We start from the raw sequence: 72,089 nt of genomic DNA on the forward strand, positions 1-72,089 counted from the left end.
TGGAGCCCTGGAAGGCGACCGACTGGTATCAGTCAGGCGTGGATCTGGGAGTGGTCTCGAAATTGAAAGTAATCTCGACAGATGCCTCCAATTCAGGTTGGGGCACCCTCTACGAGGGCAGGCCAACTTACTTACACATAAACTGTCTGGAGATGAAAGCGGTCGAGAACGCTTTGGGGTATTTTCTTCCCCTCTTAAGGGGCCACCACGTCTTAGTCCGCATGGACAACATGTTGGTGGTGTCTTACATAAACCGCCAGGACGGTCTCAGATCACGGAACCTTCACACACTGGCAGAACGCCTCCTCGTGTGGTCTCAGCACAACCTGCGCTCGCTGAGAGCTGCGCATGTGCCAGGCTGTCTGAACGTGGGTCCAGACATGCTGTCCAGGGACAATGTTCCCCTAGGGGAATGGTCCCTTCACCCTCAGGTAGTCCAGTTACTATGGGACACCTTCGGCAGGGCGGAAATCGACCTCCTCGCGTCGTCAGACAACGTGCATTGCCCAATATTTTTCACAAAGGACAGGGACGCGCTGGCCCACTACTGGCCCAGCCACCCGCTCTATGCGTTTCCCCCGATTGCGTTGTTACCACAGGTAATCAAACGAATCAGGGAGAACAAATGCTCTGTGCTCCTCGTAGCGCCGCTTTGGAGGAACCAGGTTTGGTTCCCGGAGCTGATGCAGTTAATGAGCATGGCCCCATGGCCGATTCCGGTGAGGAAGGATCTCCTCTCTCAGGCCAGGGGCGCGATTTGGCATCCACGCCCTGAGCTTTGGGCCCTGCACGTATGGGCTATCAACGGGTACCCGCTGGCCTCCCAGTAGCAGTGCTAAACATGATTACGCAGGCTAGAGAGCCCTCTACTAGATGGCTCTATGCTTCCAAGTGGTCAGTCTTTTCCGGCTGGTGCTCGGCTCGAAACCTAGATCCACGACGTTGCGGCGTCACGGAGATTCTCTCCTTCCTACAAGAGCTTTTGGATGAGGGCAGGTCCCCCTCCATGCTCAAAGTGTACGTTTCAGCCATAGCTGCGTTTATTAAACCAATACATGGCCAGTCACTGGGAAGGAACGACCTTATCATCCGCTTCCTTAGAGGGGCAAGGAGGTTAAAACCTCCTCGACCCCCTTTGGTTCTTGTATGGGACCTTTCCACGGTCCTGCAGGCCATGAAAGGTAACCCCTTTGAACCACTACAGTCTGTGGATCTGCGGAATCTCTTGCTTAAAACCATTTTCCTGGTGGCTCTCGCCTCGGTCAAGCGGGTGGGTGACCTGCACGTGCTCTCTGTGAGCGCCGCATGCATTGAGTTTGGGCCGAACGACTCCAAAGTCATTCTCAAACCAAGACACGGCTATGTCCCCAAAGTGCTCTCCACCCCGTTCAGAGCACAAGTTATTTCCCTGTCAGCTCTCCCTGGATCTGATAGTGAGAATGACGTGAATCTTCTTTGCCCAGTCAGGGCGCTAAGAATTTACGTTGAACGATCTGCTGCCTTCAGGCAGTCAGAACAGATCTTTGTTTCTTTCGGTGACCGCGCTCGGTTGTCGAATGCGCATGCGTTGCGTCCGAACGCGTTGTTGTCTTTGGAGCTCCATCGATTTGATTTATAATTCTTGATTTTACTCTTTAAACTTACTTACAACAAACATTTTCTACTTTTCCTCACTGAGAAGCACTACTGCTCAAACCTCATAGTTACAACGCGGACTGTTGAGCAGACGAGTCTCAAGCCTATTAGTGATCCAACGCTGGATACTCCTATAGGTTACGTCCGTGGATCACGGCTGAACGCGTCTTCTCAACACTCACTTACAAACATTTTTCGCCTATCGTGCATCTACTCTACACCCGTACCACTAAAAAGACGGATTATATCTAAGACTTCAGTCATAAATTAGTATTAATATTGATAGCATCACTGGTAGCGTCGTTGCTAACTTACTGTCCATCTGTTAAAATGGCGAATATATCAGATGTAAGTAGTCTACCTTTTGGTGCAGGTGAGGACACATTTGAGCTGCACGCGGTGCAGTCTGAGCTGGAAGCTGTTGAGAAACAGATCCACGACCTTTTAGTGAGACAAGCCGAACTGATAGACCGGTGGTTAGCTCTTGAAACATCACGCGCCGATGCACACAAATCAGAGATTAACGTTACTAACCCGCTGATTCCGACCTCGTCTACTCCGTGCGTTACTCAGCATCGGTCCCGAGCGCAGAGGTCGCGATCAGCCATGGTCTCGTTCATTCCGGCTCCAACACGCCACCACGAAGCCTGGATATTTCCGCAGCGGAAGACGCGAGTCAGGTCTAGACCAAGACCCTCTCCGACCCTCCCGGTTTTCGAGTTATCCACACAAAACCGCTTCTCCCCTCTTCGCGAAACAGAACGCGATGCTATGATCATCGGCGATTCCATCGTTCAGCACGTCCACGCTACATTAGGTAAAAGTAAGGTGCACAGTCACTGCTTTCCTGGTGCTCGTGTTTCTGAAATCGCTGCTCACGTACCCGAAATTCTGAACGGTGACGTGCGCGTCGGAACTGTGGTCTTGCACGCGGGAGTGAACGACATCAGGCTGCGCCAGACGGAAGTTCTGAAGAAAGACTTCAGGAATCTGATCGATACGGTACGCAGCACATCGCCTGATATAACGATCATTGTGTCAGGACCGCTTCCCATGTACCGTCTAGGACATGACAAGTTTAGTAGATTATTCGCGCTAAATGAATGGTTAACGTCATGGTGCAATGAGCAGAAACTGCTCTTTGTAAATAATTGGAATCTGTTTTGGGAGCGTCCTAGGCTTTTCCGTGCTGATGGCTTACACCCAAGCAGATTCGGAGCGGATCTTCTGTCGGATAACATCTCCAAAATGTTAAATACCTTTTGACTAGTAACCAAAAGTCCAAATCATAGTCTCTGCTGCACCAAATTAACTGATATAAATACTAGTGTAGAACATTGCATAGAAATTGTGTCTATTCCTCGTTTAGTGCGATCAAATAATAAATCTACTGCAGGATCTAGGAAAAATCTAATTGTTATTAAAACAGAAAATGTTGCTATTAGTAAACAAAAAATTTTTTTAAAGCTTGGTCTTTTAAACATTAGATCACTCACACCTAAGGCAGTTATTGTAAATGAAATAGTCACAGATAATAGCATCGATGTACTTTGCCTTACTGAAACCTGGCTTAAACCAAATGATTATTTCGGTCTAAATGAGTCTACTCCATCTGGATACTCCTATAAGCATGAGCCCCGTCTGATTGGTCGTGGCGGCGGTATTGCAACAATCTATAGAGATTTTCTTAGTGTTACTCAGAAAACGGGTTATAAGTTTATTTCATTTGAAGTACTTGTACTAAATGTTACGCTCTTAGATGCTAGAAAAACATCCCTATTATCTTTAGCCTTAGCTACCGTATATAGACCGCCAGGGCCTTACGCGGATTTCCTAAAAGAATTTGCAGATTTTCTCTCAGACCTATTGGTCAATGTCGATAAAGCATTAATTGTTGGAGATTTTAACATACACGTAGATAATCAAAATGATAATCAAAATCATACACTTGATTTAATTATATCACATGGAACCGATCCAACCGATATAGATATCATTCCACAAAGTGATGATGTAACTGACCATTACATGGTAACTTGCATATTACGTACCCCTGTAATATGTCATGCTGCGCCGCGTTATCGATTAGGCAGAACAATCCTTCCATCCACCATAGATAATTTTTCAAATTGCTTATCGGATCTGTCTCAGCTGCTCAGTAAACCCAAACAAACAGATGAACTAGAGGAATTAACTAGCACTATGAGCACCATTCTCTCTGGAAAATTGGATATTGTTGCACCTATTAGACTAAAAAAGGTCAGAGAGAAAATTAAAGCACCATGGTACAACAATACTACGTGTGTTCTAAAGAGAAAAACCCGTAATTTAGAGCGTAAATGGAAACAAACTAATTTAGAGGTTTTTAGAATCGCTTGGAAAGACAGTACGTCACGTTATAAAAAGGCCCTAAAAGTAGCCAGGGCTGAGCACCTCCGCAAACTAATAGAAAATAACCAAAACAATCCTAGGTTTTTATTTAACACCGTGGCTAGACTAACAAATAAACAAGCGTCACCTGAACAAAATATTCTGTTACAGTTTAGTAGTAATGATTTCATGAATTTTTTCACTGAGAAAATAGAAAACATCAGAACCACAATTGTAAACGTTCAATCCTCAATCGCGCCTTATAACTCAGCCTCGATTATCACCCCGCAAGAACAATTACAGTGCTTTACAACTATAGAACAAAAAGAGTTAAATAAACTTATCACTTCCTCTAAAACAACAACATGTTTATTAGATCCCATACCAACTAAACTACTGAAATAAGTGTTACCTATAGTGGAAGAGCCTCTCCTCAATATTATTAAGAGCACATTTATATATAGATAACCAAATCAAAAATTATTTTCATATTAAATGACCGTTACAGTAGGCTACTTGTGTTTAGTCATAAAGTAGTCTAATAAATACAATGTTTTGATTTTAATTTATTAGATAGGCTACGTGTTTCGTATGTATAGGCCTATTATATGATTTTAAATTTGAAAGTAAAGTAAATTAGAATATTTATTTAAGTTATATCATAATCTGCGCGACCCCGTTGTTGCCTTTCTTTGATGACGTTGCAGGGCATTCCAAATGAGAGATTATTGTCAGCGAAGTCCACTTCAACTGATGTACCGTGTTCAGGGAGTAGCAGTGAACACTGCGTAGGGACCCTGTCGAATGGAACTCACCTTAGTTTTTGCCAGTACATCCCAAACAAACTTTATAGTTTAACGTAACTCTTAAAGGGGCAGTACATATCAAATGAACACACAGTCACTGTTATGATACTATCTGAATCATAAAACCTTACAGATACATATTTAATCAGTAAATAGCTGTTAAAGGCAGGGTCGGCAGTTTTTTTCTATTTTTTTTTTTTTTTTTCAAATTTGTTTAAACTTTCTTTATATACCAATACATAATTAAAATGTAAGTACTCTGAAAAAGAGAGTATAAAAATCGAGTGTCTGTAGACTGTAGTCCTCTCAGGGCGCAATAAACGCAGCTACTTATTTCCATTCGGAACGAATGAAATGATTGGCTGGGCGACTGTCACTCTCCTTCGCTACCATGGCTACCACCCCTGCTGCTACAGGAGCTGACTACATGTGCGCGCACCTGTTTGACTGGAGGACAGGAAGAGGCACGGAGAGAGGCATGGAAGCTAGGAAGAATCACAATTATGGCAGAGAAAGAGCAGTCAAAATTCCCAGTACCTGCATATACAGTCAGCGAAGGCAAACAAGGCAAAAAAAGGAACTAGTAAGGTAGAAAGGTGGGCTACTTGTCTCCGGAGTGTAATGTTAGTCCTCATCAGAGCCAACAGTCCTTTCATCGTGGAAGCTCTTACATGCAAAACACTGTATATGTTATGAATCTTACACGAAATTCACCTTCAGCACAGTGTAATGATGGTAATGGGAAAACGTGTAGGCCTATAATGCAACCTGTTTGTAGCTTTGCTTTATGTTACTAGCTCGTTACCGAATCAAACTCAAATATATTTAAAAACTTTACCAGTATTGATATGCTAGCTTGATAGTGAGTACTAACAGCCATGTTAGTTGTTTATATTCATAATGATAAAGTTAGGTATTTTATTACATGTGATTCTGACATGATGTCACTACATGCACTGCGCTCCTCTCCGCTTGGTGCTGGTAAAAGGCGTCCTCCAGCTGAAGCTAGCAGTAGCACCTCAATGCAGTACACAAGATCCGAGGGGAGGAGTCGGATCTTATATAAGGGGTGGAGATTGGTAGGTTTAGGGGTGGGTTTAGGGATCAGGGGGTGGAGATTGGTAGGTTTAGGTAGTGAACCTACTGCAGTGAGGACCATCTCGAAGCTAGGCTGAGCGGTCGGCATCGCGCGTTCATGCGTTTTAGGGGCGTGGCTTTGGAAGGAGCCCAGAAGGGAGGGGGTGGGAGTGAATGGAATAAGTAGCTGTGTTTATTGCAGTCCTGCGAGGACTACAGACACTCGATTTTTATACTCTCTTTTTCAGAGTACTTACATTTTAATTATGTATTTGTATATAAATAAAGTTTTAAAAAAAATTGAAATGTTTTTTTTTTTAGAAAAAAAAAACTGCCGACCCTGCCTTTAATGTGCTTACTAATAACCCTCACTGGGTTATACTTATCTTCGTCTTCGCATTCTGCGAATTCGCATTCTGTTCTATGATTTATTAATATTATTAGTTATGTGTGAGATATTGCAAGCATGTACTATTACATGGTTTTGTTGGATGATAAACTAAAATGTACACTATACACTGATTAAGAGAAGGAACATTAGACATTTTGAAAAATTTTGACTTTCTGCAATATTTCAGCAACCAAGAAAATGCAGTTTTATGATTTGTGACTTTGCTAATATAGTAAATGTATTATCTCATTATTCATAATAGGTAGAACTTTTTAAATATAATGCTGGAAAATAAAAGCATAACATACAAATGTTTTATTAAACTATTTAATTTTTGATTGCATGAAAAAAAATAAAATGTGGCATTTTTCTAGCCTACCTAGCCTACTATAGGCTACCTTTTGATATAGGCCTACACATGAACAAAATCTGATATTTATTATGCAATTATGGTGCAATTACAAAAAATAGCCAACCTAGTTCTTCTGGATATTTAGGATTGAAGGGAATCACCTCCCCTTTAGTATTAAATAGTGATTATATGATTTAGTATTCCGAGGAGTAACATATGAGTAAGGACAGAGCAGATTCTTTCACTTGATAAGGGATTTAAACCTCATTAAAAATGCATCACATACTTTTTCAGGTGACTCAGAGAAGCATCTGATCAGAATAGACTCCCACCGCTGTGGATTTAACGCATGCGCATTGCGTCACTGAGTCGTCGGCTGTGAAGAGTGAAGAGCAGCGATCGCGCTCCAGCCCGGTAATGACAGGTATATTTACTTTTATATTTTATGCGGAAAACACTGATCTATCAAAGCCTCTCGAGGTCACTTATACAGCTCTTATAGCAGATATCATCGTTGTTATGTCTGTCACGAAGGACACATTTGATGGGTAAGACTGTGACTGCTGGATGAATCTACTAATATAGTGATCATCAAATGTGTAAAATGCTGTTTTGTGCTGTATTGTTGGATAAGAACGACACGTTTTTAAAAACATTTGTTGGTGCATCGGACATGCCAGCAGCTATTCATATATTTTCAGATTTCTAATGAGGGGATTGTCGCCTGTCGGGTACAGAGTGTCTCAGTTGTTCAGGAACATCAGATGACATGAAGAGCTTGGGATGACGTCGTCTTTGACGTTTTACTGCTCTTTCATCACAGGAAAACCTACAGCTTGCTTGACACAGATGCTCTCAAACCAAATTCAAAGACATTGACAAATTAGGGTCAATTAATATTTGTTACTGATAATAATATAATTTATAATGAATCAGATGTATGATATTTAGAAATAATCCAGAATGTTTGCATATTCATTTGGCTATCATCCAGAGACGGTGGTTACAGTTGTTGTATCAAGAAGACTTTATCATGACATTTATGGAGCCCAAATAGATAGCAAATGTCTGTTTCTTGAAAAACATATACCATTTATTTTCTTCATAGGGGAATAGATTTTTTAAAAACAATATTATAATCTGTCAAAGGCAGAACTACTGTGAGCTACGAGGTTGTTCAGTGGTATTTGCTTTTGTTGAAGGCATCCGCCCACATTATTTCCTTTTTGTTATATATATATATATATATATATATATATATATATATATTTCTGCTCAACAGCAGAATTCCTTGTTAGAAACTACATTACTCATGATTCTGCAAATAAATCTCCACCAATCAGATAATCAGGACAAGGAAATCAAAATAACACTTCACTTCCCTGACTTCAATTGAAGCCCTGCGAATGACGTAATTGAGTTGGTCTCCCTACGCTCTCAAAGTTCTTAAATATTTGTATGAATTTTTACAGTAAATGTCAAATATATTGTTTCTATATACATAATCAACATCTTTAAATCAATAGTTCTATATTTCTTCATCGTTTTAACCTCAATTGTCGTTCACAATGCTTCATGGGATTGTAGGTCTTTCTTGTATTTGTCTTTTTGTCTGATTTTCAAATGTTTTTGTCTTTGCTACAAGTCAAAGTTTGTAATGTTGTGATTTATCTCGTAGCTAGTTGGTTTGGTTCATGGATTATAATGTTTAAACCAATATCTCTTTTTTTTTTCTTTTTTTTTTATCCCTTTGGAACAAAAATTTATATAAAAAAAAATCAGAACCAACACCACTGAAAAAAGTGGACAGGCACTGATGCCCTCTATAACCAAACGTTTTAGCTTATGTTGTTATAAAGTAATGGTATTGAAATTTTACTGACAATGGGTAAATTTGGCTTCATTTTCTGTATCTTTGCATGACATGACTTTAATTACAAAATGGGCTTAAATATTCAAATGAAACAACTGATATTGTCAAAAAAGAGCTATGCTGAAGGGCAGCTGAGTCATTTCCTCATGGGTTTCAGCAGGTACACACTGAGTCGTGATTTAATTACAGCGCTCTCCTGGAAGCTAACAGCCTTATTTACCCTTGTGCTCCCATCACGCAAACCATCCTTTAAAAATGCTAATATCTGAACCTCAACAGAAATAACTCACACTGAAAACCATATGGTGTTTGTTTGAACACATCTAGCATATGACAGAAGATCAGAACTGTTTTTCTGCACACCACCAGTGTGACTGTCGGCATGAAACAGAAGTTGTGATAGTCTTTTCTTCCCTACTGTAACATATATCCAAGTGAAACAGCTACTGGAACAACAACAACAACAACAAAAAGTAGGACAGGGCTTGATTTTGTCCATGAGGAACTGATTGGATGTTTGTGGTTTGCTATTGGTCGATCTCATGTGAGTGACAGGTTGCCCCGCCCCTTATTTGTCAGTTATTTGTGTATTCATTAATTTACTTAAACTACATGGTCTTGTAATTAGAGATGGACCAATCTACTGGACAGGGTCCGGAATTGGACGATTTTCCGCATGATCGGCCCGGACCGGTAACTGGCCAGTCAGTCTCACATCTTTCTGATTCCGAGCTGGTCCGTTTTGTTGCCAGCGGCACAGGCAATAACGCCAGCTGCGCGTTCTTTATGGATAGAAAAATATCCATATTTAAATCTTTATAAACTAAAACAAAATGACTAGTCTCCGGCAGACGGCCTACGCAAATCCACTCATGGCAAAAGAGGAACTTCTGAACATGAAGTGTAGTGTTGAGGAATGTAGAGGAAGTGTAGAGAAAAGAGCAAAACAAACCCCGGTCACGAATTCGAAGTCTAAAACAAGAATTTTTTAAAGAAAATTATTGGAGGATTTCGTTATAAGAGAAGAGGAGCTTGAGTTTGTTGCCCAGCCCTATTTGTTTGACCCACTAGATGCATCTAAGATGTTCTTGTAGGCTTACGCTACTACATCCTACGTCATACATCGCGTCAGGGGTTACTCTTTTGGGTCAGGTCGACTTGCGTCTACCGGAAGCTAGTTATTTAGTTTTTAAAGTTTTAAATACTGAATTTTTTTATTACAAAAACCCATCGCTGCGCTTCAGAAGGCCAGCCAATGGATATATTTTATGATGGATGGATGCACGGCACGTTTTTGGACTTCAAAAGCAGGAGCGCCATTCACTACCATTATAAAGCTTGGAAGAGCTAATAATATATATTATTTAATATTTTTATATAATATTTTTAATATAACTCCGATTGTGTGTCTGAAAGAAGAAAGTCATATACACCTAGGATGGCTTTAGGGGGAATAAATCATAAAATTATTTTTGGGTGAACTATCCCTTTAAAGTGACAGCAGTCTAATATCCCTGCTGATGTCTGTCATGTTAATAAAAGAACAAAAGAAAATTGACAAAACTGTCCAAGAAAATCACTCTCTGCTCTTGAACTTTTGTAACTAATTGTAAGCATTACTCTGTATTTAATTTTACAATGAAGACTATCCAGTATTATTTTACATTTGATTACTTTAAATTCTGTAGTATTTCTTACCTGAATGTACTGTATACCCAGCTGAAAAACTTAAAGCCGGGTTTATTTCATATCTCTTTTTTATTGCATTTATTTATGCTGTTGTTCGATTAGTTTTTTTGTTAATTAGTACTGTCTTTTTTAAATGAAAATAACATTTAGCATGAAGAAAAGTAGATGTTTGTATATGCTGTCAATTATAGTTCTTTGAAAGAAAATCGGAATCGGCAAAAATTGGTATTGGTACTGTAGGTCACACAAATCGGAATCGGCCAAGAAAATTGCAATCGGCGCATCTGTACTTGTAATTTGAACGCTGTTTGTTGAGATTGGTTATTTGCTGACTGTTAATTTGAGCACAAAATGCATTTTATAAATGTCCATGTTGCATAACTAAATGACTGTGTTTCGTTTGTGTGTGTGTGTGTGTGTGTGTGTGTGCAGATGTGAAGGATGACTTCTTGCTCAGAGATCTGTGGGTCGGATTACGCTGAGCAGAGCCACGGTGCACTCAGCAGCGGTCACCAGGGTTACGGGGTGCGTTCCTACTTGCACCAGTTTTACGAGGAGTGCACCGCTTCCATCTGGGAGCGCGATGAAGATTTTCAGACACAGAGATCGCCTAATCGCTGGAGCTCTGTGCTCTGGAAGGTGAGCTTTTGTGAAGGCTGGCCATGTGCTATTTCTATGCAAAAAAGTTGCAGCTGTAAGCCCATTTTTATGTTTGCAGGAATGTAGCCAGACTTCTGACTGTCAGTATAAAATATGGTTTACTTTGCAACTTATTCTGACCTGACACTTCGAGTCTATCTGACTGAAATGTAAAGCAACCAAACAGTTTGTTGCAGGAAAAAAAAAACATTCAAACATTTAGACAGAAATTTCAGTTAATGAAACACAGAAGACATTAGCAGAATGTGTTGCCAATCACAAACCTGCTTCTTCCTCCAAAGCTCTCGCTGTATCAACCCAGTCCACCCCGACAGACAGATGTCATGTGAAGACAGGCGATCAGATAAGGCTGGGTGAAATCAGTTTTAGCTTTCAACATTTATAAAAACAAGATCATTGAGATTAAACGATTATTGTGCCGCATTAAGTTTTGCAATGATGCTCTCATTTTGTGTTGTGTTCTAAATCCAGCACAGTGAGCAGTGAGCACACCCACTTCCTTTACAGCAATGCGCTTTCACCCCTTAATAAAAGCCTAAACACACTCTCTGCCAAGCTGTGGCATGTTCAGTTTAGCTCAAACCAAGATTATTTACTTTTATTTATTTTTATATTATTCAAGTTTAATGAATCCATGATGATGTTTTCAGTGTCAGTGAGTAGTTGTGTTTAATAATGGCGATCTCAATATTGACCAAAATAATCATGATTATCATACCTGCAAACGCGTTGCCTTTTGGCGAAATTTACCTTTCTTACATTAAAATGGGCCATTCACATGATTTGTGCAAATCTGAGCTTTTATTTGGGGGGAACATTAATGTTTATTTAGACTTTATTTAGAAATGTTAAGATGGCTTTTTCTTTTCTTCATATGATGACTAATAAAGTAGTGCTTGTAAGCACAGCACTGCTTTGTGTACTGGGGTAACCAGGGTAGCTGCTGAATTTCAGTGAATTTGCAAATCTGCTGTTTGTATTCAAACCAATTATATATAACATACTTATAACATGTTAATTTATTAGGCTAAAATGTGAGGATTATAATTTTTGTAAAGTTGTTTAAATTAATTTGAACTGTTGTTAAAACAGTCATTTTGCAGTTAAGGATGTCATGTTACCACAAACTACTGTACATTTAGTTCTATTCTAATATAAGAATTTCCAGAAACAATTTCAACTGCTGATTACTAGATTTGGTAACACTTTAATTTGATGGTCCCTTTTGAACATTCTGTTGACTATAAGTAACTTTGCAACTACATGTCTACTAACTCTCATTAGAGTATTCGTACAGTAGACTGTCTGCTTAATATCTGCTAACTCTTTATTGTGATGCTCCCCCAACAGACATTCTACAGACTAGTCTCACGATTCAATTAGATTATTACGAATATCACGTCGGCGATTCGATTTGATTCGATATCGCGATAATGTTGCATCCTCAATTTTACTGCACGTGGCTACATTTACGTCAATGAATACAAGCAGTCAGATATATGAACTCCCTTTTTATTTGATCTGCTCTAAGAAAATACACTACTTGAAAGTAGCAATCATCAAACAAAACTTAAGTCTGAACATAGCAGACAACAGGAGCATTTAGAACTAATAAACACTAGTAAATACTAAAAGCGCTTTAAACTGTCCAGTAGTGTACTTAAGTTACAGTTACGCTTATACACGCTCATGCTGTAAATGATAAAATAGTGGGTGCATTTTTTATTGCTTGCATTTGTGTTTTGCCTCCCTCTGCCATTTTACGCTAGTAGCGCAAGAAGTGCGTATGTGACGAATGACGTCAGAGAAATGTCTGTAGACTATTATCGACTATGGTCTATTACTGCATCGATGCAAAATCGTCCACGTACGCATCGCGATGCTTCGTAGAAACAATTAATTTCAACACCCCTACTACAGACAATAAGTAACTTTGAAAGTACGTCAACTTATTCTAACCCTAACCCTACCAGTCTACTAATACTCTACTAACACTCTAATGAGAGTTATTAGACATGTAGGTGCAACACTACTTATAGTCAACAGAATGTGTTAAAGGGACCTTTAAAATAAAGTGAAACCCAAGATTTTTTTTTTAGAAAACAAATCCCCTCCATCACCTTTTCAGCCGGTCCAAAGCAGCCTCATGATCAGATTAGAACTGCATTTATTGGTCACACTTTATATTAGGTGGTCTTAACTATGTACTAACATTAAATACCGACAATAATATGTATTTACTGTGAAACTACAATTACATTATTTATTGCTAATGAGTTTGAGTTATGGTTTAGTTTAGGAGTAAATGGGTTTTGGTTAGGATTAATGGGGTTAGAGTTAGGTTTTGAGGTAATGGTTGGGTCATTGTTAGGGGTAAAGTTAACAGTGTTACTACAAATGTTAATTAAATGCAATTACTTTTTACGTAAATGTTGGTGCATTGCAGTGGTGGCTGGTGAATAATTTTCTAGGTGGGGCTGTGGCATATCAAACAGTTTCAGCAAGCGTTGCAGGTTGCAGTATGATTTATTGCAAAACAGGCAAAGTTCAAGAACATCTCCTTGACCTTGACACCTGGTTATTCATAAAATCAGCTATGATGAGTTAATTTACCAGTTTCAATTACATTTTGGATACCTCTACAAGGATACAACTATGTACAAGAAAAATCAGTAACACTTTACAATGTTTCATTAGTTAACATTAGTAAACTACTTTAGTTAACATGAACTAAGAATGAACAATAGTCCTACAGCATGTATTAATGTAAGTTAATGTTAATTTCAACATTAATGCACTATGAAGTAACATGAACAAACAATGAACAACTGCATTTGTATTAACTAATAGTTCATTGTTAGTTCATGTTAGTTAATACATTATCAAATGTTAACAAATGAGGCCTTATTCTATAAAGTGTTACCAAAAAAATCAATGTGGTGAAAAAACCTGCATGTTGGTCTGGGCCCAGCTCTTTTACCTTTAGTTTTTCTGCCAAAGTTCTCTTCTCAAACGGACATTGGATTATAGATTTTACAGAGTTAGGTTTGATGACTGTGTCCGCCTTTGTCATGTAGTTAAAATTGCGCCAACAGATCAGTCCTGATTTTAGCAGTTATGGGCGATTGAATAAGTGCCCTTGTCGGATTAGATTAGAGGACGCTGATTGGCAAAATTTTATGTCATATCTTGAATACGTTTATATCTTGAATCAGCAATTGGCTAAACTTCTACAAAGTCCCACCTCCTGGGGGCTCGACCCACAGCTGCAATTGAGATGTGCAGACGGGACATATGGAGAAAGTATATATTTTGATGATTAGATGATTTTCTACCATATCACATCATATAAATATCAATTTAAATAATTTATAATAATACAAATAATTTTGCCCTATATAGGCAAGCTGCCACTGGTGCATTTGTAATTACATTTAAAGTAAATTGTATCAAATTTTAAGTGCATAGTAGTTAAAGGGATAGTTCACCCAAAAATGAAAATTAGCCCACGATTTACTCATGTTGAAACCATCTTAAGTGTATATGACATTCTTCTTTCAGACGAATTCAATCGGAGTTATATTAAAAAATGTCCTGGCTCTTCCAGGCTTTATAGTGGGAGTCAATGGGTATATTTTTTTTGGAAGTCACTTGACGATGTATGTGTAGGATGTAGGAGTAGCGTAAGCTTTGACGCCTCTCGTGGTTCAAAGAAACAGGGCTGGGCAACCGCGTTCGTCATTACGTTGTGAGTCAAGTTCAAGGGTTACTCTTTAATCGACTTGCGTACGGCCGTCTGCCGAAAGCTAGTTATTTCAGTCGATAAAGTTTTTATTATGGATATTTTTCTTACACGAACGAATCGCTTCACTTCAGAAGACCTTTATTAATCCGTCAGAGCCGTTTCAAGCACTTTTATCATGGATGGATGCGCTTTGATGGACTTCCCAAAAAATATACCCATTGACTCCCATTATAAAGCTTGGAAGAGCCAGGACATTATTTAATAAAACTCTGATTGTATTCGTCTGAAAGAAGAATGTCATATACACCTAGGATGGCTTCAGGGTGATTAAATCATGGGCTAATTTTCATTTTTTGGGTTTACTTTCCCTTTAAGGCCACCTAATATGAAGTGTGACCCCAGTTTTCTGCTAGTTCTGTGCAGTCATCAGACGGTCAGTTTGAGATTGATTCATAAATTAACTTATGCAGCAGATGCTAGTACTGTCATCCTGTTAAAGCCACTGCTGTTAAATAGAGTAATTTGGTTGTTCTTTTACACTTTGTCAGGTCTGTCTCGCGCTAGGAGCTCTGATTCTGGTAGCGGGGTTATCCGTGCTGCTGGTGGGCTACGCCACGCCACCTCGACTCGAGGCATTCGGAGAAGATGAGCTGCTCTTCGTGGACGGACGCGCCGTGCGCTTTAACCGGGCACTGGATGCCTGTAAGCTGGCCGGAGCCGTGCTGTTCTGCGTGGGTGGTAGCGGGATGGCGGTGGGGCTACTTCTGGCTGCCTGCTCTCAGGGCAGTTCGAAGGAAGAGCTCCATCTGCAGCAGCGCTTCAAAGAGCGGCTTGCCGAGATCCAGGCCTCCGTTCAGCCCGTCACCCGCGCACCCACCCCGGGGGAGGGCAAGGTGCCCGTGACGCTCTCCAAGGTTCAGAGCGTCCAACCCGGGGCAGAAACCTGACCTCAGCCCTCACCACAGTTAAACGTCAGCAAAACGAGATTACAATGGTTTCGTTCAAAACAACAGTTCCAGGAACAGTAGAGATAGATAACACTGCACTTTCTCCGGCGCAAATCATTCGTCTATATCGACCAAGAGTACAGAGAGTATTTGGTGTTTAACGTAAGCGTACCCCTGTAAATCATCATGCCACAAACGTGGTGCTCCTGAATAGACAAACAGCACAAATATACTTGCGTGCTATGCTGATAAGAACGGCTAGGAATCAGAACACCTTTAGGCAGCTGTTCCAAAGAGCAACATATTCTTCAGAGGCGTCTTAGCATGTGCATATTAATACTGAATAAGTAAGAATGGTTTCTCTATTACACTCAAATCTTGCAGTGATCCTCGCAGTTTTCGCTACTTCACAGCCTCTCGCTTTAATCACAATTTCCATTGTGATATATGAGATGGAGCTAGTCAGAGTCACTCATAAACAAGCAGAAAGAAGGCTGTGCGTGTTACTGGCTAATTTATCATCGCTGCCTTACTAACACTGTCAACGGAAACTACAATGATTTGTTATTGCTCATTCAAAAACCTTCACGTTGGTTCATTGCCAACACCTAAGGTGCAATTTTTCTCCAAATCTCTCCAAGCGAACGCTTCATGCTCTATTGCTACAGTCAATCAATAGTTAGTTGACAGAACACAATGCGTTCCAGACAGCTGAAGCCACAATTTCACATCATGCGGCAGCATCTCAATACCACGCATCCCTTCTACTCAAATACATCATTGCTTGCGATATCAAGGGGCGAAAATAGATTAACGTCAAGATACGCCTGTGGGATTATGTAATATCCTCTCATTGTGTAGCACATCATTCTTGCTTCAGCCTCTGTTTTCTCAAGAGGACATTAAGCGCCGTCTTTGTCTGTTGGTAATTACACTCATTGGAGCGGAGCCCATTAGGACTTTCCATGCGCTTCTGCTAATGTTCTGGAGAAAACGCCACTTTTTCTTTCTGTCTGTTTTTGTGTGTGTGTGTGTGTGTTTCTGTTTGGATTCTTGGTAGCGTCACTGCTGTTGCACAGTTTCATTTAATTGTTTGTGACACTCATTCCTAAAAACATGATTACTTTGTGCAGGTATTTATTTTTATTATTGTCATATTCACTTTGATTAAACATTGTAAACTACTTTCAAGAAGGTTGAGAAGAATGAAAAACAGTAGCCGCTTCTGTGAGTGTAATCTTTTATTTACTGATTATTATGAACTATCGTTGAGCATACTGCATATGCATTCAGATATTTGGAAATGACAAGGCTTGCTAATGAACACATTAATCACAGGATATTTAACAATCTAATCTCTCAGACAGGCCTAAATCAAGTTGAAATATAACATTTATAATATAAGCTGCTTCAAGAATTGATACTTCTTGTTTAAAATTACACTGTATGTGAAATTGTGACTTTGCAGAGGTGTGTAGATTACATTGCTGGTTATTATCTCAAACTATCAAAGCTTATTGTTTGGTTTGTGCCATCTTCTATTTGGAAGGAGAAGGTATTGGAGCTGTTCTTACTCTTGGAACATGTCTTTTGCAGCAAACAGAATAAAAATAACTGTTTGTTACCGTCAATGTCTGTTTTTCTTGTTTGCTCTGAATTTGCACATTGAAGAGATTTATCACAATAAATCACAGTATATAAAAAGTTCCCATTATTCATGTAATTAATTAATTAATTGCATAATACAGACTATCGCTTATTGCCATAATGGTATAAAAAGTGTGGTCATGTTAGGTAAAAGTTTCAACGTAGTTCTGCTGGCAAAAAGATCCATCAATTCCAGATTACATGTTTTCCATGTTTTAATGACTAGATTCTAACATATTTTCCTGTATGAAACAATTTAGTTTAAAATTGTGGGTTTTAAACCTCAGATACAACTTATTAAACTTGTGTGCAAGCTGGTTCACATCTATAACCTTTAAGTCTCACCTTAGAGTTCCTATCGTTCTTTATGCCAGCAATAGTTTCCATACATTTCCAAATGATATATTGCTTTCCACCAGCTCTCTCTCAATCTTCCCCTTACAATGCTTTGCTTTCATTATTTAAATTTTCCCTTCCTTTTTTTTTATTCTGTAGAAATCTGGGAGGTTACCCTCCCTGGAATGCATACCTTTTCTTTGTTAACAACACCAATATTTGGGTTAGTTCACCCAAATATTAAAATTCTGTCATCATTTACTCACCCTCGTGTCGTTTGAAACCTGTAAGACTTCCGTTCATCTTCAGAACACAAATGAGGATATTTTTAATAAAATCTGAGCCAGTTCTGTACTCTTCGCTACAACTACCAGCCTGACGCTTCAAAAAGTTCATAAAGAGATCGTAAAACTAATCAATATCAATTGAGCTTTTTAGTCCACATTTTCTGAAGAGACTCGATTGCTTTATGAACAGTTAAATTCAGTCAAATTAAATTTAGGCTTTTATCCACATATGAACATTGATCAGCGAACATAAACAGAAGCTCAACCAAACCTGCTTGACACACGAAAACAAATCTCATTGGTTATGAGAAAAACCTGTCATCATTTACTTACCCTCAAGATGTTCCAAACTGCATGAATTTCTTCTGCTGAACACAAAAGAAGATATTTTGAAGAATGTCGGTAACCAAACAGTCAATGGGGTCCATCAACTGTTTGGTTACCCATATTGTTCAAAGTATATTATTTTGTGTTCAGCAGAAGAAATCAATTCATGCATGTTTGGAACAGCTTAAGGGTGAGTAAACTATGACAGAATCTTCATTTTTGGGTGAACTATCCCTTTAATAAATGACTTTGTATGCAATTAATTTTAAAAGTATATTGTATGATGGAGAAAATGTTGTATTACTGTAACTACAAAGCTCTTTCTGGTTATGCTAGCCATTTGACAGAATAGTGTTGTCTCCACATGGTACAAAAATGTAACTCGCAGTAAATCAAGAAAACGAGAGATTCAAACAGTAAGACTAACCGTGTTGAGCTATATAATATAACAATGATTATTTTTCTGTCGATGAGGTATCCAAACAGTTGCTCACCTTTCTAATAAAACAACATATTAAAGTGTCTGTGGTGTTTTCATGGTTTCTACAAAAGTAAAACCAGAAATCGAGGGAAAGATATGGCACTGACAGGCGACGCAATGAGGAGGGACGTTATAATGGTTAAAATAGCTTATTTCCCTGGATTTAAACATTGTTAGAAACATTTGGGATAATGTAAGTACACAAGTCAACAAACTATATAACACTGGGTTTTGGATATTTTAACAAAATCTTACATAATGTGGCTTTAAACTGTGTTCTCAGCAATTTGTTTCCTGTTGTGCTTTTGATCAGTTCAGTCGAGGGAGAGCAACTGCACAATCCGACACGGCTGCTTCGCTGGCGGGAGTTATTGATATATGTCAGCATGACATAGAGCAAGTCAGAAAACTGCTGCATCCGAAAACCTAGGCAGCTGACTTGTTGCCTCGCTGCCCTGTCAGGCAATGACTTAGCAGGCAGTATTTGTGCATGAAGATACCTCACGAAACTGATTTCAGACAGACTTCTGAGGCAGTGTAACAATATGATCGATAACAAAACAGAGAGAGCTTTAGTGACAACAAATTGAATATTTAATTACTACAATTCTAACTTCTCACTAGAAATGTCATCAGAAGTGGGAAACGTTTATAAAAGTGTACATCTTACACACAAAGTGACCACAAACTTCAAATTTCAGACTCCATCTTTATTTTTTTAGCTCAACAGTCAGGGAAAGGAAAGCACAAGATTGTGGGATATCAAAGGCAGCAAAGGACTCATCTATGCTGCCTTCAAAAATCAATCAGATGAAGGTATCTCAGGGGACAGGATGTGGCATGATCATTGGATTCGGACTTGTCTTGTTACCTTCCTACCTCTGTATCCTGCCTGCGGAGGGAGCCTTTTTCAGAATGAAATGTTAGTTTCACTTCCTGTCTCCTGAAATACCTTCATCTGATCGTTTTTTTAAGGCAGCATAGATGTATCCATCGCTGCCTTTGAAATCCCACAATCCTCTGCTTACCATTCTGTGAAAGTTGAGCTAGAAAAATAAAGATGGCATCTGAAAGTTGTGGCTGGTGGTCAGTTTGTGTGTAAATGTACTTTTTTGATAAACGTTTTCCACTTATGTAATTTCTAGCGAGAAATTACTATTGTAGTCTTTTAATATTCACTAAGTTTTCACCGAAGCTTGCTCTATTTTGCTGTAGATCATTAAACCGTTACACTGCCTCAGAAGTCTGTCCGAAATCGGTTTCATGAGGTACCTTAGCGCGCAAACGCTGCCTGCAAAGTCATTGCCCCAGACAGCAACATAGTGTCGGCCTAGATCCGGCCCACATCTGGTACATGTGGATTCCACTCTGCCCAGATGTGGGCCGGATCTGGACCGACACGTTGTTGCTGTCTGGGGCCTGATAGGGCAGCGAGTCAACAAGTCAGCTGCCTAAGTTTTCGGACACAGCCATTGACTCACCCTATTCAATCAAAAATGGTGTCATTGAATAAGGAAACATCACTTTGTGCTGCTGAGAGATGCAACTTTTTTTGCTTTATTTGAAACTATTTTTGTTTGTCAGTTTAATTTCACAGCGGTGGCAAACAGTGGTGAAGTTTAGGGCAAACACGATCGTTGGCTGTTAGTGAAGGCAGTTCCGGGAGGCTTGAATGCTGCTGGCCTGCTCTTCAGAGCGCTGTGATGGCTGTGACAAGGGAAGTCAAAGAGCTGAAGGTGCTGTCTCGCAGAATTATTATGAACAAGTTGTCGGACACACGCTGAGAATTGATTGAGAAATGAGAAATTATGCCAGGGGCCAATTTTAAACAACTAAAATATTGCAAAAGGGCACTTATCAGACTCAGACGCCAAAAGGGCAGGTGCTTGAGCACCACTTTTAAACGATTTAAGTAAACAAAATATAAGCAGGTATCGTATCAATTTCAGTATCAGCAGCGAGTGATCCTCACAATATGGCGCAACTATCCCAGCAAGTGGCATGACATATCTTTACATTCTCTATTCTGAGGAACAAAGTCATGGATTGTGAGATATAAAGTCACAATTATGAGTTTATACTCTGCAATTGTGAGATAAAAAGTCACAATTATTATTAATATTTTTATTACGTGGTGGAAACAAGCTTCCATAGTATGAAATATGTTATAGTGAGTGATGTCTCGCTGTTTTCCAGTGTGTTCCAGTGTGTGAGTGAGTCAGTGGGCTAGAAATAGATGTTAATTTCAGTGAGTCATGCTAAAGATCTCCTGCTGCTGTCTCTCAGATGAAGAGATGACTCACTCACACTGTTCACCTAAGCAGCATAAATGCAGCACCATCTACAAGAATTCTTGTCAGCTGTATGTGTGTGTCTGTGGAAGGTATCGCATATGTTGAGATGATTGTTATGATTTAGCCTTGGTCAACAAACAAGTCAATATAATCCACCAAAGCAATTAGTTTAACACTGATGGAAATGTCTATTATAGGGTGACCTGTTATTCATTTTTTTTTAGACTGCAGAAACCTCTCTAATTACTCTGGTTTATATTCCCAATTAACAAGAATAATAATAATAAAAAAATTAAAAAAATACATAGCATATATAACTATTTGAATATTCATAAGGGGTCTATTTAGGTCAAATTAGAGGAAAAGTAAAAAAAAAAAAAAAGATTTTTTTTCTATTGTGAAACAAATTTTGGAGATTGTTCTTGCTGTTAGTCGATATGACTGCTGAAATCATACGAGGCTTTGTGTGAGGAACAGACTCAAATTAAAATAAATTTCAGTCAGTTCATTATAAACCATTAATTGACTTCAGTTCAGAAGACTTGGAATATGTGCAAGATGAATTAACTACTTTTATGGTACAAGACATATTCACTTTCCGTTCTTGTATGTAAAATAGCAGCCTGGATATTACCCCCAAAATAATAATAATGTGGGTTTGGAATTTTTCTCATAATTTTAAATCAAAATACTTCAAAAACTTCCCCTCCCTCTTGCAGCAACATCTCTTCTCTTCTCTGATGATGTGTTTACTGGTGTGAGGGCGTAGCAACCTGTCAATCACATGAGATCGACCAATAGCAAACCACAACCATCCAATCAATTCCCCATGGACAAAATCAACCTGTTTCAGCCATTAACCATCAGTGTATTAAACTGACCGTACACAAACACACCCACACACCAACACAGTACAAAAACTCTCTGATGACAGACAGGGTTCGTACTAGGTGCTTAAAGTGCTTGAATTAGACTTTTTGAAATTGAAGTCCTGGAAAACAGGATATTTTTGAAGAGGTACTTGAAAAGTGCTTGAATTATTAAAAATGGGGATGCACCGTTACTGAGCTCATGTACTCGTAAAAATGCTCCGATACCAACAACTGATAGGCCTTCCAGGCAGCGTGTGTATAACACATAGCTGTTGTGCGCGAGCTGATAAGAGAAAAACGCGCGGTGGATTGAGCGCGCACCGGCACAGACGCGCAAGCTGGTCGACCACATTAAACAGACATCAGTGGAAACGTTGTAGTTCAGTCGGATGTCAATGGCAAAGAAAATAAAACGAGGCATGTAGCTTATTATTAACGTTAACTGACGAGAGAGAGAGAGAGAGAGAGAGAGAGAGAGAGAGAGAGAGAGAGAGAGAGAGAGAGAGAGAGAGAGAGAGAGAGAGAGAGCACTTCTGTTGAATGCTCTTGATTGCTGATCGTTCAAAGTAATACATTAACTGTTACCTGCTTTATGTATAACAAGTGGTTCCCTACATTATTAATGGACGTTTGGTTCCAAAGCGCGCGCCCCGCAAACCAGCGCGTCTCAGCGCGCGAATTCTGAATTAAATTGTCTTTCACGTCTTGCGCTTGTACGGACGAATTCACACAAAAATATGTAAAAACGCCCGTCTTCGTGAGTATCCTAGTAAACAAAGTCGGTTAGGCCTATATCTCAAGTGAACATAGCCTTGTTCAAATGGGGTCCACGCGTTCGGTCTTAAAGTGGCAGCAGTCTAATACTCCTGCTGCTGTGTTTGAATGTTAATCAAACAAAGGACAAACAAATTACTCACTGCTCTTGACTAAATAGGCTACCCTTTTCAACTTTTCAAAAATATCCATCTATATATAATTTATACAGTAATGAATATACAATTTTTTTCACATTTGATTACTTTATTCAAATTTCTGTAGGCTACCTGTTAGATCTACCTGAAAAACTCTAAAAACACTGTTTATTTCATTTGTAGCCTTTCTTTGTTCTTTTGTATTTGTTTGTCCTATTTGTAATTCGATTACTGACTGCTTAGTTGTCTTTAATAATGTTTTAAATTTACATTAATTAGGCTGGTAGTTTTTGTAGTATCAAAATTGGAATAAAGAATTGATATTTCACTGGTATCTAAACATTTGAACCGCTGACGCAATCTTCAGCACTGAGCCCTGCTGAAGCAGCTCTAAATATGTGCTGTGCTATTAAATGAAAGATAAAATATGATAGAGCCATGGAATGAACAGTGACAGTAACATAAGCTCATGCAATGCATTTTAGCAGGCTTAATTAAGCATGAAAATAACTGAAAGAAATATATATATTTGATGAACAAATTAAGCCAACTAATATGATTTATATTCCGTTGGTTTATCTAATACATTTACAAATTACAAATGCTGTGAAAATTACAGTATCGGTATGGGCGAGTACCAAAAATGAAAGTATCGGACTCGTTCTGCAAAAAGTGGTATCGGTGCATCCCTAATTAAAAATATTTCAATTTTTTTTTTTTTGTTGAAAAAATACATGCAAAATTAACACTGCAGCCCGTCTGAGATATAGAGCTATTTCGCATGGCTATGAGCATGATATTAAGTATATGATAAGTATATAATACAACTTTCATTCTTCAGGTCAATCATATATTCATGAAAAAAAAATATCTATTTCAATATCCTTTCAATGGTTAAGGGGATTTCCCATGCCTGACAGCACTCAGAGCGCTGGTAAATGGATTGATCTCTATGAAATTAAACATCAGATCCCACCATATATATGTAATTTGAGTAAAAAAAATAAAAATACTAATAATAAAGATATTGTTTGATAAGTGCTGATTGAAGTCCTTGAAATCCCAAAAAGTAGTGCTTGAAAAGTCCTTGAAAGTCCTGGAATTTCATTTTACAGAATCTGTACGAACCCTGGACAGAAGACACACTGAGTGAATGGGATATCCAGACAGATTTGTAAAAGTAGTCAACTATTTATTTTAGTACGCATATAGCTTATTGTTCAGGACTGATGTTAATCAACTCAGTTAAACTCAGTTAGAATGATAGTAAAATAATCATAATGACGACAAATAACTTGACATCATATGTCATAAACAATGGAGGAGATGCTGAAACATGAGGCATGAAACATAAATCTATATATTTAGCTTTGTTTTACAAAACAAATATCTAAAATAAATATATTTAGCAAACATTACACCTATCTTAGCAGAAACTGTATTAGCAGAGGAATGATGTTATATGGAGAATATATATTTTTAAGTTAGCTGTTATTAAATCAGTTCACATTATTGTAATCTCAATACAATATTAATAATATAATATTAATAAATTAGTTGTAATCAAAGCATTAATCATTACACGAAAAGGAATAGTTCACAATTATCATTCTGTCATAATTTACTTATGAGCCAATTCAAACCTGTATGACTTTCTGGTTTTTTTTAGAACACAAAAATGAAGATATTTTGAAGAATGTGTTGATGTCACTTTTCCAACAATGTGAATGAGGAGATATTTAAGCAATTATTCTCTGATTATCTTCATTTTGATAATCTTACTCATTATATAATTAATTAATTTCTCTCTCTCTCTCTCTCTCTCTCTCTCTCTCTCTCTCTCTCTCTATATATATATATATATATATATATTATAAATATTATAAATATTATTATTATTATTATTATTATTATTATCTCCTTTTATATTCTGCATAAAAGTCAGGTTTGGAATGGCATGAGGGTGAGTAGATGATAACAGAATGATCATTTCTCTGTGAAATACTACTTTAAGTTTCCTCGCCCTCTCATTCAGTGTTTGCCAACCCTTCTTCACTGGGATCTGGATTCTCTTCTGTCTTTTCTTCTGGATCTCCTTCATTCTCTATTTTCTCCTGGTTTTCCTCTTCTGCTCCTTCCACTTGTTTCTCTTCTTCATCCTCTCTATCAGCCTCTCCGTCCTTCTCTTCACTGGTTTCATTTGCCTCTGGTTCTGATGTCAGTCCCTTATCCTTTATCTCTCCATCCTCTTCTTCATCTTCATCCTCTTCATTTTCTTTTTTTTCATCCTCTTCTTCCTCTTCCTTTTCTTTTTTTTCATCCTCTTCTTTCTCTTCTTCCTCTTCCTCTTTCTTTTCTTTTTTTTCATCCCATTCTTTCATCTCTTCTTCCTCTTCCTTTTCTTTTTTTTCATCCTCTTCTTTCTCTTCTTCCTCTTCCTCTTTCTTTTCTTTTTTTTCATCCCATTCTTTCATCTCTTCTTCCTCTTCCTTTTCTTTTTGTTCATCCTCTTCTTTCATCTCTTCTTCTCCATCACATGGTGATTCTTCTGTGTTTTGGGCTGGTTCTCTCTCTGTTTTGGATGAGTCGTCTATTTCTGGACTGGCCTCTGCTGCCTCCTTAATTAAACAACATTGTAAATGAGTGTGTGTGTGTGGCCTGGCAATCCTCTACATTATGGGGACAAAATGTCCTCACAAAAATGGCAATATCCAAAATCCTTTTCCTTGTGGGGACATTTTTTGGTCCTTATGAGGAAAACAGCTTATAAATCATACTAAGTGATGTTTTTTGAAAATGTAAAATATAGAAAGTTTTGTGTGATGGCTAGGTTTAGGGGTTGGGTTAGTGTAAGGGGAGAGAATACAGTATACAGTTTGTACAGTATATGAAAACACAACGTGTGTGTGTGTGTGTGTGTGTGTGTGTATATATATACTTGTACAACTATGTTTGTGAGGACCAGTTTGAGTTTTAGACCATTGGAGGTGTGTGTGTGTGTGTGTGTGTGTGTGTGTGTGTGTGTGTGTGTGTGTGTGTGTGTGTGTGTGAGTGTGTGTGTGTGTGTGCACATGTGTGTGTGTGTGTGTGTGTGTGTGTGTGTGTGTGTGTGTGTGTGTGTGTGTGTGTGTGTGTGTGTGTGTGTGTGTGTGTGTGTGTGTGTGTGTGTGTGTGTGTGTGTGTGTGTTCGTATTCGCTACAGTATGGGTATTTGTATTTGTCCCCCCAAGTATAGTAATATAAGTACATTTTGACCTTATGGGAAAACAGCTAATAAATCATACTAAATACTAAATGTACCAAAGTGTTTTAAAAAATCTAAAAATGAAGAACATTTTCTGTAATGGGAAGGTTTAGGGGTATATATATATATTCTTGCAAAGGCTGAAAAGCTTTCTGAGTAACTCTGTTATGAAATGAACCATTTGTGTGCAGACTGGGTTTATGCCTGTCTAGTAAGAGTATTAGAGATCATGATGAGGTTAGAGCATCTCACCTGCTTGACTGGTGAAGACTTGTCATTCTCTGCACTTCTGTCCTCTCCATCATCTGCACAAACACAAACATAACAGATAAAACAGCAGCGCCATCCATTGGTCAGGATTAAAACTACAAAGTAATTGCTGCAGGTCAATAGTTACTACTTCTTAACACACATCTGATCATGCATCTAAATCCTAACTGGTAACACTTTACAATAAGGTTTCATTTATTAAAATTACTTAACTGCATTAGTTAACTTATAAAGTGTTCTTAGAAACAAACTAAGAAAGAACAATTCAAAGAACAAAGAACAGCATTTATTAATCTTATTTATTGTTAATATCAATATTTACCGATACATTATTGTATTTGTTAAAATTTGTTAATGCACTGTGAACCAACATGAACAAACAATGAACAGTTACATATGTATTAACTAATGTTAACAATGATGAATAAATACTGTAACAAATGTATTGCTCATCGTTAGTTAATGTTAGTTAACACATTAACTAATGTTAAAAATTGTAAAGTGTTACCTCCTAATTTGATGCTTCTATAAAAACTTTAAAAAAAGATGGAGAATGGCTTTCATGCCTTAAAGTTTTAATATTAACTGTATCATTAAAATTAGCAAATGGCCAAAAATGAAATAAAGAAATTCATATATAGGCCTAGTTATATAACATACTGTGATATTCATTAATGAAAGTTTGTGATTTTATTGGTGAAATCAATGGTGACCAATATGAACAACATTACAGGTTAAAATGGTACTCAGATATTGTAGATTTAGCCTCAGAACTCCAACAAGCATGCACAGAAAGAGGCCTATGTCCCACTCTTATTAAAATCTCTCATTAATTAATTACAGAGTTTTAAAATGACCATTAGCTTTCAATGGTTCGATGTAATTATTTTTGCAAGATTTGCAGTCATACCATTGTACTCTCTAGTAAACAAGAAAATTACACGAGTGTTTTAAATACTTAATGAGCAATAAATCCAAACATTGTGTGAAATCAATATACTCTAAATAATTAAACAGCTGAATTAATGCACCTCATATAAGTTCACGCTTTCCCCAATAGCGGCTATAAAAATATTGCTGTGCAGATGATAGCATTTCACCCAGGCATTTAATGCGTTTCAAATGCAAAACTGATTGAAGTTTAGCAGCAGAGATGAGCCGCCGTAGCAATAATGGGCTTCTTTGAATATTTTATGGAAATCGCTCACATTTATTAACTGTAGTCCAAAACCCAGACTGTAAGCAGGACCGCTAATGTAACAATAAACAGTTAAATGTGATTGAGAGAAGGGCTCGTCTCATAAAAATGCTAAATCAAATTAAATAACATTTTAAAACCTGCCTTCATTAAAGGCTGTTGGATGGGGGATAGGGGGAGGGGGTATAAAGCCTGACTCAAATGACTCAAGTTTTGCCGCCTGTTTTTAAGCCTTCATTTCCAACACAGCTAGTGTTTGTTAGTAAGTTTTATTTCTCTGCATATAAAATTAGTCTTCAGTCTTGCTTTCTGCCGTCTAATCACTGTATGTCACTGTGTAGTGTAAAGACAGCTATAAACTGTCCAAGAAATGCAAAGACTAATCACAATTATGGAAATATAACTTTGACATGAGGAGACAGTCAAACTTAAATATTACGGCAACATACTCCAGTAGGGTATCAACATACATTCGCAGTTGATTGGTTACATTAAAGGGTTAGTTCACCCAAAAATAAAAATCACTTACTCTCAAGTTGTCTTCTGCTGAACACAAAATAATGTTGATAATCAAACAATTAAAGAATGTTGGTAATCAAACAACTGACGATAGCCATTGACTTCCATAGTAGAAAAAAAAAAAAAAAAACTATGTAAATCATTGGCTACCGTCAACTGTCTGGTTACTAACATTAGTCAAAATATCTTCTTTTGTGTTCAACAGAAGAAAGAAAATTGTACAGGTTTGGAACAAAATGAGTAAATGATGACAGCATTTTTATTTTTGGGTGAACTATCCATTTTTTTAAAATGTATCTGCAAAAATTTTTTGTATTACAAGTTTTCTGAAATGTTATGTTTAAATATGCAAATGAGGCATTATTTAATTAATTTCCAAAAGAGAAATCTCAACACTGGAGGAAGCTATAGGTTTAAAATTCTTGTTTTATTTTGTTGACATGTTAGGCTTAAAGGTTTTACACAGGGGATTTAAGATATCTCTTTTTATTCACAAAAAAAAAAAAAAAGAAATGCAAATCAGGCTAACGCCAAATGAATTGATTTGGTGTAAGTGCTGCTAAAGTGGATATTTCTGACTTTAAATATATGTGTTGTAATTGAAATCTACAGTTGCAAATAGATATAAGTGCAATAAAATATACACTTAAAAGTGTATTTTAAATGTTTCCTTTCCATATAGTCTGAAACAACACGTTATGAAAAGCCAAATATAGCCCAAAATCTCAACATTGACCAGTGAAAAAAAAAAACAAAAAAAAAAAGCTTTTACCTGAGGTGTTAAATTTTCTAAAAGGAATAAGGTTTACAAAAAGCAGTAATCTAAAGCATACATAACCATAACTGACACATAACCATGACAAAACAAAGTCTCAGCGGTTCAGGCAGAATCAACCACAGAATTTTAACATTTAGTGTTAGAGGTTTAGAACAAACTCTGAGCACTCTTTCACTAAAGACGGTGACAAGTAAACAAAGCAGCACTACAAGTGAGATGTGTGTTTGAAAGACCCGTGTCAGATGTTCAGCATTTCTCGGACGATTTTACACAAAGGACCGGCTCCGGCGGTGATGTGAAGAACTCACACATGTGAAGCTGTTAAGGCAGTCATTGGTTGCTAGGCACTGGGCCAATCTTTTTAACTCCCGCGGGCCGGAGAAGAATAAGTCCTGCTGTTTACACGCTATAGAGGAGGTATTTATGGATTATTTTAATAAAGACCTCCTAAAGCTCGCTATAGCTTTCTCTCATATACATGTTACCAAGCAAACTACACGACCCACGAGACGGAGCATCAGAGTCGCGCCGCTGTCATGAATTCTGCTTTACATCACTGTTTGTGACAAGCTTTACTTTCGTTCTTAGACCACATGATGCATATTGAATCTGATGCAAATCAATTACAGCAGAAGCAATTGAGCCAAACATAAGAATATGGTAATAAAATGTGCAAATGCGATTGGTATGCATGCACCTGGCATCAAAAGCGTTGAATGATTTTGCTCTTATGCAAATGAGGACAAAAACATGTGCTGCTCCAGAGGCAACCAATCACATTCTTAACCTCATCAAAACTGATATGAAATATGTATGACAGAAACAGTTCATCTGTTTAACTATTTATTGTATTAAGAATTTACAGGTCATATATGTACATCCACCATGCAGTATCTGCAAAATGATAATAATTTTAGCAAAATAAATGGGATGGTAAAAATTGCATGTTGTTTTTTGATTTAGTCAAAATGCTAAATTTTCTGTAAAGCTGCTTTGAAAGGTGAAAAGCACTATACAAATAAATGTGTATTTAATTGAATTTAAAAGGCTGTTTCACATAACAAATGTTTACAGACAAAACAGTGGGCTGAATTTATTAAAGAAAACCCATTCAAAAGTTTTCATACTCTTAATTCTTAATACCGACGGAATGTTACCTGATGAAACGTGGTACGTGTGATCCATTTCGCTGTTTTGTGATAGTGTTCAAGCATCTCTCTTTGTAGTGAAGCTGCCCACTGTTCTCCATTCTTTGGTTTTCTAAGCTACACTGAGTTTTTATAGAACAAATATTAGCCTATTAGCAACAAGAGCATTGGTTACATTATGCTTTTAATAGTCGTTTCATTCTACTGCAGATAATGTAAAGTGTGTGTTCCTTAATACAAGACAAATCTAAAAACAAAATGATCACAGAGACTATTTTTACACCAGACTGGAAGAAAACACCTAGTATCACCCTAGAAACCACCCAGAGCACCTTAGCAACAGCACAGCATCACCTTGGAAACCATCCACAACACACCAGTATTGTCTTCAGAAAAACTGTAAAATCTAGTTTGATCTACTTTTATTCTGATGGCATTAATGGAGTTATAATGCAGGAACAGTGGTAGAAATAAAACCAGAATAATAATGATATTGCACACATCAACCCCTCAAAGCTGTTAATCTCTCAGGTCAAGCGCAACTCTATAAATGTGCAGAAATGTGTTTTCTCAACATGCTCTACATTTAGTCTACCGACTAAAACGACAAAATATTATTTCTTTCTCCTAATCCAATAAGCCTCCTTCAAAGGATCATAAAACAGGATGGTTGGCAAGCAGGATAAGGATGTAATGTTTTTATGGCAATTCATGAAGAAGTGACACGAAAACAGCACAGGGCTCAGACACGCTCGCTTACAGATAGACCTGTCTGCTCAGACGTGCAGTTCCAGCATTTGTTTTTCCCTCATAAGTGAAGACTGCTGTGAAGCATTAAGAAGACGTCCTGATTGGCTAATTCGCTTTGGCAGCGTCACCTTTTTCTGTTAGGGCCGGGGGGAAATATTAAATCTTGTTGTTTGCTTATAAAAGCAGCTTTTAACACGCTGATTGCCAGATTAATGAGTGCGCTTTTAATCACATGCTACCATAGCGTCATAAACACATGGCTGTAACTCTGTCCTCTACAACAAATGAAGATGAGAGATCAACCAAACGGCCAACTTCAGTTGCGACTGACCTTGCGTAGATTAAATTTACCAGCTAAAGGAGCTTTTCATTTCACTGCGTGATGTTGACGGCACCAAATTGCTCTCACAAGGTTAAACTATGAAAAGATTGTGCAAACAGAAGGAATAGAAGGCAAAACTGAGAAAACCAACAGAGACATGATTTCTTAGTGGGCGGAAGCCTTGAAATGCAACAATGACCAAAATGACAGTTTTATCATTCCCAAAAATGGATCATGTCTAATCTTTAAAAGGAATTTTAAGCAAAAACCTGACAGTGTGGCAATGCATTTATACTTGATTATGTCTGCCATACGATATACCAACACTAAAGCTTCTATAGTGACATTAAAAAGACATGTGTTACCTTCAGTCTACTGGCAGGCTTATTGAAGGAATGTGCACAATGAAAAAGACTTATTCAATGTGAGGTGTTTTGTTATGCCTCTATAAAGCACAAGGGCAAATAAACACAATGATGATCTGTGGCTCTTAATTGTGCAAACATTTCAAGATTTGTACTATAGTGTAATTAATTGCATTGCGATTAAAAAAAATGCGAGTGATAGTTGCTTAGTACCAAAGTAAAAGTGCAAATATCTCTATTATATTGTGGTCTCAACATATATAGAGAACAAATACACAAACTTTAAAACAGACCCCTAACCTCATACATCAGCACATGTTATAGTCATAGTCTTAACATACATCTGGATGACAGCAGAGCTCTCAAGAAGCAATTTTTTCACCTATAATAGTGATGTAAAGCTGATATAACTCACAATAGAAGTCACTGCAGGGATTTTGATTATTTAATGGCATCGACACTACATAATCAGTACGAATCACTCTGCAATGAGGCTTAATTGGGAATATTTTAAGGCACAGTTTTGGTGGAAAGCAATTTGCCATTTCTGACAAAAATAAATCACCATGCTTTTGGTGGGAGGACTGTATAAAATCGCACCGATTACCACCTCCTCCTTGTCTAAGTGCGTACAAAAAACGGGGGAGGGATAATCAGTGCTGACTTTCATTCGCTGGCGTGTTTTCTTGCATTTCTGTTGATTTGTCAGAGGCAGACAGGAGAATCCTATAAGAGCGCTGTTACCAGTTAGCAGCAAACCCATGGAGGCAACTGTCCAAGCTCCGCCCAGCAACTGTTACACGGGCCATCATCTCAACCAATCATGTACAGCAGCCTCTTTCAGAAGAATTTCAACAGACAGTTGAAAAAAAAGTTCCTCCAAAACATCATATTTCAAGGGGCCTGGTTCAAAACCACACTCTAACTCAGCCTTGGCTTAATTGTAAACATGTATATTTCATGCATGACATAAAACAATATGTTATGATTTAGTCAGCAGACAGAGAAGAGTAAGCATTTATAGTGACCATTTCTGCAGGTACATAGTTATACAAGTGGGTGGCAACAAATGACTTTATGAGCAGGTCATTGAATCATTGATTTAACTGATTCATTCAAGGCTGCAGCAGCATCCAAAATATGCATATTTCTTAACTATATTGTAAGTGAAAAACAGTATGCGAAAAGAGTAGTATGTCCGAATTCACAGTAGTCATATACGCTGTTAAAAATATTTTTTCAAAGTTGTGAATAAATTAAGAGTATTAGTCTTTAGTCTTTCTGCTTTAAAAATTTTGTTTCACTTGCCCGTCCTTTGTAAACATTTCTGGAAAATGACTATCAATTTCTGAGTGGCAATCCTACAAAAACAAATTTCAGTGTAAAACAGTACAGATAGGCTCTAAAATTAACACTCACCAAATGCCAAATGCGAGTAAAAAATTTGCTTTGGCGAGTATATGAAATGCAAATCTCCAGTTGGCCAGTAACATTTTTATGAATTCTAACAATGCAATGTTGTGAGAACATGAACGTGAGCAAATGTGAGCAACTCTCTGGACAGTTGACGGGCCAGTGTTTAAGCAAATGTAAATATTCAAGTGTAATTTGTGACTTTTGCGCTATGTGTGGGAAGTTTAAACATCCGAAGTGCGCACCTAGAAAGCCGCGTCTCAGACAGTGCATGAATAGTAAATTGAACTCTCTTTCACGTCTTCTTGACCTTGATTGGACAAATTCACACAAAAGTATGTAAAAAATTACCATCTCTGCGAGTATCCTAGTAAACATAGTCAGTTGTCTTAAGTGAGCATAAACAGTTGAGAAAGAAAAAAGTTAGTTTTGGGCTAGAAATATAGGTGAAACGTACGAAGCCCCTAAAAAAGAACATGCACTCTAAAAAATCTTGGGTTATTTTTTTCTACCCAAATCCTGGGTTGAGCCTTTTGGGTCATTTTTTGGGGGGTTATTTTTTCCAGTGTTTGGGTATAGTTTTGTTTAACCCAGCTCCTGGGACAGACATAACAACCCAGGGGTTGAATTATTTATCATGGGCTTTTTGATCATCAAACTTTTATGGTTTTATTAAAAAATATACAGAATATACATACTTAGGATGTTAAAATATGTTCTCAGAAATGTACACTGATTGTTTATGGACAGGTTATGGAGTGAGTCAGCATATTTCGGCTACGAGAGAAATGCAGGGCGGCGGTCCTTTAGGGGACATGACGATCAACTACTTCTGCAGAGATTCTGAAGTGCGCATACGATGAACACTTTACTATCCGATGAAGTCTAGGGAGAGGAGTTGTGAATGCAGTGATGCAACAAAACTGATTCTGGTACAATAGGTCACATGACAATGACAAGAAGATGAATGCAGTACATCCGGATTACATTCATACCACACAAATTCATCCCATATACTGTAAAACATACTTTTTAATGGTCTGAATTACATAATCAAAAGTACCTACTCAGAGATGGACGGAGTCACTGATTCATACAGGAACGAAAACAAGTGCCTGTCTTTATAAGAGGGTCATTGAATGATTCACTCAACTGATTCATTCAAAAATTTGGATGAAACAAGTGCTTAGATTGTTTAAATATTTTTGCTTCAAGTAATAACATGAACTATTTGTATGACAGAATTTAAATTATTTTTACAGCTGAAATGTGTAATGTATGTAATTTCTAAAAACAGGTTTTCCTGAACACTTTCCTTGTCATCAACAAGGTCAAACAATTTGCCCAATCAAACAGATTTTTAATTTCTTGCTAATAGATTTCACTGAATATTAAGGTAGGATAGGATCAAGTTTTTTACAATTAAAAAACACCACCAACTTCACCCTCAGTTGTGCATCTCAGTAGCTGCACATTCATACTGTTATGTTTTAGAAGCGGTGATGTGATATTATTATTGATTAATAGTATATTATTTGCATAAAAAATAATTACTGCACTACTACAGTTTACATTCTGGTACATCTAATACTAATGAGATCACACTGGCAAGGACACGGGAGGAAAAGACAATGTGACAAGAAAAATACATTTCTGACTCCCTCTTCCAAATCCTCTTTTATTCTCTTGTCTCTCACCTCTGGTTCAGATATTGCATTACTGCCATCACTGCAGGCCACGATCTAATTAGAAGCGAGCAAGACTTTAGCACTTGTCACATCTCAGTCGGTTCGGAGGTGGTGAAAGACCTCAGACACACACACACACACTCACACACACACACACACACACGTTCTGATCAGTGAAGTGAGGCACAGAGAGGCACCTTAATGGCCTATTTCAGCATTATTACAGTATTGTGGATGGATTGTCACCAGGAGCTCTGAGATACTGAACTGTGAAAGCCATCAGCGGCTCTTGTACGTCTCTACACTCCTCTGATCCCTCCCTGTCATTACTGGAGTGGGACGGAGCCACAGCAATTTCCCCCTGATTCCTCCTTCCCTCTCTCAAACACAGCCACACATCCTCACTCTCCTCTTTGACTTCATTACACCATGTGATTGGAGAATTTGCCCTACATTCACTTAACACTTATGCCATCTGTTAGACTCCCTTGTGTCAGATCCTCACAAATCATTGATATTCAAATGTATGCATGTAGTGTTATATTCCAGCACATAATTTCCTGCCTTTTAATGCACAGTTTATTTATCAAAGAGGGATATTCATCAGTGCAAGACGTACAAAATATTTTGCCTGCGTTGAGAGCTGCGCTTTTAGACTGAGCTTTATTCTGAGCAAAACAGTCTTTATGATTCATTGGCATTTTAAAATGGATGTGTCATTTTAATTAAGGCACACACTTATATAAGTGTCTTTAACTATTATGGACTTACAAAAATACTTAAAACATTGGTATGTACATATTGTGTTCATGTTGTTTGCAAAGCGTGCTGCTATAGGTAGGATATGGGTAAGGTTAGGGACAGGTTTGGTGGCATAGGTGGGTTAAAGGGTAAGGATAACAATGTAGATGTAATTAGAGAAATTAATTACATGCTGGTATTTGATTTTTAAATATAAGTACATAAAAAAAAAAACATGTATGCACACAATCATTGCATTGTATCAACTGAATAATTTATATGTTGCAAAATGGCAGACGTTTTTATCCAAAGCAACTTGCGTTACACTGAATGTACAGTATACCGTTTATTGGCCTTGGCATTGCTATTCCCATTACTTTTTGAGCTACAGTACAAGTACAAGACTGCCATATTGACTAAGAAAAATTAGTAGTACACTTTTAAACTCATTTTAAATTATAAAACTAAACATTTTGTGTGGAACATGTATTAAGAAAGCAAATACTAAAAATTTTCATTTTGATTTCATGTTCAAAGACAAAATGTGATGTTTCTGATCTCTTGCCTTTGAATTCAAATTATCTTATACAGATTTGTAACAATGCTGACGCTATGTGTACATTATTTTGCTATTCTAAAATAACCCATGTCAAGACAATTCTTACAGCAATGGATTTTTGCTGGTCACTTCAACCACACTTTTACCTTAATAGTAGATTCAGCATTAAATTTAATCACAGACTGCCTGATGACAAATAACAGACTTTAATAAAATCCTGATTCCTGAACCTCAATTATTAGCAGCCAAAATGAGCAGAATGCTGCCCTACACGACTGAATACAACCAGCTCTATTGAGATATAAGACTAGTCAGTGCAGATAATTACATCATGCAACTAAACTCCCTGGTTCTATAATCATATATGCTGCATGAAGGAATCAAATGGAGACATTTATCCTGTGACAATGGAAACTTCATTAATTTACAATTTGATACGGTCAAACTGACTCACTATTACCACTTGTTTAATGGCTTGATTATGTCATCACACTCAAATCACCAACCAAAATGACCTTGGTGAATATGTTCCTGGAAATAATTAAAGTCATGGCTAAAGTCTTCATTCATGAAATAAACAGAACAAATGTCCAACAAACAGATTACAAAAGAACAGTTTTCACACAGAAATACATTCTGTTCGGCCCAAGAAAAGAAGAGAAGAGATGTGCTTTTGTTGATGTCATCGCCATGGAGATTTAATAGGCTTGTTTCAGACACCTGGGTACCAGCAAGACCTCGAGTGCTAATGAGGGAGAGACGCTTCTACACTAACACTAACTACAAACACTGTTCAATATGTGACCTCCTCACTACCAAACCTCTTATTCCTGAGCTTTATTTTCACCACATCAATTTAAGTATGAATCAATTTCGTTCATAATCTGGAGCGTGACTAATAGCATTTGCAGGCGATCTCTGCAAGGGCTCTTTTTGCACTGAAATGTCATCATTCGGTGAGATGTTCTGAAAAGAGACATGTGCAGTCAAGCATGGCGCTGATCGCACACCGCCGGCTGCAATCTGAAGACACACGATGATGATGATGATGTAATCCCTCTCATGCCCACAGCAAGAGCCTGAGCAACACACTCACAGAGCACCAGTGCCATCTCTTGAACACACAGGGAAGCGCATTACATAAGCATCACTGAATTACATCATCATTATCCAGACAATAGTGGCTGCAGAGAAACTTGGGTTCCTCTGCACAAAAGACAACAAAAACTAGATAGTGATAGTGATTGTTCCGATCCAATCTGACTTCTGACCTGTAATGCTGCCTGAATCATAATCATACACTGTTCACTCGTTGGCCAGAGGAGAACTGGCCCCCGACTGAGCCTGGTTTCTCCCAAGGTTTTTTTCTCCATTCTGTCACCTGATGAAGTTTTGGTTCCTTGCCACTGTTGCCTTTAGCTTTTGGCTTGCTTAGTTGGGGACATTTAATGTTCAACAATATCACTGATCTGCCTGCATTGACACCATTTTATGAAAACTGAACTGAGCTGGATGATGATATCACTGTTTTCTCCAGAGCGGCTGTATAGTTAAATGAACTAGATTAATAAATGAACAGAAATGAACCATCACTGAACTCACTTAAGCTGGACTATGACGCTGTTTTCTTCAAGATCTGCTATACAGCCGAAACAAACTTTGTTGCATTATTTTCCTATTATCTCTGTAAAGCTGCTTTGAAACAATCTGTGTTGTAAAAAGCGCTATGTAAATAAAGGTGACTTGACTTGATAGTGATAGAATATGCATATTACATTTAAACCAGTCAAATATTCTGCAGTTAAACCTATTCATGTTGATCCATTTCATCACACTTGTCATGAGACAGTAGCCGCGTTTCCATTACCCTTCAAATTGCGCAAATTGAAATTGCGAATTGAAAATACGCTTAATGGAAACACGTCAATTTCGCAAAAACTCCCATTTATCGCAAAAAAGTTTTTACGCTTGCATGAGGTGGTTTTTCAGGCAATTCGAAAAAGGAATATTTCGCAAAACTGCAATGGAAACAGTTTTTGCGCATTTACAGTCACCTGACTTAGAAGACGCAGTGTGTTTGAAGTCCATGTATAGCTACGCAAATAATAATAATTTTATATTATTTTATTATAACATGTAATAGGCTATATTTAGAAGACGCTTTTTGCAAAAAAGGAACAAAGCTGAGCGTGGAGCGCGCACTGCATGACACGGAGGCGCGAGCGCGAACACTTGCATTTTCCTATCAACAGTGGAAACAACTTAAAATATTCTATCATTTCTGGTCAGACAGAAAATAATAATACATTATTCTCAACCACTTTTATTTGTGTAAACTCACAATAACAAGAAAACGCTGTGCTTTTGTAAAATAAAAGAAACAATCAGACGCACTTTCATGATCTCCGTAAACTGGAGCGCGAGAACTGAAACAAAATATATGTAGGCTAAAGCTTGAAATGTCCACTTTAAAACGAACAAATTCGAATCGAAAGCTAATACCTTCTGTTTATGTAGGCTAATCCGTATGAAAGTTGCATTTCTCTCTAAAAGCGCATCTGCTTAACAGCGGAGATGGAGATGTGATTTTAGCCCACACTTAGAAAACAATAGTTTATTAATTATATTAATGGCTCTTCTCATTCAGCACTGCGGGAAAGACATCAATTCCAGTTTCTAATTTGGCCTTAGAAAACCAGTAAAATCGACATGTTTTCCATATTAATTTGTGAATATTTTAAATGTTTAATAAAGGGGCAAAAAGTCATAAACAAAGCACAGCAGTTGGTGTAGCCAGTTCAAATTAAAATTTTGGTGTTCAACTTTGCGTTTTAAAAAGACAACAACCGTTCATTTTTCGTTTTTCAATTAGGGGTTAAAAAAGGAAAAACAAATAAAAGTAGCCTACATGGATCGTTTGGACAGAATACGAGACATAATTCTTTATTAAATTCATAAAAGAAACAATAATTAGCCTATAGGAATAGGCTACTGGATTCTAAATATCAAAGAAATGCCACAATCGGAGCAGAAATGAGGGCGAAACACCCAGAAGAAACTCCTTATATGTGTCGTTCGGGGGTCTTTCCCTGCCATTAATGCTTGGATAACACGCCACGTCTCCTTCCATTAATAATAATAATAATGTCTAATGCGGTGGCTGTGATATTATAACCAACGTCCGTTGCCGTGATTTTTGGAATGACTTATCGCGAGAGAAAAAAAGACGTTTTAGTCGCATAACATCGGTTAATGGAAACGCCGTCATTTCGCAATAGTTTTTTATCGATATTTAGATAATAGCGCAAAACATTTGCGCAAATCTGTAATGGAAACGCGGCTAGTGACATGCTAAATGTACATTTGTTCTTACAGTGTACATAAACTACTGTTCAAAAGTTTAGAGTCAGTAAGATTTTTTTTATTGAAATTAATACTTTTATTCAGCAAAGATGCATTAAATTGTTCAAAAATTGTGCAAAAAAACTTTAAAATATTACAAAAGATTTGTTTCTAATAAATGCTGCTCTTTTTAACTTTCTATTCATCGAAAAATCTTGGAGAAAGAATTATCACTGTTTCTACAAAAATATGAAGCAGAACAACTGTTTTCAACATTGATAATAATAAGAAATGTTTATTAAGCAGAAAATCTGCATATTAGAATGAATTCTGAAGGACCATGTGACTGAAGACTGGTGTAATGGTGCTGAGACTTCAGCTTTGATCACAGGAATACATTTTTTTTATATATATATTTATTTACAGAGAAAATAGCTATTTTAAATTGTAATAATATTTCACAATATTACTGTTTTTACAGTTTTTTTGTTTTGTTTTTTTATGCAGCATTAGTGAGCATAAGTGACTTCTTTCAAAAACATTTAAAAATGTCTTACCGACCCCAAACTTTAGAACGCTAGTGTATGTAGTTGTGCATGCTGTGTTCCTGTTTTGGACAGACAAATGTATGAATTTCTTGATTGTTTGTGCTTTCATTAATTTCAGATTTTCTGCTGATGGTTAAACGTGTGACTCTTACCATCGTCCTGAGCCTCGATAGATGCTGCGAGTTCGCTCCTCTTCTTGCGTATGCTCATGAGTCTGGCCTGAGAGATCTCTCTGACCATAGCCGACAGCTGTTCTTTGGAGGTCTGGTCCGAAGGACTGCTCTTCTCTTGTCCACAATCAGACTTACTGATATGATGGTTCCCCACCTGACAACAGAAATATTCAACGATTTAACAAATGAATGCCCAAAATCTTTTATTTTTTTGTTTTTGTACTCACATCTCCATTTTGTCGTCTGTATTTGTATATAGGTGGTAATGACGCTGCTTTTGACCTAAAATCACATTTAATTACATTCTGTTTGAAAACATGGTAACATTTTACAATAAGGTTTCATTATATAACATTGGTTTACTACTTTAGTTAACATGAACTAAGAATTAACAACAATTCTGCAGTACTTATTAATCTTAGTTAATGTTACTAATACATTATTGAAATAAAAAGTTGTTTTTCTTAACATTAGTTAATGCACTTTGAACTAATATGAACAAACAATGAACAACTGTATAACTTTTATTAACTAACATTAACAAAGATTAATAAATATTGGGTTCCACTTTATATTAGGTGTCTTTATGTACCAGTGTTGTTTTTGGCAGCCCTTTTAGTTTTAGTCTTAGTTTTAGTCTTTTGGACGAAAATGCTTTTTAGTTTTAGTCACATTTTAGTCACTTATAAACTTGATAGCTTTAGTCAAGTTTTAGTCGACGAAAACGCAAAAAGGTTTTAGTCAAGTTTTAGTCAATTTTAGTAAAAAAAAAAAGTAGTCTTTAACAAATTAATTTAGGTTAAAAAGTATTGGAAATGGGCTTAGGTTTGACAGGTTGTAGCAAGTGTTGCAATTCATAAAACAACAGTTAACCTTAAAGGGGTGATGAACTGAGAAATCAAAATTTCCTTGAGCTTTTGACATATAAGAGATCATCATACTATAATAATATCCTGTAAGTTTCAGAACTGAAAACTACCTTGTTAGTCCAATAAAAGCTTTTATAGACATCAGGCTCAGCAAACGACTCGTTTTTCAAAGTGGGGAACTATGACGTCAAAGAGGATAAAACACCGCCTCCACAAAAGAAGATCAACGCCTACTTCAACACGGCCTGTTTAGCCCCGCCCACCAATTCGCCCAAACATGCTAAATAACATAGGACGACATGATAATTGCTACCGGATCGAGCTACTTACAAGCAATAAACATGCTGTTTACTAAATATTGTGCAGTGCCTGTTTGTGGAAGAAGACTGCATAAGCTTCCTTCGGATTCCAGCATGGTTAAACTTTATTAAATCAGTCAATCACAATTCCCCGACACGGATCTGCCAGCAACATGTAAGTAACCATGTGTATTCTAATGCCTGATCTGCGATCAGTGATTTCTGTGTAATTATTCAAGTTCAGATATTTCTCTTAAAATCGTTCAATACTGTTTATGCATCAGTGACTAAACGATCAACTTCACATCATTTCTCGTAGTATTATGAAAATAATCTTTTTTAAACTGTTATTAAATTATATATAGAAAGCGATCAAAGAACGATCAAATCGCCCAAGCTGTCAATCAAACAGCACAGCGCGAGCTGAGAGTGCAAAAATTGCGTTGCAATGATAAGATCTTTATTCACGCGATCAACAGACTGTCTGTCATCTGCTCAGTGCTCATCATGCTGCAACCTTTCATGCGATGGAATAGATTTAAATATAATGCTTTAAATTATACTTTTCACGATTTGTTTGTCTCGTTAGCTGTAATAGTAAAAACGTTGTAAAATTTTTCGAGAGAGTTCATGTAATACTAGCTATTTCATATGCAAGCATGTCAGCCAATCACAGCAGTGGGCGTTTGTGCTGCAGTCTCACAGCAGACACGCCCCTTAAAACGGAGCGTTCAAATCTGAGGCTGAAATCAGGCTTGGAAAAATGGCTTTTATTTAGAAATGATGACAATTTTTGATGTAAAAATCATACTAACATTATAAGGGCACCCCAGGCAACATTATAAAATAATAAAACAATCCAGTTCATGACCCCTTTAAAACCTTTGCATAATAAACTAGACTTTCTCATTGATGGAGATGCAGTGCTGCCAAGCTGTACTTCATTGTCGCATTGGGCAGAAACCTTTTATCCCCATATTTCAAGTTATATTTTTTCCATGAATTGATGCTCTTCTAAAATTTCAGCACATTGGCTATTTTCACCAGTAATCACAGTAATAAAGGAATGGTTTACAGTTTAAACAGCAAAAAACTTTGAGCTACTACAACATTACACACAGATTGTGGTAACAGTGGAATCAGTTTTACTCCAAAAAAGCCAGGAATAAAAACATTCTTACTTTGGCAATTGTGGCTTTATTATATAATTAGTTAAATAATTTATGTTATAATTTATGTTTTAATCTAAGTTATATAATAATGCTACATTACTTTGTACCAATTAGCCTACTAAACTCTCTCTCGCGCGCAGACACACTCGGTCTCTCTCGCGCGCAGACACACTCGGTCTCTCTCGCGTACACTCGGGTCTCTCTCGTGCGCAGACACACTCGGTCTCTCTCGCGCACTTTCGGTCTCTCTCGCGCAGTTCGTTTCGCTTTTGTCCAGTCCGGCGCCTCATATCGAAGATGTGTGGCGAGTGACTAGCCGCAGCCGCAGGTGTGTTGTTGTTGTGTGGAATCTGGTGTGCGGCATGGCGGCAGCCGGGTGGTGGGCGTACCCAAAACAAGGATAGGAAGCGGCAGCATTGCTGATACTTTTTTAGCTCAAAACAGACAGATTTCACGCAAAACAGGCAGAAATGACATGCATTGTGAACGTCAGACTCAATCATTTTCGTTCCGTCTCGTTTCGTCAACGAAAACTCGAAAACGTCTCGTCATGTTTTAGTCACCTTAGAGCCATTTTTAGCTAGTTATCGTCGCGTTATCGTCATAAAAAAAGGTGCGTCAACGAAATAATTTCGTTATCGTCATCGTTGACAAAAACAACATTGTTATGTACTAACATTTTATCATTTGATACAATGCACTTATTGTGTACATATATATATAAAAAAATACTGCATGTAATTACAGCTGTAATTCATTTCTAATTAATTACACATATAATTACACTGTTGAGCCTTCCCTTACACCTTAACCCACCCTTAAACCTATCCATGCCACCAAACCTGTCCCTAATCTTCCCTACCCTTTTCTCACCTCAATAGCAGCAAAAGTGTTTTGCAATACAATATGAACACAATAAGTACATTTGACTTATTTTTTGATGTAAGTACACAGAAGTTAAGGACACATAATATAAAGTGTGTCCAAATATTGTAACAAATGTACTGTATTGCTCATTGTTAGTTGATGTTGGTTAATGCATTAACTAATGTCAACAAATGAAACCTTATTGTAAAGTGTTACCAAAAACATACTTCATCTGCTGGAAAAATGCAGCATCTTTCTCTTACCCGTTCACTCGCTTTATGCCTATGGGTTTATTGAACAGGAGGTCACTGTATGGAAGCTTTTTAAATTTGTCTCTGCCAACAGCAACATAAAACTGTCCATTTTCTAATTTCTTTCCATCCATAACGAGAGTCCCTTCAAAGGTGTACAGGCTGCAAAAGATGTTAAAGGCTAAAATAAATAAATATTGCTCAGATGATATAGAAATGCTTTCTTTTCCCAAATGAGGAAAGGGCACTTATCATCTAAAGTACTTTTGATTAAATGTTTTACAGCTTATCTAACAAAAATATGTTCTAACAATGTTTTGCTAACATTCCCATTAAAGGAGAACTCCGGTCAATTTTAACATTGAGCTCATTTTTTTGTAAATTTGGAGTGCTGTCAGTACAGAGAACAACGACAAAAATCGGTGTTGCCTACACCGTGTTATCCTCTTTTTAAAATTTGCACCCTGTTGACTTCAATGGGGCAAGTTTTAAACCTGCTTTTAGCCTCTTAACATCCTTGATGTGTCATTACAAGTGCCCAGCCATGTGAGTGATTCCTTCAGAGTGAACGCGGGTGAATCTGACTGCAGTAGATGTGAAAGATATGAATAAAAATGATGTTATTTCAGCCAGCGCACATACATGTATTTACATCCTGTTTTCGGTCGAAGCCCACAGTAATCGATTGTCGAGTTCACGCGCATAGGTTTAGTACGTACGATCATGCGCCCGAACTCGACAATCGACTACTGTGACTACTTGCACATCTAATGCAGTCAGATTCACCGCGTGTTGACTCTGAAGGAATCACTCACATGGCTGGGCACTTGTAATGAAACATCAAGGATGTTAAGAGGCTAAAATCAGGTTTAAAACTTGCCCCATTGAAGTCAACAGGGTGCAAATTTTAAAAAGAGGATAACACGGTGTAGGCAACACCGATTTTTGTCGTTGTTCTCTGTACTGACAGCACTCCAAATTTACAAAAAAATGAGCTCAATGTTAAGCTCAAAGTTCTCCTTTAAGTTATGAAAACATCATTTCTGAATGTTCTCTGAACATTCAAAACGTTCATTTAAAAAAAAAAAAAAAAAAAAAGTGTTTTAAAAAACATTTATTGGTTATTCCAATATTAAGGGAACATTCCATTTTAGCATTTTGGAAACATTACTGGAACATTACATTTGAATGTTCTCTAAACATTCTGACAGACATATAGTAACATTTCGTTACAACGTTTCAGAAAGAAAGAAAAACACTCAATGTATATGTAATGATTATATATAAATAATGTTTTTATGCTTTTTGAGAACTTAAAGATCAGATAACTTTGAATGAATGTTCTATTAATGTTACTGGAAGAACGTTTGTTCATAACTTTGTTACCCTTGCCAGAATGTTAGCCAAAGTTCTGAGAACATTCCCTGTTAGGTGCAAATATCTGAAATGATATATCATAATAATAATAACTCTTACAAGTGCACAAATTTGCCTGAAAGAGTTAACCTCTGATTTTAGTAAAAAAAAAAAAGAAAGAAGCATGCATGTTTTTTAATCTGGATTTAAAAAGAAAAATCCTTTAGAAGCCAATTGATATGAAGCCATGATATGAATTCTGACTAATAAAAACTAAATTCACTTTAATGTACCTCCGCACACCACCCACAATTCGCAGGCCCATTTTCTCGGTGATCATCTCCAGAATCCGCTCAAACTTGTCAATCACACGGCTGGGAATCAGAAGCCTCGCTGCTGGATTCTGGACATCTCCATTTGCCACAACACTGAGGACACAGGAAAAATGTACATTTATATTACAAATGTATATTTATAATACTGCAGATGTATACAAACAAACAGAATGTATGAATTCAGTACATCCGTTCATCCAAAAATACATACTTGCTGGTTCATTAGTTGCTTAAAGTAATAGTTAATCAAAATGAAAGTTCTTCCCAAACATCCAACCTCCTTTCAGTTTGACTACTAGTGCTTTTGGTGTTTTTTCCCTTTCTGAGCTTGGCTGCTGTGGTTACTATGAGCTATCACTGTGAGCAAAGAGCTGCACAATTCCTCCAAAACATTTACAGAAAAAAAAGGGTTTGGAACAACAGGAGGGAGTGTAATGGAAGAATTTTCATTTTTGTGTGAACTGGTAAGGCTTTTATGTACCCCACAGAGATATTTGATTAAATGTGGTAAAAAAAAAAAAAAAACACCTCACCACAAATGCTGCTTTTAGACACTAAGGTTTCAAGGGTTTGCAGTGATGCTGACTAAAAATTATTGATTGAAGTGTGCCTAAAGTTAAGGACTATGAAATAAAGAAATAAACTGTACTTACAATATTGCACAGGGTTCTTTGATAGGTTTGAGGAATCTAGCAGACACTATCACACGACTCTGAGGAACAGGTTTCATCTACACATAGGGAAAAGACTTAAATGTGTGGCACACACAGTAACAGTTTTAATCTTCTCATGCTGATGAATCTCATCTTTGGTTACCCTTTATGAAAAAGAATTGTGCTTATTTGTATTGAATGTTCAATTGTATTTTACTTCACATCTTAAAAGTATATTTAAAACACTGTATTTGAAGATATATCATGATGCAACTTCATCATTACAAATGTGTAATTACAAATATGTGTAAATATGTGTAAATGAAACATACAAGTTTCAATAAAAAATACCTTAAAGCATATTTTAGTTTACCATAAATGCTTGTTAGTATATGCGGCAGTACACTTCAAAGACAATAGAAGAAGTATGAAATAACATATAAAGATGTACTTAAAGGTACAATATGTAAGAATTTTGCATTAAAATATCCCATAATCTCAAGGGCAGTGTTATATATTTTGTTAAGTTGATTACTTACAATATCCCAAATGTTTCCAACAATTTTTTAATCGTGAGAAAATTGCGATTTTAACCAAGGAAACGGGACGTTAGCAGGGGGGAGCCAGTCAATTGCGTCATATCCGCGTTACCCTCGGTTTCCGCTCGTACTGCGTGGAGTCCTGGACAAATGCGGAAGTTGTAGTTGTAGCGTCTATCAAGCAACAAACTTAGCTTGTTTCGTGCAGTCGTTATGGAACACAATTATTCTTTACCGATTGCAGCTGGTTCTGTCGACAAAGCATGCTTAATTTTATATTTTCCAAATTTAGCATTCAGTAATAGTTATGTTTATGTAAGGGAAGTATTATTGCTTTAGGTTTGTGTTTAGTTTATTGACATTGTTTATCACGTCAGGTGTTTATGGCCATGTAAATAAATATAGCATGTGTTATACATAAAGATTAATCAGTATTTTGGCAAATTATGTGGGTATGTTCTAATGTACTTTTACAACAATTGTTTAGAACACGTAAAACTGTGCCGCGTTATCACAACAATGAATTCGACATACAGTAACATCTATGATAACCAATTTATTATTAAACCTTACTTTTCTTGCGGTTAATTCATTTTAATGAAATAAAAGTGTCATGAGGTTCAAGAGTCAGGAAGGAAGAAGACAGGGGTCGGCGTGACTGGGACTCGTACTTTATTAAAATAAAGCAAAACAAACAAAAGTCGTGCACAACGCGCATTCACCGTGGCAACCAAGATGGCACAAAACAGTTCAAAAATGAGAGCTCGGATCCACCGGTTTTCTTTCGCTGCGTCCAATTTTCTCTTCAGTCTCTCTCTCGTTCCAGCGCGCGGCTTATAAGCGCTCACAGCAATAAGACACAGGTGTTCGTCATTTGCACTTGACCTACTTGCATCCTGCTCGTCTCTTCTCTCTCCCATTACAGACCGCGCTGAACCACGCCCCCCTCGCCACAAAAAGCATGTCATTATAAAAATAGAACTTAGCCTCATCCATGAACATGATTTTTCGATTCCCGTCTGACTGATTTACATCCACGGTGGAGTTTAAAACGACAGTTCCCATCATTCCACGCTCCTTCACATCGTCATCAAGCTATGCCGTTGTTGTTGTTGTTGTTTGGAATGTAGCGCCCTCTAGCGGCAAAAAATTCTTGCATATTGTACCTTTAAGTCTTTTAAGGGCAAGAAGTACTCTAAAGTTCAACTAACTGCATTTCATATTAATTTAAACTAGACTACATTTTCATTTAATTGTAAATAACATGCAATTATGTGTTTCTGAAATCCTTACATTGGGTTCACAGTTTTTTTTTTTTTACCAAGTACTCTTTTTAAAGGGGAACTATGCCCTTTTTCAAAGTCTTGATTTTGTTTTAAGGGTCCTGCAAGAATAGGTTTTCATGCTTGAATGTTCAAACACATTATTCTTTAAATATTTGAAATTATTGAAGCACCTCAAGGATTTCAAGGAGCGCAGAAACAGTGCTCATTGATATAGAGAATAACCCTTTGGAGATGGTGGACCTGCACATAGACACGACCACAACGCATGATGTAGTCAGCCGGATCCGGCCGGATCCAGATCAGACGGAGGACCTGCACCTAGACATGACCACAATGCATATGTAGTCAGCCTGATCCAGGCCGTATCCAGATCAGACGGAGGACCTGCACCTAGACATGACCACAATGCATATGTAGTCAGCCTGATCCAGGCCGTATCCAGATCAGATTGAGGACCTGCGCCTAGACATGACCACAATGCATCCCTGAAGTGTCAGCAGAGATTGTGTCAACTAGACTCTCCCCTGTGAAGGCCTCATTGACACAACAGTAATCGGCACTAATCCTCAACAAACCTGTCTCCATACCAACGTGATGAATCCGAACTTCAACCACATGGAACTGGATAATATTTTGAATGTTCCAATTCAATCTGATTTCTGACCTAGTATGCTGCCTGAATCATTATCATACACTGTTCGTTCGTTGGCCAGAGGAGAACTGGCCCCCGACTGAGTCTGGTTTCCCCCATGGTTTTCTCCCTGTTTTTTTTTTGTTTTTTTCTCCATTCTGTCACCTGATAGAGTTTTGGTTCCTTGCCACTGTTGCCTTTGTCGCCTTTTTTCACCTTTGGCTTTTGACTTGCTTAGTTGGGGAAATTTTATTTAATATTCAACAATATTATTGATCTGCCTGCATTGGCACAATTATATGAGAACTGAACTGAGATGGACGATGACATTACGGTTTTCTCCAGAGCGGCTATATACCTAAATGAACTAAATTAATAACTTTTTTTTTTTTTTTTTTGACAAAAATGAACCATCACTGAACTTACTTAAGCTGGACTGTGACATTTTCTTCTAGAGACAAACTTTATTGCATTATTTTCCTGTTATCTCTGTAAAGCTGCTTTGAAACAATCTGTATTGTAAAAAGTGCTATATAAAGGTGACTGTGACTGTGCTTTGTAACTTTGCAGACCTTTTCACACTCAAACAGCAACATTACACACTTGAGAAAGATGAAAAAAAACAAAGACTTGGTTACTAGCCCTGTTCCCTGATGGACGTGATAAGACGTAGTGTCAATGTACTGACATTAGGGGTCACACTTGGGAGCCCCAAACACTTCTGATACTTCAGAAAAGGCCAATGAGAATTGGCGACATGCGGGTATATAAAAGGAGGCTGGTGTGCTCCACTCATTCAGGTTTGTGCTGAGGAGCCAAGATAGCGTCCCGGCCATTTCAGCAGGCAGTTCAGAGTTGTGGCAGGAAGGACACAACCTCTTATTCCCTCTATCAGGGAATGGAGATTAAAATAGTAACAGAGAGGTTCCCTATCTGTCAGTCACTTCGACATTGTGTTGATGTACTGGCACTAGGGGTCACTATACTAAATGCCACAATCAGCTGAACTGTGTTATGAGTTTCGGTAATGCAGATGTAACAAGTGCACTTCCTTTTCTGTTCTTTTTTATTTTTAAAGGAAAAATCTAGGAAGAAGCGTTGAGGAAGCGGTCTACTTCTCAGATGGGAGAAGAAACACAGAGTCCACATCCTACCCGAAGGGGAGGATAGTGTGTGGAGATTACATCACACTTCTGTGAACACCTGAGAAGTACCACACATGGAAAGAAATCCCAGTGGTAGGTCCTATCTGAAAAGGAAGGAACTACTACAAACGTAGCGACTGGGAGCAGAGATGGAGTTTTCAAATCTCTGTGGGTCTTCCCCTCGGGAAGCACACCAGTTAGCGAATAGACTCCACTTCAAAGCATAGGCCCGCCTCGTAGAGGGGGCTCTAGCCTGAGTGATAGTGTCTATCACCGCTGGTGAAAGCCCACTGAAGTCTTCCACGTCCCGTACAGGGGCCAGACATGGAGGTGCCAGAGGTCTGGGCACAGGTGCCAAATTGTGCCCGGTCCCTGAAAAAGGAGATCCTTCCTCAGGGGGATTCACCAGGAAGGGGCCAACGCCTTCAGTGTGAGCTCCGAGAACCAAGGCCTATACTGGCCCAACCATTAAGACTTGTTCTTCTTTCTCCCTGATCTTGCACAGTGTCTGCGTGATGAGGCTCACTGGGGGAAAAGCATACTTGCACAGACTCCGGGGCCATCTGCGTTGAAGTGACTGACAGATAGGAAACAGTAATTTGAAAAGTATGCTAAATTGTATTTCTTCAGGCACACTTACTAACATGTTTCAAATGGTGGTTAAAATAAAAATGATAAGTCTACTACCCAGATCTCTGGTTACATTATTAAGACACCTGAATAAATTACAGCAAAAACACAACTGTATTAGTTAAACAGCTTTTGCAACTGATAGATCATGTTGAATGTTTCTAAATCTGTTTTTCTGTTTACACTTAAATCAACTTAATAAACAATATAAATAGCAAAAATAAATAGGAAACTGTATTTCAGACAGTAGAAAACAGTGCCTCAAGATGTGAGAGCTGCTTACTTGCTGTCAGGGTCAGACGTGAGTTCAATTAACTAGTGTGTTTAAGCGAGGGCCTTGCTCAGTTCAACCCAAACACAGACAGACAACTGCTCTCATCTAGTGTTTCAGTGTCTCTCAGGCCCCTGCCGTATCCCCTGGTAACCCCGCAGGCGCTTGTGTAAAGAGCAGAGGGACGGTGAGTCTTTGGGTCGCTGCCAGGCCAAAGCAGCCGCTCTAATTGAGACAATCAGAAGCTAGTAGGAACAAAGTGTGGCCCACATCATAAATAAATTGGCCTGTTCAATCTTGCCTAATGATGATTAGGACATTGTATCACCAATTACCACGGCAACAGCCATTTAGTTCACCGCAATAATAAAGTGGGCTCTGAGCAGGTGTGACGATACTCACTCTCTTTGCCTTAGAGAGTTCATAAAATGTTAAGACTGTTGTAAAGTCCCTGTGCTCGTTTTCTTTCTTTCTATTCATTCTTCTCTTCTTCAACTAGTACAGCGGGAGTATATGAAGTGTCATTCAGATTGTCTCCGGACAGGTTTGTTTGCACTCTGGGTCAGAGCCATTGACTTAAATATGCATCCAAGAAGGTGGATAATAACTCACAGGTTAATAATTCATTGCCAAATGAGCCGGCAACAAAGTGATTCTTCCCAGACGACAACGTAGACGGTGTGTGTCTAAACATTACACCTCGCTTAGGTCGGTCTTGAATGCTAAAGCAGGTGCGATATGCTAAACTAGCACATGGTCCATGTGTGACGGGATCTTCATGCAACTTTTCCTTTAAACATATACCTTGAAAAAAAAGATTTTGTTTTGAAATGTTCTTAAATCGTTTGCTTTGTTTGTCAATGTCTAAATCAGGGGTGCCCAATCCTGCTCCTGCCGATCGACTGTCCTGCACAGTTCAACTCTAACCCTAATCAAACACACTTGAAGCAACCAATTAAGGTCTTCGGGATCATTTGAAAATGAAAGGCAGGTGTTTGATTAGGGTTGGAGATGTGCAGGACAGTCGATTGGCAGGAGCAGGATTGGGCACCCTAGGTCTAAATCTACTGGGGTCTTCAGTGTTCTGGTACATAGTCCTCTGGGACACGTCGATGAACAGATATACCCCGCTGACTCCATTGACAAACAAACTGTGTAGCGACTGACTGCTTTACACTGTATGATTGTGTATGTTGAATATTTGTGCTGTGTTCTTAATAAATAGGATCAGCAGATGAGTTGAGCTTGTATTCATTGTATACACATACACAGATTTCAGCTGTAAATAAAGTGTAGTTATTTGTCCTTACCACTCCATTGAGCTGAAGCATTCTTTTCTTCCTGGTTCCTATCTGTAAATAGCTAGAAAGTAAACTGAATTACTTTTCCCCCTTTAACAATGCAAAGTAAAATATTAGTTGCAGATTTTGTTCCTTGTTGCCATAAAACAGATACACTACTAGTCAAATTTTTAATTATTTGTGTTTGATCTTAAATGTGAAATTAGTTATCTAAATTTTTATTAAAACTGTATGAAACAAACATTTGAACTTTGTTGAAATTAATGAGTTTGGACAGAAATCATAATCATTGGCAAAGCATAATCATGTGTCCACCATACATGGGAACTTTTTGAAAAAGCATCCCAGGATGCACCTCGTGTAGTTGGTTGATGAATGTCAGAGCTGTCTCTGTTTGTTTTGATCACTACATTATCCGCAGACTTTCATTTGTGTTTTTGTTTCTTTCATTGTAAAATATAGAAAATAGAGAATCAGCTGAAATTTGTGAAAATGTTTGACAGGTAGTGTAAATGTACTCATGGCATATTTAGGTTTGATCAGGCAAGGTTAAGAAATGATACATTTACATGCACCCAAATCACCCGTTAGTAATTGGCTCAATCGGATTGAAAAGGCTTCATTTAATTAAACACCTCAATCGATCAGAAAGAAATTTCGATCAGATTGAAAGGGGTGGACCTTAAATAATCAGATCAAAAGGGGGGGGAATATTCTGAAAACATTTGTTTCATTTATGTTTTGAAACATTTTACAGTAAAAACATTAGACGACGTCCAAATAAAACATTTCAGAAAGAAAAGTTGTATAAACCATGTATAAAAAAAACTTTTTTATGCTAACATTTTGAGAACATTAAAACTAACGTTACTGGAAGAATGTTTGTTCAGAATGTTTGCCAAAGTTCTGAGATCTTTATGGCATCCTCCCCAGCTAACAAAAATAACTAACTAACTAAATAAATAAATAAATAAATCATTGTTCTAAGAACGTTTTGATAATGCTCATATTAGGTTATTAAACAATATTTCTGAATGTTCTCTGAACGTTCAAAACATCCTTTATCTTTTTTTTTTTTTTAAAACATATTTTAAACAGACTTAAGGAAACAGTCTATTTTCGCATAGCCTAGGCTACATTATGGGAATGTTACTTTTGAATGTTCTCTGAAATAACTAACATTTAAGGAATGTTACGTCCAACTAAAATGTTTAAGCAGAAACAAAACAAAAACCTTCCTTGAACGATTTGTAATTAAAGTTTTTGAGAAAAGACCAGAGAACATTTGAACATTTTATCAACGTTACTGGAAGAATTTGTTCATCACATTGAGAGAACCTTTCCAGAACGTTAGCTAAGATAGATAGATAGATAGATAGATAGATAGATAGATAGATAGATAGATAGATAGATAGATAGATAGATAGATAGATAGATAGATAGATAGATAGATAGATAGATAGATAGATAGATAGATGGATGGATAGATAGATAGATAGATAGATAGATAGATAGATAGATAGATAGATATAGATAGATGTGTCTTACTCTATCTTTTTGAACTTCTCTCGTCCAGCAGCCACATACTGTTCTCCGCTCCTCAGGTGCTCCAGTGAGTCTATCCGGTGTCCCGCTTTGGGCGTGTAAATGTTTCTCACAGCTCCAAACTGAGCCCGGACGCCACCAGTCACCTCCCGCAGAAGCGTGTCGAAAGTCGAAACCCTCTTCGCGTTGATCACCAAACGTCTGGGCTCGTAATACGGATCCCCATTCCGATAGAAATAGATATTTTTTACTTCAGGTTGAGACAGAAAGTTTGGCTTCTCCGCACTCATGGCCACAAAAGGTAAAAGTCCCTAAATGAAACCAGTTATAGCGCAATTCGGTTATATCTCCAGTGTAGTGCTGCAGTGCATATCATCCTCATGGTCTCGTGGAAATTCCGCAAATAAAACTTTCGAGCGTGATGTTCATATCCTGATGATATAAAGATTAAATAGAAATATGCTGAATAGCGGTGTCGCAGCGCGCGTAAAGCGGACACGCAGGAATCTCGCGCACTAAACGCCTGTCTGCAATGGTCAGGGTAACTCTTGTGTTCTTTCCAGCGGTTTCTATAGAGACATTGCAATCTTAAAGCCCGCTAATACCACACTGCACTAACTCAAGAGACTCCAGATTATGCATGGCAAGCCGTTTTAACATTTAGCATATAACTTAAAATAAGATGCTATATTGTTAGTGACTACTAGGCTACTTGTGCTAATAGTAAGTATTCCAAAAGTGACTAGTATTTTTTCCCCAAGTTCACCAGTAACTTTATTTCATACTAGTAGCCTATGTATTCAATTACTAGTCAGAGACAAGTTTCATATTTTACAAACTGCACATTTTTGCCATTGAATTCTATAGGGGATCTGTACACTTCTGACTAGTACTGTATAGAACTTATTAAAGTTACTTAGTTTCTTAGAAACCATTCCAATAGTCATAGGTATCCTTTCCATTTTAATAGTACTTGTTAGATTTATTAGATGCAACCCATGAATGAGACACTAGTATTACTCACACTAGTTATTTGTAAATATTAGTAATATTTCTTATCTCATTAGGTACAATTGTCTAATACCAATTCACAATTTAATTAAAAATGTACTAAGATAAAAATGTGACTAACATATTGAATACATACTAGTGCTTAAAAATAGGTTTTAACGTCTTCTCATTTGTTACTAGGAACACTTTTATAGATCATGAAATTATTTGAAAAAATATATATACTAAAGAACATTTTATTTTTTTATTAGCAGAATAAAGTATGAATAGTTACTGGTCAAAGTTACTAGGCCAGGATGTGCAAGCTCAGTAAGTAGCTTGCCATACTGAGTATATTTCAGTAAATGTGGATTTACAGTAGGCCTATGTACTACCATGTATTACCCTTTACTCCTAAAACAGACTTTACATCCTGACTTTAATGTATGACCACTTTTGGATGTGGATGTAGGCCTATACCGCACTCAGAGTAAAACGCAGTCTCCAGTCTAATTGGACACCAAGGATTTCATGTGCAAGTACAACCCCTCTGTTGCTCAAACCTAGTTATATCTTAGAACAAAAACATGTTTGTTTGGTGTGTTGCATAACAACTGTGTGTTAAATGCCTTGACCATTTGCAAGATTAGTGTCAAGGGAAAGCAGCCTTGGAAATTTGGTTAATTAGTGCATCTCTCTGTACAGGTTTGGGAACAGCGTTGTCCTATGAAGATGAAGAACAATATTCATTATACACATATGCCGTTTAGCAGATGCTCTTATCCAGAACGACTTACAAAAAGTGTTTTAATAATTTGTCAATAATTTTGGTGTTCCACAGGAAAAAAATTCCCACAGGTTTGGAAACTTTACTAGAAAACATACCAATGAAAAAATAGTATACTTAAGCACAATTTATTTGTATGTACCTTAATATAACTAAATGTATTTGTGGCACATAAATTGGTATGCTTAAAGTCTGTTAAATTGGAACAACAAATTTTGTACTAAATGCATTTTAGTTGTCCAAAAGCAGTGCTGAAGTTCAACTAAAATTGTATTAAATATACTTGTTTGTGCCAAAGTGGAACTATTCCGAGTATTCTTAAGTACACTTTAAATACTCTTGTATTTAAGTTTTGAAATACATAATTCAATTAGTATAAACTTCAAATGTATTTTGGTGACATTACAATTGCAATTCAATTACACTATAAGAGTGTTGAAAATACATTAATATTGTACTGATAACAAATTTTCAGTAATTTTAAAAACACATTGCAATGGCATTCCAAGTAAACTTGAAGTTGGCTAACGGCATCAGTATACCAGTAACTTACTTATCTGGAGAACATCAGTGAGACAATGGGAACAGAAATATGTACACTGAATGTAGGAACCACCACGGACTGGAATCAAACCGGGTCACTGCCACACAAGTGCACTCGTTTTACCAGTTGCGTCACCACACAAATATGTATCATGCAAAGCTGAGGTCACATTGTGTTCTTTATATACTGTTACAAGAACGCCCGACTTCTATAAGCACAAATTATATGGATTTAAAGACTGTGAATCGCAGAGAAAAGTCTCAATATAGGTGCGTGAAAATAAATGCAAACTGTAACATGAAAGTGCATTAAACTTGAAGCTGTTGAAGAAATAAAGCCAGCAGACACAACATTAAATATCATCTGAAGAATGTTTTGCTTCCCTTTTACATGATCTTTCATGAACACTGCAGGAAGCAATCGCAATACATCCATTTTTTCAATAGTACATTGCAATTATACTAACGAAAATTGTGCTATCTTTAAATATATAAAAAGTATATTAGCATCACGCTTTTACTTATTTTCACAATACAAATTTTAACACTTTAAAATAATTGTACTCTAGTATATTTTCTAAAAATATATTTTAGAAAAATATACTTGGAATGAAAATTCTCTCTCTCTCTCTCTCTCTCTCTCTCTCTCTCTCTCTCTCTCTCTCTCTCTCTCTCTCTCTCTCTCTCTCTCTCTCTCTCTCTCTCTCTCTCTCTCTCTCTCTCCACCTCACTTCATGTCTAGCTACTTTCCTGTCCTAATAAAAGGCAAAAATGCCAAAAAATCTTACAAAAAACTTTATATATATACACTTATGGTATATTGCTTGTATGTTTTGAAGACACTCCTAATGATTTTGTAATGTACTTGCAACACAAATAAAGAACACTTTAATATCACTAATCAAGCATGTAATTAGTCCCTACACAGGCATATACTTAAAGTATACTAGGTATACTTGAAGTTGGTCCAATTTATTACACAAAAGTACACTAAATACACTCAAAGTTATGCTTTACTACAATTCAATTTCAACTAAAATATACTTAATACAAAATTAGTTGTTTCAAAATAGCACACTTCAAGGTTACTAATCTTTAATACACTTGAAGTATACTGATGATTAGTCTTGCTGCAAGTATACTTAACATTTTTTTTTTCACCAGGGTAACATTAGTTTTATTTCTTTGTATGCACTAAAACTCAGACAGTTGTGTTCGTTGGTGGAAGAATGTGAACATGCAGAACTGCTTGTGTTTCAGTGCGTGTGGATCGAATAAAACCATCCGTCTGCTGATTGTCTCTGCGCGCTTCAACTCTCAATATACTGCACAACTGCTCCTGATGTAGCCTAAAACGCAATTAAATAATTTGGCCATTTGATGTTTTTTCATGCTATGTGGAACCTTTTAAACTATGTGTGTTACAACTAGCCCTGGATTACAGTGCCCAACTTACCCCTATACTTATGCCAGAAATAAATTATAGCTACTTTTACAAAGTTGTCCCAAGCCATTACTCCAGATTGCAAATGTGTCAAAAATCATCTGAAGACACTCCTATCAAAACAGTTTATTTATTTCTAGATGTATGCAGGGTTTTTGATTAATCTAATCATTTTGGCAAAAACATATATCACAGAGAGTCTTTCAGTGAGATAAATATACCTAGGCTCATACAATTTACTGAATTTTCCAGATGAATTGAACACTATTGGCAGTAAAACACCAACAACTTGTACTCCTTTATTCAAACAATTTATGAATACAGGGACAGATTATCGGTTAGAAAGACAGCCTATTTGCATGCGGTTCCTTGCACAATATTTTTTTTCTAAAACTTTTTTCTAATAAAAAATATTTCTTATTTTTTTCAAAACTTTTACCTTAATGCATGATTTGTAGAGCTTAATACATTTTGGTGTTTGCATCAGCAGCTTCACATATGGCTATATTGCTTTTCTGATGTAGGAAACTTGCTCATATTACTTATTAGTAATAAAACGTAGCCAGATTCATGTTCATGTTCATTATTATTATTTTTTTTTTTTTTTCAGATAAAACTGAATGGGCTTTTAGCGCAACTCACTGGACATTTCACTTTGAAAGAGCAAGTAACCTAATACATCTTGAAAAATGTCACTATACAAGGCCAGGCACGTTTTCCAATGTGTCAAGAGTTAAAGAGTAAATATTGTTAACATCGGCCCATGGGTTCAGTAAGGGGCCTTACCTCCTGTTCTGATGGAGGTGGTTTGTGCACCATCAATCTGTGCTTTGAGTAAGGCAAAGCAAAGACATTGATTTATGACAGTGCAGTAGTTGAGTTCAATAAAGTTGTGCTTAAAGTATATGAGGACGTTATTACATTGAAAAAAAAAAAAAACATAAACAAACTTTTTTTTTTTTTTTTTTTAAATCAGAATACCCTGCTGTCTGGTGGATTTTAGTCAGAATCAATAACAACCCTTACAAAAAAGAACTTTATTCAAGTGTGCTATTAGCATACCTTTTACTTCTAAAAACAAGAGAGTACTTTCAGTTTACTTTTTTTGCACTTCTCAGAAATATACTTAAAATTACATTTAAGTATACTTGACTTATACGAACAAAAAAGTATATTTGAGCTATACTCATACTCAATCTATGGAAGAAAATTAATGTCAAATATTTTTGAAACAATAAAGCTTATTGAATTGCACTAATTGAAAAAAAATAAAAATGCATTGCAACGTGCTTGCATTTTAATGGAAGTATTTTTAGGGCCATTTTTATGGGCTGAATTCAACATGGCCGTATATTTAAGCTGTGAAAATTTCAATTAAAAATATTTCACAAACAGTTTCATTATTAAAAATTATATAATCCATATTCACCTTTCATATTTCACTTCCAAAATATTCATTCTGTTTAAAAATACAACCTATTATATTCGACAGCCAATTTTCGTTCCATTTTATTTAGTTTTACGAATTCGCTTACACAAATTCAGTGGTTTAAATTCGACAGAAATTCAACATTTCACATACGGGAATGGCAGGAATAGCAGTAGAGTAGGCCTACTGATGCATAATCTCCATAGCCAAGTCGACCTCACCAGCAGGGGGTGCAAAGCGCATGTTGAGTGAGTCATTCATTCATTAACACGTATTTCTGTGCCAGTATATATGCAGCAAAGCTGATAAAGACATTAAAGCTGCAGTTATGTTTAATTCAGTGTCTTCACGGTTACTTTCCCTGTGTAGCACTTTATTGGGAATGTCTGTACTAGGGATGGGACGGTATGAAAATTTCATATCACAATAATAGTGACCAAAATTATCGTGATTATCAATATTATCACGGTTTTGTTAAAACGAGATGAAAGTGTTAAAAAAAAAAACTGATGCTCACACTGAAAACTTTTCAACAAGTTTTATGTTTGAAAATCAACAAACAACAAATAAAACAAGCAGCTCTATGCACTTTTTTAAAGCAAGATTCTATTCTGTGGCATTTCCTTCCTTATAATGACCGTCGTCAATATAGCAACACATTATAACGCCGGTTTCACACTGCACAAGTTATAATATTGCTAGACCTCATGCTGCAGTAACACAGGGTTTGTGATGTGAAACTATTAATGGATCAACACAATTGTTAGATTCCAAAGACATCAGTGAAACAGGTTATTTCATGATGATTATAAAACCATCAACAGGTCAAGTCAAGTCAAGTCATCTTCATTTATATAGCGCTTTTAACAACGTAGATTGTTTCAAAGCAGCTTCACAGAGATAAGCGTATAATTTAAGGTAACAGAGATTGTTTTGGCTTTATAGCAGAGTTAAGTTATTTTCCATCTAAAGTTAGTTTTGATTGATTTGCTTCCGTCGCAACGATCATTTGTTATTAAATTAGGGGCCGCTAAGACGACACCATTCTCTCTACACAGACTTTAAACGCGAACCTGTGAGAAACGCTGATGGCGTTCACATGCGCATTTAGAATGGGTTCTATAGTTATGTGCATTTGAAAATACGCAGGTTTGGAATTCCCTACAAGCCAAGCCTAAACAAAGTACTTGACTTTCCTTATAAATTTTGATAAAGAATTTTATTTAATTTTGTTGCTTTGGGGTAGGAACGCGAACCATCAGCTCCTGATCTCATTTCACTTTAGCTTTCTTTGCTGCTGCAAATGTGTTTAACAAACACACTGTCACAGTGGCCAAAAAAAGACAAAGCTATAATAAGAGTTAAGAGCCCAACTAATGGAAACACTAATCACTGTTATGGTGACTTCAAATGAAACAAATGAAGTTCCTAAACGCAAGTTAGGGAGGAGTGAGCCCATCTAATCTTTCAATCAACAGCCTGAGTATATAAGCAGCCGCTTACCTCTCTCTAGCATCAAGCTGTTCCAGTATCCCTCCACCTCCCCAAACTCCACCTTCATCTCCGGTACCTTGCCCTTCAATTATCATATCCTACATTTAGCCACTGGGGGGTATATCAGAGCTCGAGTTGAAGCTGCTTCATCGAGCCCCTCTTCAGTGGACAGCAAGCCAAATAAGTTTAACCTAATATCTGAAAGATTTTATGGGCAAGCAAACTCGTTAAATTAGAGTTAAACCTCTGTTAATTCTCAATAAAAACTTCTGTAGATGTCTGACAGAAATAAAGTCAGTTTGGTTAGTAATAAGTGAAGTTGGTAATGCTGTTTGTGGAGTTGTTTAATCATCCTTTGCTGAGATCTTCACAGATTTAATGTCTTCTTTTATCTTCAGTTGGTTTAATCTTCAGTTGTAGTTGTAGTTCTTGTGTTTCTGCTCGTCTCTTTTTCTGTTATCTTCTTTACTTCAGTGATTCTGCTTGTTCACAGGCTTATTAAGGCTGAAATGACTCCATATTTAATATACACAGGTTTTGCGGCTCAGATAAGGTCCAGTTCTGGTTTATTTCTTTGCTCTTGGCTGACATGTGGCATTGCTATGGCCTGCTTGTGGCCCAGATCTGGCAAACAGGAGCGGTCCGCCCAAGTGCCATCATTCCACACTGCATGTGGGCCAGATACGCATTCCAGATGTGGGCCGGATCTGGGCTGAAACAATGTTGCTATCTGGGTTACTACAGCAGTAAATGCAAATAATAAACTAGCAGGGACGTGCAGTCAGGGTAGGCAGGGTAGGCAGTGCCTCACCAAAGGAAATGTTGACATTACATTTATTAATTCCAAGAACTTTATTAATTCACCACATTATTAATTGCATTTATTTTATTCCAAATATAAATTTTTGTAACAAAAATGTTCAGGAATACACACATAATATACTAATTTTGCCATTGTTTGCTCCTAAAACCATTGTTTCATGCAGGAAATTCAAAGCCATGGCCATTGAGGCAGAGGTTAGCAGTGCCTCATCGGTCCATAGAACGTAGTTTACGTAGGTTTGCGCATGCGCAGTCAGTTCTCATGCTGTCTTGAATGATCAACATTGAGGCAGAGACCGAGCTTGCTTCATGTCACGTGACCCACGCGCTCTCGGGCTTGGCAACCGACGTCACTGCGCAGTGCATTCTGGGACGTAAACAAGAGTGCGCCGCCATTTTGTGAGGCCACATCGGGCGAGATTTAAAACAATCACTTACTACACGAAACAATGTTGAAAAGTCGATTAAAAGAACGAAATGTACTATACAGAGACAAACTTCTACCTGACGCAAGAAAACGGTACATGGAAAAGATGTCATTGATCGGAAATATGGATCCGTATGAGGTGCCTGCAAGAGAATATACTCGAGACCCCGACGATTTACCTCCTCTGACATTTCCAGATATTTTTGTTTATTTAGTCTGTGGTGTGAGTGCTTATTCCGAGGCTCAGTTTCGTAATTATAAATCTATGGAAGCCCACGTTCAGTTCACAAATGGCTGGGTTCATGACTTGGAAGCCTACAAACCGCCGAGTTGTGAAAACACTGTTGTTCGTACAAAGGTGCGTATCATCTTGCTTACCTAGTTGTGATTAGTAAAACCAGAGACAATTTATATGTAAAACTCCTGACTACCTACTATAGTGTTTTGTCCTCTGTAGAGGACATTATGTTTTAGCGATTTCTCTGAGACATTACATGTCCTGTACAGAGCACATTCAGGGCTTTTCAGAGATAAGTTACCAAATGATTGTATGTTTCACCATGACAACTGCGTGTCGGTGTGTGCGCGTAGCGCAGTTTGTAGGAGCGAATAAGCTGTTTTTGTACTTTAAAGCTGTACTGCTGACACAATGTTTTCTGACTGTAGCCTATTCAAATCCTGGTGCGCCGTCACCAGACCAATAGTGTGTGTGTGTGTGTGGCTGTCTGTGCGCGTTTGCGCATTTTGAAGGAGTGACTAGGCTGGTTGTCGGTTCGCTGACACCGCGCCGCCTCCCTCTCTTACCGTGTCCCGCACAAAACATTTGTTTGTTGTATAAGTCATAAGATAGATGTGTCCATTAATTTGATTATTAGATTTGATTGTGCATTAGCCTCACATATGACTGACTTTGCTGTATGCAGGCAGCGATGTGATGATGCCTGATATTGAACTTGGGTTGCTGAATGAATATATGAACATATATGCCACATTGATAGGTCACAGCCTACCCATGACAAGATTTCACCGCACGTTACTGTAAACTAGCTACTATAAAAACTACAAATTGCACAAACTAAGTATTACATTACTTTAGTTGGACCCTTGCTTTGTATCACTACAATTGAAATAATTATCACTTAATTCGACCAACGTTCTAAAGCATTGCTAGAGAAAACAACTGTTAAAGCAACTGAAGCTTAACATTTATGATAACCTTTGACAGTTGGGTATCAAAAAGATTTTCAGTTGAGTGTAAAGCAACATTCAAAGCATGCAACAACATGCAACTCCAAGTATGAACAAGTTCCAAGTTCCAACTCCAAGTAAAGAACAGTTCTTTATCATAGAATGTCAACAACAACTAATCTGGGAGAAATTTGGAGAAATTTGCCTTTATTGTCTTCCAACGCTTCCTACAGGATCAGGTATGCAAGTTCTGGTAAACTCAGATGCTACAAAACGATGAATTGTTTATAAAATATATAGCCTATGAGTAGTTTAAGCTTAACTTCGTTCAACTTTATTACCTGTTTGAAATAAATAATCCATAAAACAAAACGCGATCTGAGGCGCTCATGCTAATAATTTCTGTTTCCACTTGCACTCGCCCACGCAATGGTCTCGTGAATATTCATGGTACCTCCACCCATTGGAACCAAATATTTCAGGAACCGAATATATTGTAACACCTGCAGCTGATTCCTGTGGATACTGTATAGCATCATGTCGAGAAGACGCTGTGCTTTATAATGTGAAAGTAAAGCCAGTTTTTTTTTTTTTTTTTTTTTCACTGCCCATGTGAAGAATCAGTGGTTAAAATTCATCTTTACCACAATATCACAGCAGTATAATCCTAAACTTTTGCTGTGTTCCCTTTATTTTACTGAAGACTGCTTCTCAAATCTCAAAGTTCAATACAGGATTCACAAACCACTTGCTCTTGAAAGATGGTGTTCAAAAAACTCAGTTTTGAGTTTTATATTGTGTAGGTCTCCTGCTAACTGGCTAACTCACGTTATTACTGCCTTATTGAAATACTTATGCTAATCACTTGTGGGCCACTATTACCTATAACTGTGTCTATTAATGCAGATTGTCTGTCGTTCTCACTACTTTGAGGAAATATTTGTATATCAGATATATATCAGATATATATATCAGATCATTCACTATAGAGCTCGGCTAATGTATATTGTATGCATGCACTGTTATTGATACAGTTTCCGTGTGTTCACCGCAATATTTTAGAAAAAATACTCTGTAAATAAATTAGTACAAGTAAAATAATCGGTTTGTTGATGGACATGCACTTGTTAATGCTGATGGTGAGGAATTACAGTTGCAACATCTCATAATGTACCTCAAACTGAGTAGAGTATCACTGAGAAACACTCAGTCCTGCTCGAGCCGTCCTTGCGATGGAGGTTCGGGTTGAATAACAGTTTTTCCAATGTTTCATCATCGGACTGGCACTTGCATTGATATGGTAAAATCGACGTCATTGTTCGTTACTGTGTTTAGTTTACGGTGTAGGAAGCCTCAGGACAAGCAGAGCTGACGTTGTTATGGCAATGGGCGATTTTGTTTTCGACGCACTGTACATGGTAGGCCATTCACAACAGACTGAGCTGTCTGGCCAATCAGAGCGGAAAGGCGGGATTTAGAGAGATTGATTCATTTGAGTCGTTTGAGAGTTATTGAAAATGTGATGATGTGCAAATGTATATTATGAGGAAATTAAACAGTTTTTTTTTTTACCTTTGATGCATGTAAATATGTTGTAGGAGACTCCACAACAACATTAGGAAACTTTAAAATAGCATAATAGGGGCCCTTTAATGATAATTAAATTTGAAACAATAATACTAACCGTCAGTACATTTTATCGTGGTTTATAGTGAAACCGGTAATCGTCCCATCCCTAGCTGTACTATAAGCTACAGGCAAGCAAAGGGACTCAGAATATGAACATAATTAGAACCTTTTTTACCCTTTTTTACCCTTTTTTAATTATGAAAAAATTCATAATTAGAATTTTTTTACTCTTAATGCCAGATTGAAATACTGGCATTAAGTTGGTTTGACATTGGACGTTTGATATTCACAAATTTAGGGACCATCTCTAAATACAGACCCTTTCCAAAAAATTAGAATATCATGCAAAAGTTTCCATAATTCCATTCAAAACGTTAAACTTCTATAGATTATAGATTCAGGGCCCACAACTTAAACGATTTCAAGTATTTAGTTGTTTATTTGTACATAATTTGGGCTTCCAGCTCATAAAACCCACGAAAACAGGATTTCAAAAAATTAGAATATTACATGAAATCACACAGTAATTACACAGTGATAACATGGTCATTGAACCAGGTTTTGGTTCTTTTGGCAGTGTGGGCAGGTGCAAATCCTGCTGGAAAATGAAGTCAGCATCTCCATAAAGCTTGTCTGCTGATGGAAGCACGAAGTGCTCTGAAAATGTCCTGGTAGACGGCTGTGTTGAGTGGACAGCACAGTGGACCAACACCAGCCGATGACATGGCTCTCCTAACCAATACAGACTGTGGAAACTTCACACTGGACTTCAAGCATATTGGATTGTGTGCCTCCATTCTTCCTCCAGACTCTGGGACCTTGGTTCCCAAATGAGATGCAAAATTTGCTCTCATCAGAAAAGAGGACTTTGGTCCACTGTGCTTTATTAAATCCAGAGTCAACACAGCCGTCTACCAGGACATTTTTAGAGCATTTCATGCTTCCTTCATTTTCCAGCAGGATTTGCAGCTGCCCACACTGCCAAAATAACCAAAACCTGGTTCAATGACCATGGTATCACTGTGTAATTACTGTGTGATTTCATGTAATATTCTAATTTTTTGAAATCCTGTTTCCGTGGGTTTTATGAGCTGGAAGCCCAAATTATGTACAAATAAACAACTAAGTACTTTAAATCGTTTAAGTTGTGGGCCCTGAATCTATAATCTATGGAAGTTTAACGTTTTGAATGGAATTATGGAAATAAATAAAATTTTCCACGATATTCACATTTTTTGGAAAGGGTCTGTACATACGGCATTGGTGTACATTAACTTCAACAGCATTTGAAGAGAATGACTTACAGTCATCAAACCAACTGTTGGCTAAAGTGTCATTTTGGTGTCAGACATGATGCACAACTTTTAGATTGTTGATATTTAATAAATATGAGCTCATGCAGTAGAGAAAAAAATGTAATATTTACACATGACTTGGCAGTTTATTTTATTATTATTATTTGTTTTATATATTGTTTTTTTGGTGATTTTCCTTTTATTGTGACAGGACAGCAGAGAGATGACAGGAAACGAGGTGGGAGAGAGACGGGGGATGGGATTTGATTTTGAAAGGTTTAATTTTTAAAAATTGATTTTTAAAATAATTTCGCATTATTTTACTTCCATATTAATCTTTTGATTGATATACTTAAGCATAATTAAGTATTCTAAGTATACTTGGCTTGTATTATTTTTCTTGAGTAGCCTATTAAATACTTTTTCACATAGTTTTACATACTGTTTTGTAAACTTATATAAAAACACTAAAAGTGGGTCAATTTAGTCCCAAGTAGTACTGAAATAGTAAACTACTAGTACATTGATATTAGTATTCTTACTGCTAGACTTCAAAATATATTTGAACTTTAAGTATACTTAAAAATACTTTTATTTTTATAATTTATATATAATTTATTTATTTTTCTGATATCAGGCAACTGACTGATGTAATTCAAACTTTATTTTATTTCTTATTTCACATTGTTTTCTATGCATTTCAGGATGTTTGCAAAATATTATGTTGATAGCCTAATGTTTTTATAAAATTATTTATTTTAAAATAACAGCATGCACAAAAGCAAAATATCAATCAATCAATCAATCAATCAATCAATCAATCAATCACTATGAAGTATGTTCATGCTTCTCAGAAGTTATCCTCTAGTCAGGCACCTTTTTTTCTCCTGAATGCTGCACACTTCTTATGTTTAAGTCTTTTAACATTAGTATAAAACTAAACGTGACCCATTGACCTAATAATCTGTACAGCTAATCTGTACAGAGTGCTCTTGCTAACAGGTCTGTGTGAGAACAGACTACTCCCCTGTAACACCTCTTGTTCTTACTACACTTTGCTGTCTTCACTTGAGGCTGTCACTGTATTTGCTTAGCGTTCACTAATGTTTCATATTCACGTCTATATATATTGTTTTATTTTCTGCATTTATCAAGAAATATTTAATGACATGTTTAGGATATTTATAATATCATCTATATGATGTCACGATGTTGATTTTAGATCATACTGTAATTTTCTGAGAAACTTAGCACTGCATTATTATCATTGACCACAAGATGGCGAGATGTATCAAACTAGACTGAGATGGAATGACGGGCTGGAGTAGCTCAGTCTATTAGAAAGACAGGTCGATTTGGTCAAGTGTAGCCATTATCAACAGGCTACATGTTAATTTGATAAATAGTCAATTCAAACGTGACATGTGGGGATGCGCTATCAGCTCAACATCAGATGGCTTAAAACCTTTGCACAGGACTGAGATGACTTAATGTAGGTTAAAGTCCCTGACATGATATCTGCATTACACTAGTTTAAAAAAAAATATATGTATTTCAAATACATTAATTTCATACTAAGTATACTACAAATCCATTAACATATTTACTGACATATCGCTTGAGACTTGCTGATGTAAATAGCCTATTATAATTAAACTTTATTTGGAGTATTTCTTTATTGCACAATGCCTAAAATGTTTTAAAACCCCTATTAGTATAGTATTATATCTGTCTTAAAATGCAAGATATTTCAATTTGACCTAAAGTATACTTGGAGTAGTTCCATTTTAGCATAATCAAAAATAGCTATCTTTAATTGGACCTCAGCACTATTTCCGGTTAACTAAAGTGCATTGAGTTGTTCCATTTGGCTTTAAGTAAACCAATTGAGTATACCAAAAGTACAATTGCACAGTTTTTATAGTAAGTACGTTAATATGTAAATGTATTTGTAGTATACTTAGCATAACATAAATGTATTTCAAATACATTTTGGTGTAATTATTTTTCGCTAGGGTATTCATCCCTCAGAAATTTGTCATCATTTACTTGCATTATGTAGTTGGAAACCTATGAATTGCTGTCTTTTGTGGAACATAATGAAGCTATTTGAGGGATGTCTCACATTTTTTTTCCTACATGTATTTTTTTTTTTTTTTTTTTTTTTCAAAGTTAGAAAATAGTAGTCCAGTCTTTCTATTTCAAACTTCCATGTATAATTCAATGTGTCACTTGCTGTTTCTTTGCAATTATTTATGAAATGTGCTAACAATTTAAAGGAGCTGTATGTAAGATTGTGGCCAAAACTGGTACTGGTACACTTTCAAATTACTGTAGAGCGGTGTATCCCCTCCCCCTCCCCCCTGATTTGAGGTTGCCAGATATGCTGCAGGATCCAGCAGGAACATAGGCTGCTACAAGGAGCTGCAGCTGTGGTAACTAGAGCAGAGCTGGCAACCCGGATGCCGAAACACTACTGACTTCGTGATTGGTAGATAGGTGGAGGGTGGGGCTTCAGGACAAAACACAACATGACAACATCAACATCAGTTGAGGGCTGCAACTTCACTTTTTAAATGACAATATCCTGGCCGTACTACTGTTGTCAGTGATATAAGTATTTGAAATGAACATGATTTCTTAATGTCTAGTGACATATCAGGGCCATTTTATGATTAATTGAAATACAATTCTTACATACAGCTCCTTTAAGAGCGAAAATTGTTTCAAAGTAATCACTACAGCATTTTTGTTCAGTTTAGTCAATGGTCAACAAAACTGTTTGGTTTCAAACCTTTTTCAAAATTTTTCCTTTTGTGTTCAGCATTTCCTATGGCATGTTTTAAACCCTTCTTCAGAAATAAACACCTGTAAGACCAAAATCTAGTTCAATCTAGTTTCAGCCTTTTTGTAAAGCTGTATATTGTGGCAGATTCATACATCAGTCTGCTCTGAAATGTGCCACTGAAACTGTTCAGATCAGCCTTAAATGATCAGGGATCTTGTTGAAAATAAACTTGAGCCATTTCTAACACTGGGATTACAATTATGATACAACCAATTTTCTTCACACGCCTGTGTTTAATTTGACTTGACCATTAGAGAACAAAAAAATAAAAATAAAAAATCAAGTTAATATGCATCAAATCAGAGTACAAAAGAAAAACAACAACATAATGTGCTCAGTTTGTTAACGCATTAAGGTAATGTAAAGCTGTATTATGTGTGTGTTCATGACTGAGAGAGGAACAGAGACTGAGGTGGGGGGTTTGCACTTGTTTTTGTCCTTTGCAAATATGCTTTTAGATTCAACTACCGCAACATGACATGAAATTTCGGGTAATTGCTGTTGTTTATTGGCTGTAGTAATGGCTGCGTTTACACCGTGTCCTTGTGTAGCCCAAAGTGCTTCATAATTGGAGCTCTTTGACAACAGGAGTGCTGAGACGACACTATCTGAGTGGACACTGTGAGCACACACTGTTTTACATATCATACACCTCTACAATCATGTTTACTCTTCAGAAACGGCCTATGATTCCTCTCTCTAATCTAAACATTCAGTAAATATACCTTTTTGGACATTAGAAAGATTCAGTCAACTGATTTACCAGTGAAGAAGACAATTGATTCAAATGAAGCATAAACAATTGCAGTGTGGCATGCACAGATGAGGAAAACAGTCTGAGACATGGACTAGTTCTGGTGTAATTGTTCACCAGCGTGAGTCATTCCTGTTTTCTTGTCAAACGTCTGAACAGGACAACATTTTAATCTCAATTTAAAATGTAAATAAATGTTGTTAGTTGTCTATTGTCATAATATCACAATTGAACATGGAGGTGAATTTAAAATAATTTCATTCAATGTACCTCAGGACTTTTTTGAGAAAAATGTGTGTCCCCTCATAGTCTTTAATCAATATAACTTCCCCTCCCTCTTGCAGCGACATTTCTTCTCTGAGTCTGATGGCGTGTTTACTGGCACAAGGGAGGGACAACCTGTCACTCACATGAGATCAACCATTAGCAAACCACAACCATCCAATCAATTCCCCATGGTCAAAAATGAATCCCTACTTTTTTGTCTTCTTCCAGAAGGCGCTTTACTCGGATGTACAATGAAGACCAGGAGTCTTAAAGCTATAGTTCAATCAGATGAGAATTTACTGAAGGAAAGTTCTCCACACTTCCAAAAGCCTTAGTTAGCCTCAACCTAACTGATAGGAGTATCTTCCAAACATGGAACTGTCTTCTTTACTTAAAGACAGGATTTTAAGCTCAACTGACTCGAAGGGAGCACTTTGTAGACCAAAATGGACCACAGAGAGGTCCCAGGAGCGGAAGAGGCATGGTCTGGGAGGATTTAACCTCCTGGCACCTCTCAGGAACCTGATGACCAGGACGGGCTTTCCCAGTGACCTGCTATCAATAGCACCGTGATGTGACCTCATCTCTCTGACCTAGCATTCACATAATGCATTATAGACTTCTATAATCCAATGTTAGGCTGCATAGATTAGGTCAGCCGGAACTGGGAACACTTCCCATAAATCCTGATGTACTCGTTACATCATAAGAAGAATGGCATCTATGCTAATTTTATTGTCTTTGTTTATCCTGAGGTTTTCCCGCAGCCTGCCGGATCCAGGCCGTATCCAGATCTGACGAAGGACCTTCGCCTGGACCCGATGACAACGCAGTGCTGAAGTGCCAACTAGTCTCTCCCTGTGAAGGATCCCTTTCCCACTCTACAGATAAAGCGTTGTCGGGATAATTTCGGTTTCGCGTATCTACCCCAAAGTGATAAAATTCTGTATCAAAATTTTAAGGCCAGACAAGTAGTTTAAGGCTTGGTTTGTAGGGAATTACAAACCTGCGCACTTATATTCAAATGCGCATACTGTAACTATAGAATTAATTCTTGATGCGCACGTGAGCGTCATCAGCGTTTCTCACAGGTTCACGTTTAAAGTCTGAAGTGTTAAAACTGAAGGGTCAAGAGCCCAACAAAAGCAAACACTGATCATCAAACTTTATTATTCTCAATAAAACATCAACTTCTAAACCTCTGTTAATTCTCAATAAGAATGTTAGTATGAAAGAAATAAAGTCTGGATTGTAATAAGTGAAGATGCTGAGATCTTGAGAGATCTGTTAGTGTTTAATGTTCTGATGGGATGTAAAGTGTTTCTGTATTGTCTGTTTGGGGGTCATCATTGTGCTGGAGAGTAGAGCCTGTGCTTCAGTCCAGGATGAGCAGAGAAACACTGACGATATGCTGTGTATTGCTTCGTTTAAAATACAGTAACTGTGCAGTTGCTGATACAATGACATATAGTGACAGTAAATTATGTATGAAGTTAACTGGTCAGTAATCCTGAAAATATATAAAACTCAAGTTAATCATGCAGTCACACTCAGACATCAATATTTTGCATATGAATCACAACACCGGTGACGACCAAAACAAAAAAAGCTTCATGCTGCAATGCATGATGGGTGGCTTCAAATATAATACAAAACTCATCCTTAATTCCCAAGCTAATTTGTTTTTATTGTCACCATTGTTGCAACCATCAGTGGTTGTAGAGAGCTGTGGTGAGGAGACCTGAAGCACCAGCCAGCAGCGATCAACCTGAAGCTTTCGCCTGCACTCCCACCGAAGCTCAGGAGGGTTGAGTCCAGTCTTCATCTGGATGGGAGATCTCTGGGAGAATGGGTCGCTACTGGAAGAGGTGTTAGCGAGGCTACAGGTCTGATCAACCTGAGGCCTGAGTGGGTCCTAATGCCCCAGTACAGTTGCAATAAGCTGTCCTGGGAGAGCTATAAAGGGATAAAATATTGCCAACACCCCAGTACAATCATCATAAGCTGTACTGATTAAAGAGTTAAAATAAACCCCAGACAATAAGGGGTGTAACTCTGGGGCAAAAATAATCCCTCATTCAACATACCTAGTTAGTTAGTTTCACATCACAAATGATATAGTACTATATACTGTACTTCTTACAACTACATAGAAGCCAAAAAAAAAAAAAAAAATGCCATGAAAGAAGTCTCTTATGCTCATCAAGCTTGCATTTATTTGATCAAATACACAGAAAAAAAAAACCTGCAGTATTGTGAAATAGTATTACAATTTAAAATAATTTTTTTCTTTTTGAATATACTTTAAAATATAATTTATTTCTGTGATGCAAAGCTGAACTTTCAGCATCATTATTCCAGTCTTCAGTGTCACATGATCCTTCAGAAATCATTCGGATATGCTGTTTCTGGAGGGCCACTGTCCTGCAGAGTTTAGCTAAATAAATACATTAAATTAATAAATAACCTAAATAAACACATCTGGACCAGCTAATCAAGACTTTCAGACACACTACACAGCAAAAAAAAAACAGTGTTAAATAAGCTCAGCGTTTATTTGGCTACGTTCAGACTGTCAGTCCAAATCCAATTCTTGTGCATATCCGATTGATCCAGTCGGATACACAAATAATCAAATTTGGACTGACAGCCTGAACGTAGCCTTTGAGTCCACGCTCAAGAAGCAGTGTAAAAGTTAATGAGATATTTAAGTGATTAATTGAGTGTCGATTGACAATTATTTATGAACACTTGATGTTAACAAGCAGAATCACTGAAGGAAAGAGTCAAGGGTCTGTTTTTAAGTCACCATTATGGAGATCAGTGTTTGCTGTAGTTGGGCTCTTGGCCATTGATTTATTAGCTTAGCTTTTTTCTGGCTGTTATAACTCCAAAGAAAACCAAGAAAAAATCTGGTCATTTGTAGGTGGTTACGGTTTAACCTCATTAATGTTTTTCAGTGTTAAAACTCTGATTTTAGTGGCGAGGTAAATTTATCTTGTTGATTTTAACAGCCCTAAGAGTTTGAAGGATTCTTTCATACGTTGGTTTGATCTACTCTATCACTTACAGTGTTTGAATCTCAACAATGGTGACAATAGAAAATATGCTGCAGTGCCTTCTGGGTGCACCAATCAAAATTAATCCATGGCTCCCAGCATGCATTGCGGCATGAATAAATTATGAGCTGAATTCTCTTAGTAATTTCTGTTAATATGACTTTTTTCTTTTTTCTTTTTGCTCTTTTGATGTGACTTTTTAGTA

At 37.2% G+C, this 72,089-nt stretch overlaps 2 protein-coding genes across 6 annotated transcripts; one reads left to right on the forward strand and one right to left on the reverse strand.

Moving 5' to 3' along the window:
* The first annotated feature begins 6,927 nt into the window (after positions 1-6,927).
* Positions 6,928-17,252, forward strand: nrsn1 (neurensin 1). Of its 2 annotated transcripts, none has more exons than XM_079895055.1 (3): positions 6,928-7,055; positions 10,626-10,832; positions 15,147-17,252. In XM_079895055.1, the coding sequence occupies exons 2-3, from the start codon at positions 10,635-10,637 to the stop codon at positions 15,543-15,545; spliced, it is 597 nt and encodes a 198-aa protein (XP_079751181.1). In that variant the 5' UTR covers positions 6,928-7,055; positions 10,626-10,634; the 3' UTR covers positions 15,546-17,252. The 2 variants fall into 2 exon arrangements, with proteins under 2 accessions (XP_079751181.1, XP_079751182.1); XM_079895056.1 differs by having other exon boundaries at positions 6,987-7,045; positions 15,147-17,237.
* Positions 17,253-24,698: 7,446 nt separating this feature from the next.
* Positions 24,699-55,311, reverse strand: LOC307172767 (uncharacterized protein). Of its 4 annotated transcripts, none has more exons than XM_079895356.1 (10): positions 55,239-55,311; positions 52,912-53,219; positions 51,373-51,424; positions 45,561-45,637; positions 44,866-45,000; positions 43,229-43,378; positions 39,986-40,040; positions 39,738-39,912; positions 26,197-26,249; positions 24,699-25,315 (listed from the first exon to the last, which is right to left on the reverse strand). In XM_079895356.1, the coding sequence occupies exons 2-10, from the start codon at positions 53,196-53,198 to the stop codon at positions 24,728-24,730; spliced, it is 1,572 nt and encodes a 523-aa protein (XP_079751482.1). In that variant the 5' UTR covers positions 53,199-53,219; positions 55,239-55,311; the 3' UTR covers positions 24,699-24,727. The 4 variants fall into 4 exon arrangements, with proteins under 4 accessions (XP_079751482.1, XP_079751480.1, XP_079751479.1 ...); XM_079895354.1 differs by having other exon boundaries at positions 24,699-25,318; positions 55,239-55,309; XM_079895353.1 differs by lacking the exon at positions 55,239-55,311 and having other exon boundaries at positions 24,699-25,318; positions 52,912-53,524.
* Positions 55,312-72,089: the final 16,778 nt, after the last annotated feature.

This window comes from Squalius cephalus, assembly GCF_949319135.1.
Source record: "Squalius cephalus genome assembly, chromosome: 15".
NCBI lineage: Eukaryota > Metazoa > Chordata > Actinopteri > Cypriniformes > Leuciscidae > Squalius > Squalius cephalus.

Bases quoted from the DNA above. Each gene is read 5' to 3' on its own strand.
- LOC307172767 (XM_079895354.1), bottom strand. From the start codon at position 53,198: ATGAGTGCGGAGAAGCCAAACTTTCTGTCTCAACCTGAAGTAAAAAAT. The intron at 40,041-43,228 runs GTAAGAGAAAGA...ATGTGATTTTAG, and splicing joins GGCATAAAGCGAGTGAACGG to GTCAAAAGCAGCGTCATTAC. The intron at 26,250-39,737 runs GTAAGAGTCACA...GTGTTTGTGCAG, and splicing joins TATCGAGGCTCAGGACGATG to ATGATGGAGAGGACAGAAGT.
- nrsn1 (XM_079895055.1), top strand. From the start codon at position 10,635: ATGACTTCTTGCTCAGAGATCTGTGGGTCGGATTACGCTGAGCAGAGC. The intron at 10,833-15,146 runs GTGAGCTTTTGT...ACACTTTGTCAG, and splicing joins GGAGCTCTGTGCTCTGGAAG to GTCTGTCTCGCGCTAGGAGC.